We start from the raw sequence: 72,089 nt of genomic DNA, 5'->3' as shown, positions 1-72,089 counted from the left end.
GGACTTTTATAACTCAAATCAGCATACAGACTGTTCCCTTTCCCTCCTGTTTCGTGATCTAGTTAAGCTTTGCCTTTTAGTACTGCCACAGTGAACTCAGCTCCTAAGGACAAACTTTGGAGGCACACAGGAAAGATGCTTCAGGACTCTTTACGGGCTGGACCTATGCTTTCTGCATGGGAAGGGTTATGCTTGTCTTGCTAAGTCTGGGAAGCCTTACCAGCCCTGCACCTGCATCTCAGAGACATTTTTCCTCCTGTAAGGTAGGGAGGGAAAAGATGATGGAGAGCTCACCAGGTAAAAGCAGCTAGCATCCACACCTGGAAGGCAATCCAGGCTTTGTACTGAGAAAATAGTTCCTTTCCCACAGCACTCCGGGCTGCCATTGTCCTCCTCCTCATTTTTGGCTTGCCTGGTGCCAGTCCAGCCTCCAGGCTGACAAAACCCATTCTGTGCTGTCCCCTAAGTCCCTCAGAGGAAAAGAGCATCATCATCTTCTTGAAACAGTGTCCACCTTTCTCCCAGACCTGATCAGCTCCAGGAATGGAGTTTTGAGGCTGCGTTCCCACTTGGACTTTCTCCAGGGAGACCACTAGTCCAGGCAGTGACTCTTGTCATGAGCAGGGTGTTTCTACTGGGAGTGCTGACAGCCTGTTTTCATCAGCTTTGAATGGAAAAATTGTTTGGAAAAAGGCCTGAAATGTTTATCAAAGAACCATGGCATTTAGCGTAAATGATGTAATGACAGCAAATTAATCTAAGACCCACCATTGCCACTAGCGGGAATCACGGTCTAATACCTGTGATATGGTAAGTGGGAGTTTCACCCCACTGTAGTGATTTCACCCCACTGTAGTGATTTCACCCCACTGTAGTGGTTTTATAGGCAATTTTGGTCTTCCAGCTGAAGAGCAAATGCTTCTGTGCTGGATCACAGGCTGTGCAGTGCACCAGCTCCACTATGGAGCAGGGAGTTCAAAGGTGACCATTGCACTGCGTTTGCTATGGCTACTTCATGCTGCCGCATCTGCCCAGGGCCTTCAAAAGCCTTTTGACTTACACTGTTAAGTTTCCCGTGACAGAGACCAGCCTGTTATTTTGTATTGTGATGAGGATTAATAATCCCCACCATGGCTGATAATGCAAACATGAGACTGGGTTATAAGGATTAAAGACTGCAAGGAGAATGCCTGTTTGAATGTCTTGTGGTAACCCCAGGGAAATCTTTCATTTCCTTTCCTTCAGCAATGAGGAGTTCAGGCTCTTCAGGCTGTTCCTCTAACAAATAATACCCCTCAGGCCTTTCTGATTCATTTGCAGGGCAATAATTAGGATTAGAAGAGTTTCCTCCACTTAATCAGCATCACCATCACTTGTGATGCCCTTCTGGTAATGTGTAACTTCTATGGTTAGAATAGAGGTTTTAATCATACATGGGCTACATCAATCTTAAAAAAAGTGCTTGATTTTTTTAAAGAAATGTTTCTAGCTCTCATGAGTCTAGGCCTAACTTCTAAACTGGGAACCAAGTGTAATGTTGTGGTAGGGTAATTTACTTCAGTTTGCACACAGAGAGCAGCTATCAGTCACAAGGCTACCCTTTCCACTTACTTTTGGATGTCGTCATCTACACAGCCCAGAAACATCACTGACCATTTTCAAGGGCAGAGTGGATGGAGATGAAAAATCATGCAGTGAAGAAAGGAAGAAGAAAGGCAGATTCACTGAGTCTTTTTTGTACCTGTGAGTAGCGGAAGTCTACAGATGCCTAGGAGGAATGTGAGATCCAAATCCATGGGCTGGGGCTTAGCAGAGAATATAGTATTTAGAGTTATTTTCTGGATGAGAAGAAGACTCATGGTTGAGGCAGAGAGAGCTCAGAATTTTGATTGGAGATTTCCCCAGTGCCTGGATTTTACCAGCGCTGTCTTAACATGCCTAGAGAGGAGCCATGTGCAAGCAGAGCACCAATGGCACGGAGGCATTTCTTGCCTCCTCTTCTCAGCCTGTTGCCCTCCACCAGTCCCTCTGGATCCATCCACCCCAGAGTTCACTAGGCTTCACCTTTGCTTTGCTCTTGCTGCAAAGCACTTGCCCAGAGAGAAAGATCCTGTGAGGTGCTGGGTCTGAGGTAGGGACAGAGGGAAAGCTATTGTTGCTCTTATCACTCTGTGAGATTTGTTGCATTCCAAGGAAATCATCTGGTACTTGCCTTTCCCCACTGCCCTGGCCACCATGAGGTTTTAGGACAATCCCTAATCTGTTCCCCTGTGAACACTGAGGGCCTTTCTTGTGGGAAACAAGTTTGCAAATTCAGTTGTTTCTATCAAAGATGAGAGAACATCCAAGCAGCGCCAGACAGTACAAGCTTCCCCCACAGGCATTCTGACACTGGCATCCCACAAGGATCTATCACCACCAAGACCCACAGCACAAGCCAGCATCCCTGTCCGAAGCAGTCACCTCCTCCGCCTCCCCCTCTGCTCATAGCCTGCGTTCCTGGCTGCCTACCTCTCCTCCTCCCTGGCAGAGCTGCCAGCAAAGAGAGGCACAGTGCAAAGCCTGGGAAAATCTGGCACTGACTTTCCTCTCCCCTCGCTGCTGCCTGTGCACAAAAAAGCACATGCAGGCGCACAAACCCATGGGCTTGAACCTGTGACTGGGACCTTTGTCCCAACCAGCACGGCTGCCCCAAGCTCTGTGTGCCTCTAGGCAGTGATGGGAGCTGAACAGGAAGGTGTCTTGGTGGGGATGAGGAAGGAACTGGCACTTGGGGAGCAGCAGCACAATGCTGAGGTGGCAGCAGAGATAGGGAGCCCAATTTCCTCCAGTCCTTGCCCTCTCCTCCTGCCCCACACCTAACCCTGCCCTTCCCTTCCTATAACACAGTGCTTTGCACTCCCTTTCTGCCCCAGGGAAGTGGCCACCCAAGAAGCGAGGCAGTGGGGAAACAGGAGGAACGTCTCACTCTCTCTTGGTGCTGCCAAAATAGTTACCCACATTGCTTCTGAAGCCTTGGCTTTACGTGTCAGAGAGTGCTGCTCACCAGCCCTGCCTCCTCAGGGACCTCTTCTGCTGCCAGGCAGGCCCTCGTCTCTTCTTGCAAGGGCTGATGATGACAAAACCCGAGAACAAAGACTTGGGGCACTTCCTGTGCCCTCCCTACTTTTCCCCTCACACCTTGGTCATGGCATTTCATCTCAGCCCCCTGCCAGAGGGCAAGGGGTAAGTTTGCTCCCACCAGCATTCCGGATATGCTTTGCCCTTTCCTCCTCCCACCTCCCGCTTGCTGAACAAACCTGCCCCCCTCACTCCATCTGCCTCAGAGAAGAGCGTCAAAAGGTCCCCATTAGTTGTCTCCTCTGCAGCACTGCAAGCACATCTGGTTGTGGTTTCCCTTGGGAAGGCTCCAGATAATTGCTGCATTATCATCCCACCTTTCTCAGCCCAGCTCCCCCTCTGCCTTTTCCTGCTCCCCTCCTCCCTGCCCACCCCTGGCCAGTAACACCCTGGTTACTGATGCTCCTCTCCTCTGCCACCTGCATGCACGATGGTGTTGTCTCCTGCTCAGGAAGGGGGCAGAGGAGGTGCTGTGACTGCATGCAGGGGAGGGCTGAAATGTCATGGGGTCAGGAGGTAAGAACAGCTTGGGTTTCCCCCTTACCTCCCACCTGATTCTCTTATTGGAGGGGCTGAGATCATGAGGCACAGCTCCAAACTGAATCAGTCCTTGAAGATTCCCACCATACAAAAGGATAGAGGGGTCTGGCCAGAGGGGCTTGCTCCTTTCTGCATCCCATGCTTCTCTTCAGTCTGGATCTGAGCATGATTCACCACACGAACACCAGCAAGATTTCATGAAGTTGTACAGGAGAGAGAAACGCATGCAGAGTCCCTAACTCTGTGGAAGTTAGCAGTGCTGTAAACAGGAAGGAAAGCAAACCATCCAGGAGTGTTTGTGAGAAGCACAAGGCTCAGGAGAATGGGTATGAGTTGATGTTTGCTGGTAAATTACACTGGGTTTCATGCGGATGCACCTAGGGCAGCCTTAAAACCCACCCATTAGTTCAGCGGGATTTAATGTCTTCCAGTGTGTAAATACCACCTCATTTCGTTAGCACAAAGTGGTCCTCATCAAAGTATTGGCACGATTACAACGTTTTTTTCATAAATCCAGCAAATTGCAGTCTGCCTACAGCGATCCACTGGAGTCTTCCTTGTCTCACTTTAATTGAACTTCGTTGTGGGGGAGGGAAAGAGGATTACATTTTTATTGCTGGGTGTGTTTTATGGGAGATCTGTCAGCTGGAAATGACAGTGCCAGTTAAGGTTGCGTGTTTTCATGTGAGTTGCAGAGTCTTAGAAAGCGCAAGAAAGAAGGGAGGGGGAAGAAGCAAGCCAAGATGTTTATGGTTTCAGATTTGGGGAAGAGAAAGGCGGGAAGTATTTTGGTTGCTACCTGCAGCTGTGAGACTTGCTCTCCATCCTTCTTCCCCTCTGCCAAAACACACACACATGTGCATTCCCCGATATGTGCTTGGAGAAGATCGGAGGTTTGTTTACTATTGCCCTAATTGCACCTTTCCCCAGCCACCCATGCAAGGTCCATGACTCCACACAAGCTATTCTGTGGTCTTCTGCTTTTTGTTTCCATAGGTGTGAAGCAAATACCTCCTGAAGGGAGCTCGATAGGGCTGGTCTCCCTTGGGTCATTCTCTGTGATGGAAGTAGTTTGAAAAGACACTGTTCTGGGAGGAAAAGCCTGAAGCAGTCCAGGCTCCCTGGTAGTACAGAATCTCATAATAAAGTGACTCTAATTCACCCAACAAGGGAAAAAAAGCATGACGAGAGCTTATCTTGAGGGCATCTTCATTTTATTGGAGAAGGAACACGGGAAAGAGGAGAGGGAAAAGATACTGTATTCCCAGGAAACTTTACTCCCTGGTATTTACTCTCCTGAGCCAGATGACTGATGGCAAAAGCAGCAGCAACCTCCTACAATTCAGAGGTAAAGCTTTACTTTGTGACCTGTGAACATCCTGGGTGCTCCCTGAGACTGATGTCAAACTCTCCCTCCTTCCCTGTTGTGCCTTCACAGTCAGCACCTCTGCCTCTCTCCAGACCCCTCATGAGTGCTATCAGCCAGCTTCATGGGCTCGATGCCAAATCCAGCCGGCTCCTCTCAGGGGGAGGTGGGATGGAGGGTGGTGGTGTGCGTTGAGAGCCAGGCTGCTCCCCTTTGCGGGAGGGATGGGTGCTTGGGATTTATGCTGCTATACACAGAAAATAAACACTTGGTCTCCACGTGCTTTGCTGCTCAGCGTGTGCTACCCTGCTGTTTCAAACATCCATCCATCAACCCTCTCTTGACTCATCACCCCAACAGTGAAGTGCACGGGGGAGTGAGCACTCCCACATGGGGATGAGAGAAGGTCCTGTTTGCCATGACATGTCAAAATACCTCTCTGAGCCAGCTGCTCATACAGGCAATTGGGTACAGCATTGCCTTGCTGCTGTGAACCATCACTTCCAGCTCTGACTTAAATGTCCTTTTTTTTATGTCTTTCCCTGTGACAGAGCCTATGTTCTTTGGCAGGCTGAGCTTGCTACGGGCCTGTACAGGGGTTTGCCCTAACCAGGCAGATGGGATGTTCTGCTTGGCAGGTCTTCACAGTTGCTGGCCATCTTGAGTGGTGGAGAAAGAGTCCCTGTTGGAAAAGTGGGGGTGATGCCAGCTCAACCATCACCCCTCGCTTGGCTGATTCTCTGCAATTCCATTGGAGCACTCTATTAATAGCCATGTTTTCAAACAACATTGGCACTAATAATGATTTACTGGGACTTAAATGACACATTTGACAATGACACTGCTGCTGGTGTTTGACCACCAGGCACGAATTTTCATGAGGAAAGGAGTAAAATGAATAACGTGTTGAAAGGGAGATGGACTTTACCAGGGTTGTGTTTAAACACGATGATGAAAAGTCTGATGAAAGCTTATCTGGATAGTAAGATAGATGAATTAGCTGATTCCTTTGAAGGCCAGGTGGCCCAAAGTATTCACTCTTGCTTCCTAGGACTCAACAGCTCTGACTCTGTGCCTTAGTGAAACATGAAACATGGACAGTGGGATTGAGTGCACCTTCAGCAAGTCTGCAGATGACACCAAGCTGTGTGGTACTGTCAGGTACTGTGTGGTACATGCTGGATGGAAGGGATGCTTGACAGGCTGGAGAGGTGGGTCCATGTAAACGTCATGAAGATCAGCAAGGCTAAGTGCAAGATCCTGCACATGGTTTGGGGCAATCCCTAGCACAGCTAAAGGCTGGGCACAGGATGGATTTACAGCAGCCCTGAGGAGAAGGACTTGGGGCTGGTGGTTGACAAGAAGCTCAACATGAGCTGGTAGTGTGTGTTTGCAGCCCAGAAAGCCAACCGTGTCCTGGGATGCATCAAAGAAAAAAACATGACCAGCAGGTCGAGGGTCTTGTGAGACCCCACCTGGAGTATTACATTCACTTGTGGGTCCTCAGCATAAGAAGGATGTGGACCTATTGAAGCACATCCAGAGGAGATCCACAAAGATGATCAGGGGGCTAGAGCACCTCTCCTATGAAGACAGGCTGAGAGAGTTGGGCTTGTTCAGCCTGGAGAAGAGAAGGCTTCAGGGAGACCTTAGAGCAGCTCCTAGTGCCCAAAGAGGTCCTACAAGAAATCTGAAGAGGGACTTTTTGCAAGGGCATGTAGTGATAGGACAAGGGGGAATAGCTTTAAACTGAAAGAGAAGAGATTTACATTAGATATGAGAAAGAAATTCTCCTTTATGACAGTGGTGAGGCACTGGAACAGATTTCCCAGAGAAACTGTGACTGCCCCATCCCTGGAAGTTCAAGGCCGGGCTGAATGGGGCTTTAAGCAACCTCATCTAGTAGAAGGTGTCCCTACCAGTGGCAGGGGGTTTGGAACTAGATATCCCTGTCTGGCAGGCTCATTAAAATGCTGAGGATACCATAAAGGGTCTTAAATGGCTTAAGCAATTGGCTCCTGCCTATGTTTCAAGTCAGTGCTTACTCCTTGCTTATTATCTTGTTTCAGCTTCTGCTGGATACCAGAGAGCGGGTAAAAGCTCGGGAAGATATCATTGTCCAGAAAGGTAAAATATTCTTGTGACAGGGGTATTAAAGAGGTCAGATAAGAACATGCCAAGGTTCATCTCAATCAGTATCTTGTCGCTGATGATAACAGATAATTCAGGAAAAGTGTGACCCTTCCTTTGCCCCTAATCTTCTGTTGGGACTATTTCCAACCCTTTTTTCATCCCACAAAGGCTGTTCTGTGTAAATACATTGAAGCAGATTCCGCAGAAATAGGGCTTAGTATTTCTCCACCCTTTACATCTATTCCCATCCATATAAACATACTCTTAAAAATATATATGGTTACCAGATTTAGAAAATAAATCAATCTGTGCAAATGACTCCAGAGATGATCTTACACCAACTTCTTTGCGTTTCGTGATGCAGCTTCACAGATGCATTTCTCTTCCTCTCAGAATAGCGGCATGTGCACACAGATCCCCAAGCAATCATGGAAAGTCTCCTTCAAAACTGCCTCTGGTAAAATTTTGCTGGAAGCATTCCAGGGGAAAGTGCTTGCTGTGTGTTTCATGTCCCATGCAGCGTGCGAGTTGGAGTTATTTGTTTGTTGCTGCTTTGCCTTTGTTTGTACAAACTGATGCCGCAGGGATGTCTTTTGAGGGCATTTTTCAGCCAAGAAGATTATCACGTATAAATACAGTGAAATAAATAGATTTATCACTAGAGTGACTTCAGGCTGTTCTATCTATCTATCTGTTCATCTATCTATCTAATATCTGTCTGCCTTTGTAGATAACACAATAACAGAATTAAGCTCCTATCACTGACTAAAGCAGACACATTGGATTTATCTTATTTTGGGTCTACACTGAAACTGTGAGCAAGAGCTGAGCTAATTAAATCAGGCAGATTTTTTTTGCCTCATGTACATGTTGGAGTTACTGCCCACAGCTGATCATCCTGCTCCTTTGCCAAAGGGCATTGCTGCTCTAGCTGAGGGACAGAAAGACAGCTGGGTCCATAAGCCTTCCAATAACTAGCCTCGGTCTGAATAACTAACCTCAGTCTAAAGAGGAACGTGATTCAGAGCCATGAGCTCCTGGCACAAAGGGGACTCCTCCATCAGCTCTGAGGAAATGTGGCTTTTTGTCACTTTTCCAAAGTATTTGCTACAGTGAAGAGGATTCTTTTTATTTGTCTGTTTTTACCTGTTACAAAAAAATATTGCTTAAGTGCTGAAAACCTAGTTTTTTTGAGCTGTTTGGAATAGCCGGTATGCAGGTCATCAGAGCAATGAAAGGAAAGATGATGTTAGTACAGCCTCTATCAGAAACAGATGTAGGTATAGGTGCTGATAGTATGTGTGACCATGGGTAAGTCACTTAAAAGAATGTTTGGAAACTGATCCATCAGAAGGTGGCTTTTAAATGACTGAGAATTAAAACTAAAATTAATACTCTGCTCCCAAACCAACCTGTGCAGTCACATACATGCAAGTGAAAAAGCACAATGGGAGAAAATAAAGGTAGTAGCTGAACATAAAGTTCTGCTTGGTCTCTAATGGACTGTGATGAAAACCAAAATAGAAGAACTACACAAACAGGCCTATGGATTAGTTTTTTCCTCAGAGTGATTACATGTCCCTCCGTTAAAAATGTTGTTCAATTTTGATATGATAGTGCAGCTACATCTGCTAAGGGAATGGAGTCATTGTACACCAGTTGATACACCCGAAAATGTTTGACCTCATCCTAACCATAAGGTGAAAGGGGGTACCTTAAACCTCAGAGGAAGAAGTGGTAATTTTCTAAGCCGCCATAATTGTGTGCCCATATTTGTGGGCCCCAGTGTACTTAACAGCTTTGCTTTCATGGAAATCAGTGGGATTTGAATAGATGTCAGGTACCTAATAAGGATCTTGGGGAGAGCCTTAATCTGTCTCATTTCTAGCTAAAAAGAGTTCTCCCAGAGATACTAGGAAAATAAATACAGTGAGGACTGTGAGACACTCAGACAATTTGGCAATAAGTCTATATGAATGTCTCAGACAAAAGACAGTCCTTAGTTCTGTCTGGAAACAGGGACTATAAGATGTTTCATGAGCATTTTGGGATCAATTAAGGTTAAGGCTGCAGTCTCCTAGCTTGAGAGAGCTAGGAAATAAAAGACAATCCATATCTCTGGCTCCTAAACAATAAAATCATTTTCATGCCTCTTTCTTTGCTACAGCAACTGCAAGTGTAGAAAGAAGTTAATCAGGGACTTACAATGAGCAAACTGGGTTCCAGTTTGTAAGAGGTGAAAGATGCAAGGGAAAGAAAGGGTGACAGTTGGTGAAGGTCTCCTGGCTTTTCTCTACTACATGATGCAGGCACACAAACACGTATCTTAAGTCAGCTCAATCACTGAAATTTAGAAAGTCTCATTTTTTTGTTTGTACAAGTGCATGAATAAAATTACAGAATAGGTTATTACAGACATCAGTCATGCTTTAAAAAATGGCTAAAAATGAGACAGAGACAAAATTCATAGCGTAGAAGACACAGTGTTACTATAGTCTATTTTTCCATCACTGTCATTGGACTTATCAGATAGAGTCAAAACTGTTCATTTGCTCTTGTTAGACAAATGCATGTCTATGAAAAAAAGCTCTTTTCTTAAGGACTTTTTTTTTTAAATTTCTGAACTTGTTTTTCATATTCCTGTCTTGAACTGGCAAAATGATGTGAAATGAACAATTCATTTGGATTAGTGAACCAAAAAATGACACAATAAATCAGTTTTTTTAAATGCTTTGTTTAGATTTTGATCTTTAAATAAAATTGTTCCACAGTGTATAGTTTAAAATAAAAAATGAAAAGAAAAAAGCCTAGAACATTTGGCAATCATGACTTTCAATGCAAAAATTAAGTAGTTTTAATTCTTTCTTTTTGAACAGTCTAAGCTAGAGATAAATTGGCATTTTCTATTTAAAAAAAAAAATCCAACCTGCTTTGCTATATTTTTCTTATACCTAAATTTTCAGTGATCTGTACCCCAAACCCTACGAAAATTATGATGTAAAGGGAAAGGAGAACCAGAAAGTCTTTAATTTCTTGATCTGACTAACAGGTGGGTTGTCTAGGCCATCCCTACAGAGGTCACCTTAATCCTGTTTCTCTTAGACAAGACTGTGCCCTTCCCCCTCCCATGGGTTTCAAGGGAAAGTATCTGGACATGAATAAATGATAGCTCTTGTTATAATAACCACCCTCATGGATCCCCTGCAGGTAGAGTGTGGTTGGTGATCCCAGAGGAGATTAGCTGTTGCTGATGATGCTGAAGTACAGGAGATGCACATGGCTTATCTCGGTCATTCAGTTTGTGTCTAAGATGAGGCACCAGATAAGGATGCAGAATTTGTGCAGACAGAGCTGAGAAACTGCATCATTAATAACCAGAGAGGAGGAGCTGACATTTATTTGCTCAAATATCCATAAACAAAGACTCTCAGAAAATGGTTGTTTTCAAATGAGTCACTGAGCGGGCATGGCGGCTGGGTCTGTAGCAAATCCTCTGTGAGACACCCGGATCCTCAGTTCAGAACCTCTTTTTCTAGGAGGAAAGAAAAGTCCCAGATTCAACACAGTACTCCCCCATGTTGGCAGGGATTTTATTTCTCCCTGCCATGACCAGTGACGCACTAAGGGTAGGAGCTAGAACTGTCTCTCTGCTGCTTAGATTCATGGTCTCTATAATAATTTTCAAATCTAAAATGGAAATGTTTAAAAATGGAAATGGGCAGTATTATCTCCTGACACATTTCCTGTGTTGTTTACATAGCTGCATCAGTAGACATTTATAATTTAGAATACCCCAGGATTCCACATAGGCTTTGTCATCCCACTGGCAATATGGACCCAATCTGCTTTTTAAACCAATCCTCCTGTATTCATTCTTGATACAATTTCTTTCCAGTTTAGCAGCAGTCACCAGGGAAGAACAGCAGGTAGCTATGTTAGGATGAACACTTTCTTGCTTTTCGCATGGTCCTTCCTTGTACTGCCATTGCATTTGAAGCCCAACCATCAGAATCAACTGAAGTACCATGAATTGCACACACGTAACTCTATGGCTTTGCATAGCTGTCCAGAGAGCACAGAAACTCAAGAGCCTGGACCAGACCCAAGGGAGATGGCAACAAGGAAAAAAAAAAAAAAAAAGAAGAAATGCTTTGATTTACTCCTGCTCTTTAAGTTTCAAGTTTCCCTCTGAAAACAAAGAGAGGTATATATGGGCTCTTGGCTTTGTGCAAGATATAAAAGAATTTTCATTTCTGCAAAGCATCTGAGTAAAGTTAAAGAAAGGATGCTTTGTGAGCAACTGGTTGGTGAATGTTCTTAAAAACAAAACCTCAGAGAAAACTTGGCTTCTGTGAAATATAGGTAGGACCAACAGATACCAGTATGTCCAGCACAGGTGAAGGGAGGTGATCCGATCAGGAAGGCATTTTTATTCCTTTTGAGACACCAGTTTGGTTCTTAAATGTCCCTCTGGCTGGCAAGCTTCAGCAGGGTACAAACTGTCTTTTTGAGAAGAGCCTTCAAGGACCACCTCTGATGCCTCAAGGACTGGTACTGGAAACTCCCATGAAGACAATCTATACTGTCTGTGGAACCACCATCAAAATGCATGGTCCCATGGGGTTTGCTGGCTGGTAGAGGAAATACCACAGCAGTGTTTGGCAGCTGGTGACTATCACACACAGTGCTGGTCACCTTGCTGGTTTAGTAGATAGATCCTACTCCATAATGTCCTTTCTCTGCTGCAGCTCCTCAGGAAGTCAGGATCAATTTAGGGGTGAAACCCTTGTGAGTTAAGTCCACTCTACAGTCAGAAGCGTGACAGCTCATGTAGGTACATCTGCCTGGGCTTGGTACAACCTTGATGAATGCTGCTAGCATTAACTGGTAGAACATAAGTTGAGGAGTGGCTGTAGAGGATTTAAAAGGATTCAGGAGGAAACCTAAGGTAGTAGAATATACGGAGTATCTTGCTTGTGTGGTTATCATCTCCACAGACCCAGGGTGGGCTGATGTGCAATTTACTGCACCTACCCAAGAAGTCCACTGTCTCTCATTTGACTGCCACATAATCCAGCATAAGATCATGTTTAAAAAATCCAGAGGGCATGAGTAATTTGAATCACAAGTATGGGTTGAGCTGGTTTTGTACACATGAAATGCACAACAGGTTCTTGTTCTGCCTTAAAAGTATGTCTGAAATGCTACAAATTAAAACAAGAGATGTAAAGAACATATTACTGTACCTAACTCTTTTTGTAAGTGGGGAAAATTTTATTCAAACATGCTGTAGTTTTGGACAAGCTTCAGTGTGATATTGCATGCAGCTACATGGTGCGTTAGTCTGGATCAGGAAATTTATGTGAGCCATTCTCTCTCACCCACTTTTCCACTGAAAATTTTGGTTTCTGTCACAGAGTGGTCTCAGATGAAGCTAAGCAGAAGTGAACCTAGTACTCTGCATCCACACTAGAACATTTCTGTCCATGGAGCCAAGCTGGAGGTAGTCAGAGGGAAAACATCAAGAATGTGTACAGTGCGGATGTTATATACTGTGGGTGTTGGCTTCTTTGCACCAGCTGTTGCATGCTCCAGATTTGCTTTTGATGTGCCTCTCCACCCAGATGTAGACACAGCCTATGCAAGCATTCTTGCTAAGAGGGTTGTCTTATTTTCTTAGAAATATGCCAATGATTCTGAGTCCACATAACAATATCTGGGAATACATCAGTCCCAATATCATGGTTCAACTCATTTCAGTGAAAGAGAAATGGGTCTGGTCACGGCTAGACCTGAGATGCTAGACATAAGTATAAACCCACCACTGACCCTGCATGGTTTCACTGCTATTTTGCATTGACCCACCATCTGTCTCAGCAGGATACAGGGTTTAAATGACTGGAGAATTCAAACCTAAACAAGTATTTACTGCTGCTGATTTTAGAGGACCAATGTTCAGATACTAGATAAACAGAAAACATATTGAATAAAAGTGGTTTGGAAATTTCCCAAGAAAACATCTTTTCTCTCATAAAATAACAATGCATGGAAAGAGAAAGACTCCAGGCACACACATGGATTTTGATGAATGTCATTTCAAGATAAGTTTTTGGTTAAACAAACATTTTCTGGTTAGAAACTAGATTTTTTGATGTCCCACTTTTGAAAAATGTAACTTAGTTTTTTATAATAGACATTACAAAAGGAATATAAAAAAATATTTTTAAAAGACCTTTTTTTTTTTTTTTTTCTCCAGAAATAGAATACTGATGCAGGGCTACAAGACTTCTTCAGAAGAAACTTCCAGATCCCACCTCTTCCTTTAAAAGCCTAGACATGGAAACTCCATTATTTAATACTCAAATATCCACTGCTCATTCTCCTCTTACAGCAGCAGAATGACATATTCGTTGGCCTAGAAGCTTATGGTTGGGTGGAACATGAACTGGTTAATGAAATATTTAACTCATATAATTTAAGAAATGCCCCAAATATAAGAAAAGGTGTTGATGATGCCAACCAAGGTTTCTATTTACAGATCAGCTGCTTGTGGTGATGCAGTGTTTCTTCAAGAAAGTAAGAAGAGAGACAAAATGGATTTCTTCTCTGTGAGAGAAGAAAGGGTTACTCAATGAAATAGAGTTGGACTGGGTCCAAGAGGATTACCAGCAACAAAAAGGGGCTCTAGTTTACTCCTGCTATCTTTGTTCCAACTTTTGCTCTGAAAACAAAAAGAGAAAACATACAGGCTCACGGCTATGTGTAATATATAAAAGCATTTTTCACATCTGCAAAGCCCTCACTGCAGAATTACATAATGAAGGCTTTGTGAGCAATCAGTTGGTACGCGTTCTTAAAAATAGCCGCATCACAGACAAATCAGCTTTTGTTCAGTAATTGGGTAGGCCACATGACCAGTCAGTCAGGAGAAGTGATGATAAAGATAGTGGCTTGTTATTGTCTTGTGAAACTTCATGCAATATTGCCATTCTCTGTTCCGGGACCTTAGCAAGTCATTAGCTAAAAAGAACCAATTTTGGTCAGGTGTGCTGGGTATTTTTAATCCCTGAACAGGAAGAGAGAGGAACGAGTCATTGCTGAATGTGGTACCCATCATTCCACAACAAGCATGCTCAAGAAGTAAAACACTCTTCACTGCTTTAAACTTCAGCATTGCACCTTCCTTCCACAGCTATGATCTATTTTAATAGGCTTATTGCCTTGTTTATAAAAGATAGCAAAATAAATCTTCCCAGGTAGTTAATATGGTAGCAATTATCTTAAGTTCTACATAACTACAGCTTAGCTCAGAGAGGAGGGATAGTGTTAACTCATGTGCATGCAAGCAGCATTTTGAGGGCTTCTCTTCCCATCTTAACACTATACAGGTGGGCTGGTGCTTTAATGAACATCTGTCTTGTGACCACATGAATCTGTTCTCCATTTGATTTTCTGATGGGTGAGGTATGTTCTGGCTCTATTCGGATAGTTACTGAGCAGAAGACATGATGCCTAGCCAAGTATCTGCTCTCCAGAAATGCCCGTGAGGGGTTGAATAAGAGTGAGCACAAGCAACAGGAGTCTCCCTTTGAGTTTCTTCTAATGAACTTGTAGCTTCTGCTCTTACATAGTTCTTGGTGTTTGAATGCAATGAAGTCCATGGCCACTAACCAGCCTGTTGCACAAACAAGGACTGATGATTTCCACTTATGTTTCTTCCTTCTTGGATGTATGATTTATTTTGAGGAACTAACGGAATCTGTGCAGTATTCCAATGTTGAGATTTTGCTTCTCAGCCAGAGACCCCTTTTCCACTGTTACACCTTTGCTCTAGGCACTAACAGTGCTAGTACTGGTAGCACAGAGGGTTTATGTGTGTTTATTACATATGTGTGTGCTAATGTTAGTGGTTGTGGATACTCTCAAGGCTGCAAGCAGAAATTTGAGAATGGATGGTGTAAGATTTTTTTGGTGTGTTTTGCTTGTTTCTGTGAGAGTGTGTCAGCAATGTTAAAACTTAATTTAGTATAATTTAATTTATTAAAATCAGGAAGTTTACCTGACAGTAGCAATACTGGTGGAATGTGACCCAAAGCCATTCCTGGATAAAGCATGAACACACAATATGTGAAACAGGGTTTCAGTGCCCGGTAACAGCTGGCTGAGGTTCCTCATTGTTTTATCTCGCGATGGGTACTGAGAGAAGGCCAGGCAGTTTCATCGGTCCTAGATCCTACTCTTGAGAAACTCCATAAGATGATGTTCCAGCTTACACCTCATTTGCTTATTAGGTGACATAGGGTGGCAGGTCAGCTTGCCTCTGGAGGCAGCTGGACCCTTGCTCTGGGTGTCCATTCAGCCTGACAGGAAGATGAATGAGAACATTTGTAAATTTTTGTCTCGTACAATGTATTCCCGGCTTCCTTCCAGCCCTGATTTTGAAACTGGCATGTGACTGGTCCAGTTGAGTCTTCCCATGTCTTTCTAACATTCCTTTTTAATTTGGGCATATTGTTCTGCTTGGCGATAGTGGCACTGATAATTGCATGAGTCAGCCATTTTGCGCAGTTTGGCAATATACTGATCTATTGTTTTTTCAGCTCCTTGGACAATGTTCCTGATTCTGTGGGCTGAAAAGCACTTCTAGGATTTTGCAGAGTCCTTCCTGCTCTGCTCTTGTCGCTACCAAACACTACAATTGCATATGGTGGACCTTATCTTAAAGAACTAAAACCATGCCTGCTTGTATTTCATTTTCTTAGGCAGTCGCTATCAGCTATTTTCAGTTCTATCTTGCAGCCAAAAGTACTGAACTACCACAGCCACTTTCACATTTATCTGTCACGACTGAGACAGTGCTGTGCCCCTGACCTTGCTCATTGTTTCATCTCCTTCTCTTTCTTTGTATGACATCATTAATTTCTTGTGCTTGTGAGCCCCTTTTCCTCACTCCACCACCCTTCATGATCCAGCACAAAAGGCGGCTACCCACAGAGAGGTAAAAGAGTTGCTCATGACTGTTTAAGTGTGTCCTTAATTACTACAGAAGTGCTCCCTTGAACTAAGTAATTTGCAGTTATTAATTCATACTATTAAGCTAGCTGTGAAGAAAGGATGACTTGCTGTTATTTTGCATTTGTTTGATTGGCACCTTATTTGAACGTAGGCTTTATCAAGTTTTATCTTGAGCTGAGTGACATAGCTAATTATACCTGTTTTCACAAGCTTCAAGATCCAGTCTGAAGGAGAGTGAGCATATAAAGCATCAGTGTCTTAGAGATAAATACTTGGTTTCACAAAATGTTTGAGCACATGGGTTTGAAATGTGACTTCTGCTAGTAAAACTCATAGGAGGATTCTGTGAGCAGTCAACAGGTTTTCTGTGCCTATTATGCTTAGTAATCCAGAGAGAAGTGAAAAGAGTAGAACCAGTGGGACATGTCCCAGCACAGAGGGAATTGCTGAGTGATCATGAGATCTTTTGCAGGAGGTGCTGTGTTCTTTCTCTTCCCTTCATGGAGCTTGGAAGACCCAGGAATCCAGGGTTATGTTGACTGTTGGAAGGGAGATCTGAGGGGTCTAGATCAAACCTCTTCACAGAAACTAAACTAATAATAGAGAAGAGCATATGTAGGAAGTTCTTCCTACACAGCCTGGTCAGGTGTAACCAGAGAATGTGAAGTAGAGAAATGCTTCTTAGAAGCTGACCCAGGCAAATGTGTCTCCTCCATTAGACCATGTGTAGAACTAAAACTATATGTAAATCTATAGAAAAAGCTTATCATAAAAGACTGCATTTTCGTATGCCTGCATGCCAGGTCATTTAGTGGTAGGTGTTAACTAGTAAGGGTAATTTTCAGTCAATGCCTGGATGACTCATCAGCACAGCAGGTCAGAGATCTGAGGGCTGTAGATTAGCTTTAAGAAGAGCTGAAATAATTTCATGACCTGTGAAAGCATTTGCCTGGCTATTCCTGTATAATCAGTAAGAGAAGGGCAATCAAAGCTTGTTCCTTGGGGCACCAGCTAATGATGCTAATTAGCACACAGCCAAGGCTTTGCTGAAAGCATTACACCAAGGCATGTGCTAATTAATTAGCTGATTGTCTGGAGGAAGGTGTTCCCCTCACCTTCTCCCTCTCCTGAAAGATTATGCAATGGGAAGGAGGGTTTTATGCTTGCTCATAAAATAGATGCCACTGTGGAATAGTCCAGCATGGTGAGTTTGTAAAAGTTCTCCAGTAATGTGTACCTGTGCTGACGTTTAAAGAGATCCCTCGAACTACTACTCCAAATTGTATTTCAGTGTACTGGGGGACAAAGGTGATGTTATTAGTCTTTTTTTTTGGTCTATCATGTCCTCTAGAAAAGGACAGGTACAAAAGCCAGCTATGTCTGGCCCTCTGTACGTACTCAAGCAAGTTGTAAGTAGCAATGACACTCAAGTGAAGTCACAGTCCTGATCTTCTGGGAAGAGAGGTTTGTGTGAAAAACAATTCCTGCTAATTTCTAAGGTGCAAGAGCATTGCTGTTCATAGCCAAAACCAGGCTGTTGGCACCACCACAGGCTCTCAGGAAACTTTGAAGATCAAAGATCACACTCTCTGATGGGCTTTGGGGCTCAGTTGTTTTCTCAAGCAGGACTTCAGATTTGATGAAAACCAGTGTCTGGACATTACAGTGACCGCTTTGGCTCCAAAGGACTCAGCTCAGACAGAGGCACTGGAGTCTGGTGACCAAGTGTTTTCTCTTGTTGGCTTTCTATTTCTAGGAGACTGTTGGATAGGATCCCAAGTGATATATCTGGCTTCTTTTCCAGGCTGGTTTGTGTGTGTGTGAATGTGACTAGGCAGAAAGTATTCCCTCCATTATTATATGGAAGAGAAGCAAAGAAAGACCAGTTTAAAAGAGCAGTGTAAGGCAGGGTATATTTTTGTTTTAACTCTGTACAAATCCCTGTCTGGCCAGACCTCCATAGTGCTCAGCATACTGCCCAAGTCACAGCCAAGTTTTGCAGCTGCATTCAGGGTTTCCCACTCCCTTTCTTCTCCCCTTCATTTGCAGAGAAAAGAGAACCTCTGTTGTGTCTGGAAGCATGAGACATACATGTTGGCTGGAACTCCAATGGGCAGAGGAAAGAAAACAAGTTGCTTCTTCTAATTTCATAGGTCATGCATAAAACCTACCATGTGGAAAGGGTTCTTGATTATCAGAATGAACTCCTGTTCAGGTCTTGCATTCATATTGGGTGATCATTCTATCTGGAAAGAGTGGATGGTAGAAAGTCCCCTCTTCTGCTTCTACAGAGGAGCATTTGTAATTTACAGCTCTGGGCCAGGCCTCAAGTGAGTGTTTTGTAAGCAGACTTGGCAGCAAGAGGGAAGTGGCCTTGTGCCATCAGTTCTTTTAAGCAGGTGATTTTCCTGACTCCTGGGATATGAATGTGCCATGAAGCAGCCTTTCCTTTCATTTGCTTTTGGCTTGTGTCTGCCCCACTTCCACTGTGGCTTGCCTTCTTTTTGGATTTGACTTGGTACCCAAACTTGCCATCCCTGCTCCTTGGAGGGCAGTTAAAACACATAGAGTTCTTAGCAGTACTGCAGTGAGTACCTATGATATCTTCCCCACTAAGACAAAGCCTAGCAGTCTCATGCCCAGTTCTTGTTCAACAAATACATGGAGTATCACCTGAGTTTGTACAATCATACCCATCACAAGCAGTTGTAAACATTGTTCACATGGGTACGTTACTCAGTGAGCGCCCACAGGGCTGGCTTTTGCAGACCTTAAATTACCACGAGAGGATAGCTGTGCTCAAGGACCAAGTTATTTGCTTAATGGGCCCTATTTTTAAGTGAAGGAGGCAGAGGTGGCAGTGTTACTAGGAAGGAAGATAACAATCCTTGCTGTGACACTAGGGATGTTAAGCAAAGTCCCTTATTTCTGGTGATACTGCTTCTTCCAGTTTGAGAACAGAGAAAATCACATATGAAGTGAAAGACTAAACAAAAAAATTGCATTTTTGGTTTTGCAGAACCTTTTAAAAAGCTGTTAATGTGTCAAAAGCCAGGAGCCCCAATCTTCTTTGATGTCTTCCCAAAGTGATGAGAAATGTATTTCAGAGTTGTGTATTAGGCAAGTTACCGTGTGTGTCAGAAATAAAGCACCTTCCCTGCTCTTATTCGTGTTGCATACAGACACAACCGTGTCATTCACATGAATCAGGCACAATTAGCCAAAAGGCTCAGATTTGCAGCGTTTCTGATAAACCAGACACCTAAGAAATTCTGTGATGGGAAAAGCCTGCTCTCTGCAAGAACACAGTGGGTAACAGTAGCCTTGTGAATGATAGCCCAAAGCCTCAGCTTTCGCCCCGGTACCTGAACATCTCACTGTCCTGAGGGAAACATCTGCGGAGCAATTATTATCTTGGAAAGAGCCATGGGAAAATAAAGCAGTCAGTAACACTTGAAAAGCATCCCAGATTCCCACTGAAAGGCTTTGTCAGAGCTGTGAACCTTCACTTTATTTAGCTGTATGCATTTTTTTTCTTTTTTTTCAAGAGTGGGTAGTAAACCAAAAAAGTATCCTGTATGTTGCTGTGGTTGGAAATCTCAGCCATGATAACATTCAGCTCAAGGTTGTTATCTAGTGGTTTGTAACCTGGGAATATAGGAATATTTCTCAATGGAAAAGCATGGCTTGTCACTTTGTGCTCTTTAGGAGCTTAACTGTTTGTGTCTCGGTAAGTCCCAGCTGGATGAGACACATAACACAGAGAAGGCCAACCACTACTTCTGTGAAGAGGTTGCCATTTTCAGAGAGCAAAATCAAAGCACAGGGCAGTGAAATAACTTAGCTAAGGTCACCCAAGAAGGCAGTGGAGGAGCTGGGAATAAAACCCAGGTTTAATGAATCACTAAACCACACTGCTTTCCCTTAGGGCTAAGGATGTATTATAATAGAGAAAGATCCAGATGTGGTTTTTAACTGCCATTCAATACTCTGTGTGATATTACTCTGCCTAAGAAAATATACAAATTTGGACTCCCTGGAGATCTGACTAGTTCAGGGGAACTTGATTAAGCCTGTTTGGCATGGCATTGTTAGGCAGAACAGCACACAACGGGATGGGGGGTGGTTCTCAAACATACTGGAAGTGCCTGTGGAGCTGCTGAGCTCTTTCTGTACCCAGAAGGATGCATAAGGGTTTGACAAACACAATGTCTGAAAACGAAGGAGGGAGCAGAGTCAGAGCAAATAAGCTGGACCACATCAGGAGGTACGAGGAAAACAGATGCTTGGCAACAAATCTGGGATCAGACATGCTGTTCCAGTGGCAGCCAATCTCCTTAGAAAGTTATTACTCTCCAGCTGTTCATCTCTCTTCCCTCCATTCTGTTTCCAACCCACCAGCTCAATTAACTGCTCCAAAAAACAACCCAGGCTGTTCTGAGGGAGCTGGGTTTGAAAGTGGCTACAGAGCTGCCTACGGCAGCCATTCAGCAGAGGTAGTAAGCAACAGTGGAGAGGAGGCAGGGCAAGCGTCCAGGGATGGCCAACCCGCCACCCAGCTTTATCACATCTCAGCAGCTCATCTAGTTGCAGTCAGAGAAAGGGGTGTTAGCTGGGTGAAAAAAGTATTGCTCTGCATGTAAAACTCTTCATGCTTTGATATTAACAGCAGGCAGTGAGCAAAACCCCATAGCCTAAAGCCATGATTTAAATTGATCCATGTTCACATTTCTACCTTCAGGTTTGGCCTGGGGGGATGGTGAGAATGGAAAAATTGCATCCTTTAATCAAATTTCTTTATTAAATTTGGCCCCCACCCTGACGAACTGCAGGTGTTTTTCCTAAAAGGCCTGTTCTTGGAGTTAGATGATTGTGTATCACCTCTGGTTTAGCTATGTAAAATTATGAGCTCCTTAGCTTTTTGGAGTTGGCCTATGCAATTAGAAAGTTATATTTAAAAGAGAGAAAAACTGGAAATCAAACACTGTCCCTTTCATACTTCTTTATGTTAAATAAACTTTTGTGATTTAAAGTTTAATTTCTGATTTCTGCAGCAAAAATCCTGCTTTTGACTGTTTGATCTTAGAAATGCAGATTTCATACTGTCTCAAATTAGAAGTAACAGTCTTCCTTTTCCTCCGGATAGGGTAATATGATGTCTCTGCATGATGTTAAAAATCCATTATCCTGTCTACATGTTAGGAGGGTAATGGAGACATCTTTGTGCCTGATGAACAGAACTGTCTTCATTGAGCCCATAGACCATGCACTAAATCTGTGTCAGAAACAAAAGTCTCATCCTGCTGTGTAGTATTTGTATTCAAGTTCTAGATGAAGTGATTCCTGTGGATACTGTGTTTTAAAAGCATTCAGTGGGCTTTGGTGATGAGAAGTGCCAGTCTAACCCACCAATGAGACCTTGAACAAGGCTCCTGGCTGCACTGAGGGTCCAAAGTGGTAGAGAGAGGCTGATTTTGGGGAGAAGCAGTGCAAATTTATGGCTTTCACTCTGCAAGGCTCCAGTCCAGCCCCTGTAAACTAAACAAGACAGCAACTGTCATGTCTGATGGCAGCTCCTAATCGTTAGATACAGATGAACAAAACAACAGTTTGATGTGAACCAAAGGTGGAAATTTGATATGGGCATTAAACCTTCCTAATGATCTAGTCACATCAACTCCTCCTTTTTAAAAATTAAAAACTTCTAAAGCTTAACGTGTGATTATGCTTATTTAAAAAGGCCATAAGAAAGCTACAGGAGAAAATTTGTCTTCCACAAAGAGAAGGCCAGAAGTCATCTCACCATATTCTGGTTACCTAAAAAGTTGGCAGCTTACAAACCAAAACTTGCTCTATAGCTGCTGGAGAGATGCAGACAACTCCAGTAAATTATTTCTGACAGTCTAACCAAGAAATCAAAATGATAAGGGAAGCTTTCTTTTCTGTAATGTCACTTTCTCCAGTAGCTGTAGGAGTTTAGGTCACCAGTTTAGCACAGATGTCTAAAACGTAGGCTCATTGAGCTGAAGCTACAACCCTATGGTCATGTCACTGAGAGGGAAACTGCCTGACAAGGACAATTAAAATAAGGTCTGAAAAAGGGAAACAGAGAGTGGTAAAAGGAGATGGTACCTACCCAGAGAAGGTAAAAAGAGATGGAAAGTTGAAGAGTTACAGACAAAAGGCAGATCTTTAAAAACAAAGCCAGTTCAGAGGCTGGAATGCAATATGTCCTTCAATATCAGGTTAGCTGTTCAGTGGCTGGCATTTTGCACCGTGTGAAAAGATCTCAGCTGAAGATCTTTGATAATCCAGCCAGCCACAGTGTACTCTGGGGCATTATTCCCATACGCCCAGAAGACAACTGCTGGGAGAGGGAGGCGCAGATTTCCCACCACTGACAGACACCCTTGCTGTCCCCTGCTCCCACCGGCAGTGAGTCACGACTCCGGAGATACTGCCCTTGGCACTGAGAAATCCACAAACCACTACAACATGATGACAGGATGGAAGTGATGTTCTTCTCCTTGAGCCTCATGGAGGAGAAGTCTGCCAGGGTAGTGCGATGAAGAGATGCTGGGAGTGTGTGATCTGGAGGGTGTCTTGAGGATGGGACACAAAAAAGGTACACTGGATATGGGTGACATAAGTGGCATGCTCCAGGAGCCAGGTCTTGACGTAGAGACTGAAGCTGGAAACTTGCTGCACCTTACTTGCCATAGCCCTCATCCATCTGATCATCTCTTTACAATTCAAATAAACTTTTATAATTTCAAATAAATAAACTTTTACAAAATAAACTTTTACAATTCAAATAAACTTTTATATGCTTGCTCCTCAGCTGCTGATAACATGGCCCTTATTGCAATATTGTAATGCCTAATGCTTCTGCCCACAGCCATGCTTGGCTGCAGTGCCCTTCAAAATCAGTCTGGGCTCAACCCGTCTGCCTGGTGGCAATTAGTCAAACTCCCTAGGAGACAGGTGAGGGCATGATGCATGAATGTATTTACAGAGGGATGGAAATATTAAACCTTCCCCCTGCTTGTGAATTAAATGCACCGCTAAAGCTCTGGTCAGATGCTCACCCAACTACCCTATCTCCTCTGATTTATCTCAGCAGCAGATGCAGGCCCACACTTCGGTCACGACCACTGCCAGTAACAAAGCAAATCTGTTACTCTTCTCTTTGACCAGGAAAATATAAACTCAAGGGTGTGGACTCCTTTGGAGAGTTAAAGGGAGCAGCATGGTTTCATGGCATGGTGGAAAGGTACTTTATCTTTGCTGAGCTCACACCTGACCTACCATCATGAGGTTAAACGGGTTGTTTGGGATGGTGGCCAGCTGGCCAGCAGCAAGCCTCAATGGAGTCCACAACCTGCTGCAGCAGGAACCCTGTGGGGCTCACAATCGGTGCCAGATTGTAGGGTGTCACGTGGCAAGACATCTGCTCCTCCAACCACCCTCTTTCCACTCCTGGCCAGCTGAATGACCGTCTGCCACCTCACTGATGGGATCTGTCCTCACTGTTCTAGCTGAGCACATGCTTGGATAGAGACTTCAGGAATGTCTGTGTCCTTTTTAAACACTGGAAATGGGACTTCTAGCTTTGTAAATGAGCTTCAACCCTGCCTGTCACTGAAGTCCTGGACATGCTTCAAGATGGTATTATATTGCCAGAGTCACTTGACTCTGTTTTTCTCTTCTGTTTTCCCTTCTTTTCTCTGCATTCCTCATTATTCCTTCTACTGCTTTTTATGTTGCAGAAATGAGTAGGGAAGCAGATTTAGATGGTGTAAGAACCATAAGAACCTTATGCTACACTAGTATTGATACCGTGTCAGGGAGAAAAGTGTATGTCTGTGTGTTTGAGACCACTTGCACGGTACGGCAACCACAGGATTGTGGGGATAAGAAAGCCTGATGTCTTGAATACCGCAGGAAAACCAGCCAGCCTTGATCCTCATTCTGGGAAACAACAGCTGCTGCCAGGATAATTTTATCCTCTTGCTTACACAAGAGAGAAGATCTATTTTACAAACATCCCGTGATCTCCTGGACCCATCTATGCAGTCATTCCAGGTCAGAGTTGCATCATTGGAGTGGCAGGTCCATATTCTGATTTACTTTTTTTATTCTCTTCCAGAATCATCCTACCTTGAATGCTTTGAGCCTAGGGACCATATTCTTACTCTCCTGATTGAGTTGGTTATCACTGCCATCCTCTTCACAGAGTCACTCTGTAACTTGCAGGACACTAGAAAAGTTTAGCTCCACCATAGTCAGTGTAGTGACCCACTTAACATAGAACAACAATCATGGAAGAAAAGAGCTGTTTTTTCTGCTTCCAAGATGCAAGGTGCTAAAGAAGGAATTCTCATGCACTTATCAATTCTTACTCTGAAGTATTTGGCTTTTCCTGGTATTATACTTCTTACTGTCTACTCAAGTGCAAAGGAAACAGAAATTAATTAAAAAAAAGAGAGATTTCCCAGCTCATTGTCTTTCCACAGGAATTAGCTGCCTGCTACACCTGTGATCTGCACAGTACCTCTGATTGGCTTCCAGAAACACTTCCCAGATGAAACAGAGAGAAATTTTTTTTTTTTTTTTTTTTTTTTTTTGCTGGAGGGGTAGGGGGTGGCAAGAGAAGAAAACCTGAAATATTTAATTCTATAATCAGGCACTTTGTTATTTTCTCATTCGTTTGTTTGTTTGAAATAACTTTCTGGCTCTACATTTTCTTTTGAAAACATTCAGAAGATAAAAAGAAATCCCTAAGCATTTCAGAGGAGCTAAAAATGAAAACTGTTGGCATTTCTGGAGAGTAAAACTGGCTTCAAAGGGGATAGAAAATGGCTTAAAGTTGAACAAAACTTTGTATTTCAAGAAACAAAATTCCCTTTAAAATGTCATTTCCTTCTGATTTGTCCACCACCAAAATGTCTTTTTTGTTTGTTTGTTTGGTTGTTTTTTTTTTTATTTAACTCCTTCCCTCAAATTTCCAATGAGTCCAATCACACATTTTGCTCTGAACTGTAATTACTACATTGGAAGTGCTGCGTAGACAGCCAAAAGCAAGAGTCCTCCTGATTGCCTCCCTGAGGCTGCTCCAGAGCACTGAGGGTGTTTGGGAGGGTGGCTTTCAAGACACGTTTTTGTCTGGCTAGCAATGGTCACTTGGCATCTGTGCGATCAAAGTATTCCCATATTTAACACTGAGCTGTGAATGCTGACAATCAGTGGGTTAATCATCATGGAAATACTGACTGATTCCTGAGTCAAATGTCAGGTGATGCCAAAAAAACGGAGCTCCAGGACAAAGGATGAAGAAATTCAGCTCTGACTAATGTTTCAGATAAAATGGCTGTTATACAAAAATGTGTCTTCCAATACAACACTTGGGTCACAGCAACATCCGAACCACAAAGTCCACTCTCCTTCCCTGTGAAAAATAGCAAATGCTGTTAGCTGTGTTCCGATTTGAGCTGAAGTCTGGGGTTCTCAAAGCCTTCAATGGGGGTAACAAACTGTCCAGGCTGCCGGCGGTTTTTTATATAGAGACTAGAGAAAAAAAAAAGGGGGGGGAATGATTCAGAAGTAGCCATGAATGAACTTAGAAACTAGAAATTACAGTAGGGCTTCTAAGCAGCAGAGGGGAGGAGGTCTGGAGCATGTCAGCCATGGGTATAGCACTGGTAAAAACTGGTGTCAGGTTTTAAGATGATCCACATCAGTCAATGAATGACACAAATGGCTGTGAAGGCAGGGGCCAGGCCTCTTGATTTAGCTCTGTCTTTCTATACTCCTGTTTATTGAGGGCTGAAGAACCCAAAATAGAGGCAATAGTCATAGCAGCCAATGCTTGTAGTCCCTCCCTGAAGTATTTAAAATAAAGACTGCCATCTTCAAAGATCACTGAGGGCTTTGAAGGTTTCCAGTTTTGTCTGCCCAATGTAATAGAGAGTAAGAAGAGTATGATTTCACACAGGATGGTCTTCTGTCAGCACCAGGAGCTGAATACACCACTGGGCCCTTTGGGAAGTCTTGGTCCACCCATCAACTAATGTTCACAGAAGTTTGCCCTTAATCAGCCCTTCCAGCCTGGCACAGGGCAGTAGAGGGTGGAACACACTCAGTAGCATCTTTTGAAGGGTTGGAAAGGCAACTTACAAGACAAAGAATTTCCAAATATTATTTTTCCAAGCTTAATGTTGGTTGCAAATATATGAATCTTAAAGGGTAGGGAGAACAATATGTGACATACAGGCGGGGGTGTATTTTCTAAGCCTGTGGGACAGTGTGCATCTATTGTTCACCCCTGCTAACAATGGGATTCACATAATCTAATTTTGACTTGGAATTAAAGTTTGGTTTTGTTTTTTGTTTTTTTTTTAATCCCTGGCTATGTCAGGAAAGAGTGGCCATTGCTTAAGGGACAATTACAAGGCACAGCTGAGATGGAGCTTGGATGTGCTACTACAGCATGTGGAAAGAGGCTGACAGCTCTGGATGGCAGTGCATCCTCTCTGTCATAGACAGTGGCCTTGGAGAGAGGCGGATCTCCTGCCCCTCAGCAAAGGGGGATCCTAAATGGCCATCTAAGTCTACATGCTAAATTTTTAAATAGAGAAAGGGCAGTGTGGAGAATCCCATCTGAATAGAATATGGTCATTAACACATCATTAAAAAAGCCTAGATTCTTACAAATGCAAACAATAAAATCCTTCTGGGAGTGTCAGTCTCCCCTTTCTCTTGAAATGTAGCTATATTTTTTTAGTAAATGGTGGCTTTTCAATACTCACCCTGTTTCTCTTTTCCTTCTCAGCTACTGCTGTTTTCCAGATGGATAGGAGCAGGGTGTTTGTTCTTTGTGCTGTATAAATAGCGACGCATCCTTACCTTGTCCTCCATAAGGTTTTACCACTTAGGAAAGCGTGCAAAGCAAATCCTTCTTCATGCTCTGACTCTTCTTTGGTGTCTCAGAGAGGTCTACAGCTTATGGCCTCACAAGGGATAATGTCATCTGATAGAAAGGTGGGTGCCTCACCAGTTTGTGCCACTAGCCAGGAGGTGCCTGAAGAGGAAGCCAGAAAACTAAGATTTAACCTCAGAATAGGTCTCTGGGGAGAATGTGGAGCCCAAGGGTAGCAGGTTCATACTGGCTGCAATGTTTGCAGGACAGCTGATCTATCTTGGTAGAGTGGGATGCTGTCACACAGTTTGAAGTTAGGGTCTAGACAAACTATAGTAGAGAAGTACCAAGCTAGAAATAAAGAAATTAATTGGTTAGTAGCCTTGACTATCTATTGAAACTATTGAATCAGAATGCAAAACAAGGACTATGACAGCAATAATATCCCTTGTATATATAGCCAGTTCTGCCACTAAAAAGTGCTGTTACAGTGGTGTTTCTCTTCCCACCAATTCCGTTTCTCTTTGCATCCAACTTCAACTGGGTATCTTTCATTTAGACAATATTTTCTGGGCAGAAAATCCTGTCAGAACTACCATCATCTCACCAATGTTAAAGAAAGAGGAGGTGCAGAGGAGGGGTCCTGTAACAGTCTAGACGAGAGCACACTTGTGTTGCAGATGAAGATTGGAAGAACTCAGCTTGTTGAGTTTAGTGAAATGAAGGCTGAAAAGGTTAGGACTGGCTGCCACAGATACATCAGGGACCTAAATAATGGGGAGGAAAGAGAGCAATTTAATTCAAGTACAATGTTGGCACAGGAACAGCTGGGTACATGCTGCCCATGAATGCATCCAGACAATGGGAATAGATGGAAAACAGCAATACAAAAGTGAAAACAAACAAACAAAAAAAAACAAACAACAAAAAACTAGTAAGTTTCAGATTATAAAGCCATAGAAATGGAACTCAGAAAGGTCTCTGGAGACCTGCTCATTTTGGGGTTTTTAACCTTTGGTAATATGACAACTGCTCCTAAAAGAGAAAAGCCAGAGACCATTTTGCCAGTGTGGCCACAATAATTTTCACTCACAGCTTACTAAAAAGAAGACTATCCCCTGCATGTTCTTCTTATTATGTTCCCCATTTGGCTGTACATTTGCATATGAGAACATGAAATATTAAAATCAATAATTTCCAGTCATTTCACAGACCTTCAACCTGAGAGTGCTTCATGCTTAACTGGGTGAGATATATTTCTCTACTGCAATCCTCTACTCTAAAGATTTATCACACACAGCTAAAGCATCCTTCATTCTTGATATACTCATGAGAGAGGTTGTGAGGATGTGGTTGCTGCTAAAAGTAGGACTCAAACTTTACAATATCTCCTAGCACCAGGCAAGGGGTGAGGCTTGAAAGAATGCGAGAACTATGAGTGGGATAGTGGCAATAACTGAAAGCTTTCAGTTAGCCTCACCACCAATCAAAAGGGACATGAGAGAAAGGACACGGAGGCCAGGGAAGTTTCCCATGAGCAGTCTCAACTGGCTGTTGGGGGCTGAATGGAAGACCCACACCAGATTCCCAGGAAGTTGGCAGCTGAACCCAAGGAGTCATCAGGCAGTGGGTAAGGCTGAAGAAATGAAGCCCTCACCTCCTTTCCCCACCAGGCAACAGAAGGAGCAGATAAGCTTGCCCCTGGCTCCCAGCCCCAACTCTGCTGCTCCCTGTCCCTATGATCCTGTGTTAGGACTGTGGCAACAACAGCCAGCTTTCACATACTGCTAGGAAGCTTTGAGCCTGTGCTGGCATGCTCTGGCTCTGTACAATCTCTGTATGATCTTCCCTGTGCCTGTTCTTCTGCCTGCTCATCTTACCTGTTTAGTGTGCATCCTCTTCCAGAGCTGGGACTGGTTTTGGCAGTGGTAAAGAGTGCCCAATAGCAACCAAGTTCTCCATCCTCTTGGAGACTAGAAGTGCTACTTTTGTACAAATAAATATCAGAAGGAGATATTTTTGGCTTCACATCTCTGCCTCTGCACAGGAACTTGTGTCACCAGTGGCTCTCCAGATTGGGGTGAGCTAACGTGTCAAGTCCTTCTATTTCAAATATTCACATATGCATTCTTTCCACAGGCTGTGAAAATATCCCTGAAAAGCTCTTATGGGGCTTAGAGCATTACTGTTCCAGTCTACACTGTCATTTAGTTCCCTGGGTAGTAGAGAAATTGGGAGTGGAGAATGCCAGATCTGGCTTTACTTTGGCCATACAAATGTATTACTGAGTAGTGAAAAGTCAGGGAAAAACATAAATCTCACTGCTGCACTCCAGTGCTCTGGGAGTTTTTCAAGTCCCTCTGGAATCCAGAGGCAGTTTTCAGTTTGGAAGTCTAAATGTACTTTACTGATGAGGCCAAATCCAGTCTTAACACAAGGCCATGGAAGTCAGGGGAGTTTCATTAGGAATTGCATCGCTGCTTTAGGGGCTATATATTAAGGGAGTTGCTGAGCCAGCCTGCCTTTATGAAATGTCAGAAGTAATAAAGAACAAGCCTTGTACCAGTGTGTTTTCACTCCTCAGCCTGAGATTATCAGATCACTGCAGAAGCCAAATCAGCCCTGCAAGACAATGGTAAAAACGTTTTGCTGTGCTCTGCTGTTTGCTGCTCCAGTGTTCTTCAAAACTCCTGCAAATCATTGCTGTAACCTTATCACTTTCAACTCCTAATGAGAGAAGTGGTATTTTCTCCATTTCACTAAACAGTACACAGAGCATAATGCAGAACTGTATGCATTCATGACAGTGCACCCCCAGAGCCTGCTCACTTCTGCACAATGAGAGGGTCTGAATACTCCACAGAATACCCCCAACAGGCAAATCAAAACTTTATGTGGAGAAAAGCACTGATGATTTATATTGCTGCACCCTGTCTGCATGTGCAGAGTGCGTGCACTTTAAAATGTATGCATACATGATTTACTCATTCAAAGTCATACTGACAGCTCTTGCGAAGCCTGAAAGGAGGACAAAAATGACCTAACACATCCTCCTCTAAGAAAGTAGAAAGCCGGACTGGGCAGCCTTTGGGATTTATGGGCATTTTCCCGCTCAGGCAGTGCTGCATTGCTGGTGGACAGGTAGCAGCTGTCTCTGCGGGGCTCTTTGTTGTGCCAGTTGTGACAAGCTCCCGGCCCTGCAGAGGTCGGGACCTGGTGAACTGCAGCAGACATTAAGTGCTATTCAAGGCTCCCGCAAAGCTGCTGCATCTCAGACATCCCAGCTATTTTAGATTTAAAACACAGCTTTGGAAGGCATGTCCCTCCTGCAACATTCTTCCCATTGCACCCATGTGCATGGGCTTGGCTTTCCAAACAGCAGCTCCACTGAGGAGCTAGCTTTGTTAATGGTAAGATGGCTGTGTTTATGTAGTTTAAGTGATGTTAAAATTGAAGTTACAATTCAGCTGACTTCAAGTTTTCTCAGCTCCCTTTCTTTGCACACGCAGTTTGCCCTGCACTTGTTTGCCTTGGCAGGGCCTGGGCTTAATAGTAACAATTTCATCTTCCATTTATAGGCATCTGCACGCCATGCTATTCTTTTAAAGCAGAACACTTCTCAGAGCTGAGCAAGCAGGACATGTAAAGCCACGCATGCAAAGGCAAAAACCTTTCCAGGATCTCAGCTTCTTTACATAAGGAATAGGTTTGTCTCTGCCCTGTAGGGAAGAGTAAGTGGAAAAGGAAAAATGTCCCATCTCTGACTTTGGATCTTGAAAAAGAAAGGAAAACACTCACAAGCCTGCAATGCTTTACATCCATTGTACACTGCCTGGCAGACTTCCAGGGCAAATGTAGCAAAACTGTAAACTTGTGGAGTTGGATATATCAGCAGAGATATTTTCTGCATGAAAATGTGCTTATATTTTCTTAGCTATGTAGACTTCAAGACACCACTGTACCAGCACCTGTCTCTTCCAAAAGACCAAGACTGTGTTCCCACTGAGACTTTCTAGCACCTGAGTGCAGTCCAGACCATGGAGGATTGCCTCCATCCTGTTAATTACTACCTAGCCATTCTTGGAGGTTTATCCTTTGAATCAGTGTTTATGCTGGAGCTTCTGGATGACTATTTTTTTAATTGATATTTAAATGAGGGTTGTAGCAAGAATTTGACATTTTGGAAACCAAGATTTTGGGGGAATCTCAGCTTTCCCTTAAAGGTCCATATAAAAAGAAAGAGACATGAAGATCCTGGCTGCAGCAAGGCCAGTGGAAACTGCAGCTACAGCCTCACCTGGTGAGTGCATCCTGACACTCATAAAATGAGATTTGTCCTCCTGAGTTCCCTCTGCTTCACCTCAGCACAAGTGGAAACCCCAAAATGATAAGCCTGGAGCTTTTCATTGAACTGATAAAATAAGGTGGATGGGCAACAATAGAGTCCTTAGTGGGAGGGTTGGGGTGGGTTGTTTTGCTTCATCTAAAACCTAATTGCTATTGCACTGCACAGTAAGCAGCCTTTCTTACCAAGCTGTCCCCTATCCACAGGGTCTCAAACACTGCCAGCTCCTTGGCTTAGTGTTGGTTGAGATGGAGCTCCTGGTTCTCCACCATGATTTCACTGAGAGGCCCTTGTCTTCAGGATCTCCTAGGCTCAGACAGCACCCCTGTTGTAGGATCTCAGCCTGCACTGGGACTATGGGCGATATTCAGCATAGCCCATCATGGGCAGTTTTCACCATGAGGGCCAACCGAAGCAGCCATCACCTGCCTGATGCTGCAGGACCTCCAACTTCTGATGTCCCTGTGGCCAATGCTGGATTCCAAACTTATCCTAATGGCACATCTGACTTGCTAAGACTCCGGAACCTTACCAAAGTGAATATGGGCTAGTTCTTTTTATTTTCACTCAAGAACGTGGGCCAGTGCTGCTCCTCTCAGCTCCTGATGTCAGTAGGAAAGCCACAATAGAAAGCTGGGAGATGATAGAGAGATGACCAGATTTTGCAGTCATAGGGAGGACAGAGAAAGTGTAATATTCTGGGTAGCAGCATGCAACTGGTTTCCATTCACATGTGCAGGCAAAGTTCATAATGTAGAGCTCCTTCCCCCCACTATTTTCTCCCAGTGATGTGTCCAGACTTAGCATGTCTTTCTTGCTAGGTGTCATTTGACTCCTGTGCCTGTATGTGTGTCTCTTGTATGACTCCACATGCACGTCATGTCTCTGTCCCAAATCTGCTTTCCATTTGCCAGGAACCAGATTCCCTACTGTTTCTTAGGGACTTTCTCTGAGCTGTTCAGCCATGACCCTAGCCTAAGGCATATGGGATGGCAGCTTGTGAACCTCACACTGCAAAGACTGACCACAAACTGAAAACCTCCCAGTGGAAGACTGCTCTTTAGGAGTGTGTAATACTCCCTCCCCAAAATTACTGGCTACTCAGTCACTTCTGCATAAACAGGAACTTTGTCTCCAGCCCCTTTCCAAGTGCTGCAAGGCCAGCTGCTGGCATGCTATCCTATCATCTTTAAAACAGAATCATGCTCCAAAACATCAAAATGCATATTGTGTCCTGGCTTTCCAGTAACCAGATTCACTTGCACTTTCACTGATGTTGCAGTCCCCAGAGTAAAGCTGCACAAAACTGGCAAGCTGGGACAGGAGCTCTCATCTGCTCACCACCAGCAGATGATCTGCCTGACTCCAACTAGAATCTCTGTGGGGCAGATGCAGTAAGAATTGTGCAGTGATGAAACCATATAGGACCTGTTTTAATCAAAGATATTGTTTTCCTTACAGAGTTTGACTCCTCCTTAGTGCTGCTTGCTGAGGAACTGGCCAGGAGACAGCCTGTGTCACTGCTTTATGGATGCTCAGCAGTAGGTGCCCAGCTGCTCCCCAGAGCTGTGATGGTGCTGCAATGGAGGGATGTCCCTAATCTGATTCCCTGGAGCTGCTGCTTTCTGTGAGTCCTGAATGCACAGTGCTCTTCTGTTTGCCTAAAAGCTGGGCCTGAAGGTTGAGGGTTGATCTCTACATCCAGTGTGGGCCCTAGGAGCTTCTTGCTATGGCCTGCCAGCAGCCCTACCTGATCCAAGCACATCTTGCCAAACATATACTGTCACCCCAAACAGCTGCCTCTTGCTTTTGCCATTAGACTTTTAGGCATCTGGGGATTTAAAAAATACCTGCTTGCAAAATTAACCAAAGTTATTTTCTGGGGGTATTTGAGTTTTTCTGAGAAACTGGCAAGTTCTGTGTGAGTGGTTAAATGAATTTTCTCTGCTGTTTCTGTGGGTCTGGAATAGGGATACACTCCGTGTCCTGTTCATTTTGTCTGAGGCAAGGGTATGGGGCAGGCAAGTAAGTGAGTTTATAATTCCTAATCTGGGTGCAGCTAGCAGGAGGATAGCCCTTTTACTTTCTCGTGGCCCTTCACCTTCTTTCCTCCTCTTCAACCAGCACTTTTCACCTCAACGTTTCCCATCATCATCTCTAACCTCATTTGCCCTCACCCTCTCCTTTGAATCTCCTGCTCCTCTCTTCTTCCACCCCCCAATGCGTTTCTGCCTTCTAGCTTTGCCTCTGGTTGCTCTCTGGGTGTGCCAAGCCACTGTCTCCTTGCTCGTCAGCAGCCTGTGCAGCTGCTATGGCTTTCTTGGCTTTCTTGACTTCCTTTTCTTTTGGCCTTCCCCTGAACGCCCAGGGGTGACAAATCTCAGAAACCCCCCAGCAGGAAGGCTTTTGACCCACTCTTCCCTCAGAGACTCCTGTTCAGGTTCTATTAGGAAGTTTAGAGATGCTCTGTCAGCAGCAGGAATTTGGAGGCCCATGGCACTACCCTGGGAAATCATTAATTACAGATCTGAACTGAGCAAGATTCTGTGAGGAAAGCATGTGGGCACAATGCTCTTTATGAAATGCCTTGCAAGGGATGACGGGAATTGCACGGGGAAGAGAAACGGACTAGAAAGGAGATACAAGCTCAGGAAGAGCTGAACATCCAGGAGAGGGATAAATAAATTCAAAGAGGGGCAGAGGCCTGATCAAACCTCTCATGGAAGATTTTTGGGGTTCAAGTAAGAAGCAAAGAGCTCTGTAGTGCTGGTTATAGTATATCTGCAGTGGGTGGTAAGGAAGAGTTTGAAAGAACAGAAGAACAGGTAAAAACAGATGACGGAACCCCTTCATTGCAAAATTATTACAGGCTGTTCTGTTTAAAAGGCATTAATAGCAAGCAAACAAAAAGGTGGGTTATGGTGCTTTTTTTGGGAGTTGGGAGGGGTGTTTTGTCAAGTTCAGCTGGGCTTGAATTACAAGCTTTAGCTCCACTGTAAGTTAGAAAAAAGGATTGCTCTTGTCCTTTGATAATAGTAACTGAGGCACCAGAGATGGGCTTGAACTGCCAGAGGCCTGACAGTGAGTCTGTGCTCAGTGAACTGAGCAACATGGAGCTCAGAAATCCTAAGTGTCACCCTCTGACCCTGGGAGAGAAGACCTCTTTCTGGCTGGTGTGTTGTGAAAAAGTGGTAAGAAGGCAGCTTGGTTTCCAGTCACTAGCAGGAAGAGAGAGAAAGTGGAGGCAGTTCAGAGGAAATATGGCCAAAATGACTAGAGGGGACTAAACTAGCTCGGTTCCTGAGCTGCAACTGAGAAAGTGAAAGCTGCCCAACTTGTCCAAATGGCAGTGAAGAACTCAGACTCACAATAAAGTTGCTTTGGCTTAATGAATAACTGTAAATCAGTTGAGACAGCCAGTGACAGAGTCTTGATGAACCTCCAGATTGCTGAAGGGCATAAATGTAAAGGCTAGAGAAGGAAATGTTTGTGGCCACGGACCAAGTCCTGGCTGAGGCTCATGGTTCTCTTTTGACTTTACCAGTGCAGATGGCCATACTGAAAATGGGTGCGCTGCACACCTGAAGCTTAGTGGGTGAAGCTTTGATGGCAGTGAGGCACTGGAACAGATTTCCCAAAGAAGCGATAAATGCTCCATCCCTGGCAGTGTTCAAGGCCAGGTTGGACAGAGCCTTGGGTAGATGGTTTAGTGTGAGGTGTCCCAGTCCATGGCTGGGGGGTTGGAACTAGATGATCTTAAGGTCCTTTCCAACCATAACTATTTTATGATTTTATGATTCTGTGATTCTATGAAGCCATACCAGAGGCTGGCCTATACTCCATCACCAATGAAGCCACAGGTAATATGATAGCTCTTGTTCAGTGTCATTTCCTCTTCTTCAGGTTCTGATCTATAATCAATATGTGCTAGCATTGCCTGTGAACCAGAAGCTTGAATGCAAATCCTTGAAGGGCACAGCAAAATGCTGGCTTTGCAAAATGATACAACAGCACTGGGTTTGAATGTTGATGAGGGAATGGATGGTGTTGGTACCCCAGACGGCAGAGGAACAGCTTTACTCATGTTAAGTAGGTTTTTCTTTCTGAGTACCCTAGTGGGTCAACTGAGGGGATAAACTAAATCTCTCTGAGTTTGAATAAAAACCTCTGGTCCTATGCAAGCTCTTCATGAGTGATGCTAGCAGAACCTCATAAGTGAGCCTTGGAGTTAACATTGTCTTGATAAACTTGGAACAGATCGCTCTGCATGAAACTTTTGTTTCCGGATGCAAGGAGGCTCAGGCAGACATTGTAGCATTTGTTATACTTAAAACACATTTTCAAGATTTTCTTCCAAACCACAAGGGCAAGAAACGTCAAAAGCAACCAAACTAAACTTCCAACATAATCACCTGACTCCAGGAGATGGGGCTCTAGATCTCAGCTGATAACAAATGAATTTGTAAATAGCAAATTTTTCTGCTCTACAGAGAATGTTTCATTCCTTCTACCTGAAATGCAACACGCCATTTTGATATGGGATTATTTAATTTTTTATTATTTTTTTTTAATGCTACCTTACAAAAAGGTGAAAATCAAAATGAAAGGAATCATTTGGGAACACAAAGACAAATCCATGCACGAATGAATTTTGTTTCCAAAAGGTAAGAGCAGAATCTTGGAGAGGGGAGGGGGATATTTTTCTTTCCCCCCTGCTTGTCAAGTTGAAGTTCACAAATTGCTTCAGTGATTCTTGCTATTGCATCTGCAGCAAATTTCTCTTTGTGGGCTCATCAGAAAGATATTCACAAAGGGAAGCCTAGATCCAGTCCCTTCTGCTGAAGGGTCCCTGAGCAGGGAAGGATTATGTATGTTATCTGCCACTACTTTCTCCCCTACTCAAAAACTTGCCTTTTCTCTTACAGGAAGATTCCTCTTTCTTCCTGGAATCTGGCACTGCTTTCTCAGCCCAGCTGCCTTCCATCAGTGCAGGAGTATGGGGCAGAACAGGCCTTGTAAACAAGGTAGTGTTGCACTGTAGAATGAGAGGGCTGACCTCAGAATTATTTGGATTTCCAGAGTGTCTGGTCTGATGAGCTGACCTAGCTGAAGCTACAGAGCAGACAGCAGTGTCAATGTATTCAGCTATTTTTCAAGCATCCTGCAGTCTGCCTTCTCAGAGAAGAGAGAAATCAGAAAACAGCCACTACCACCAAGAGAAAAAGTGTGTCCTGTCTTGCATCAGTGAAATTTACGGAAATAAACAGAATGGTGCTGCTCCACGGATGGTGGGTCAGTAAAGTGGGCCTTACCTGTCCTCAAATCCTCGATATTTTAATGTATTTCCTGATTCTGTAAATTACAGCTGCCTTGTTGCGTGTATATGCACATAGCATTTAATGATGCATAGGAGAGACAGAACAGTATTTATTCCCTCATTGCCAAGCTGTCTTTATATTCATTTTAAAGGCTTGATGCAACCCTGAGAAATCTCCTGCCTCTGATCTTCCTACAAATCAAACTAAAAGCATTCCCTGAAAGAGGAAGCCATTCATATTTATTTTAGTTAATTGCTTGTTTGCATAATTACTCATTCCTAAATCCAACTTACAATAAAATCTTCCCTCTCATCAATACTGCTATTGTTACAGCTTCCAAGCATGTCTGTCCCAACAGCTGTTTTCTGGAGCTGGGAAGGCTGCTTTGTAAAAGGTGAGCTTTACTGTCTAGCTTTGAAGGTCAGTATGTCTGACTTACAGAGACCAGGTCAGATAGTTTCCCAGCAGGTTCCAGGACCCACTTGTCTTCCACGTCCTTCACTGTAATCCACTGTAATAAGGAAAGGGGACAGGGGGTGATGAAGAGGATTTGAAGTTGGTGAGTAAAAAGCAAAGACAGTTTTTAGAGGTAAGCATCTGTTTTTTGACTTTGCCATCTCTAGCATAAATGTATGACAATGTGTGTCCCTGCGTATTAAAACCAAACCAAAGCAGAACACTGTTTGAGTATGGGAGAACAGTCAAGTCTTCTTTACCACACAGGAGAAAGTGCTCAGATGAGACTGGGAACGGGGTGGGTGACTTGTCTTTATAAACCAGAGGTTTTAAAGAAGGTAAAATAAAAGAATCCCTTGCACAACCTCCTTAAACAAGAAAGAGTTTATTTTTCCCAAGCTATTTTCCCATAATTTCTCTCTCTTTCTCTCTGGGTTTGTTTTTTTTTGTTTTTGTATTTATATATTTTTTTTTTAGATATGTGCAAACAGAAGAACATTTTAAAACCTGCTTGGACCTTTGGGGCTTTGAAAGACCATGGCAATGCTTACAGTGCATCTCAATGCTTCAACACTGAGAGATTTTTCCCTAGCTCTGAAGAAACACGAGTCTCTGTTTTGAATGTCTAGTCCAAGTCAATGATGAAACGGTGTGTCCTGTTAGGCAAAGATGACAGCAGAGGGCAGGGAATGCAGCTTATGAAGGTTAAAATGAAAGTGAACAACAGGTTTGCTTAGCTGCCTTGAACATTGTGTTGGTCTTTCATTCATTCCCAGCTACTAGGTGTGGCCCTGCCTGAACTGGTGGGGTCTGCCAAAGGACCAGGTTCTGACCATGTTTATTTTGGGTTTGGTTTGTGTAAAACCCAGGGGCAGAGCTGGAAGTCCACCCTCACCCCAAGCACCCTTTGGGATACACCCTCCCTGGTCCAAGCTGAGCCAGACTGGCAAGAGGCAGTTGACAGATACATGCATATCTGAAGATCTATCTCAGGGACACACCAAGCTCTTCTTACTTTCTAAACATCTCCTTATGGTGTCTTAGAAAGCCAGCAAAGTCCCCAGCCTTGACAAGATAAAGGTCAGTGAGCAGGACACAGTCAAGTTGCTGACCTACTGGAGCTGGCTTTCACATAAGGAGGTGAAACTTACTGAAGGGCCTGAGATTTAAAATTGGTGATACCTGTAGCTGCCCTGTTTTTGCAAATTTGGTTTTGCCCTGCTGCGCCTTTTCCTCTCAGCAATATTTTGTCCCTGGTAGCCCTGGTGGCCTCCAGCTTCCTTTCTGTCAAAGATATCTGGGAGCAAGCCTAGGTGAGATGACAAGACAGTTTGCTTTGGGATGAGTTCCAATGTATGCCTGGACTGGGAACTGGACATAGCAGTTGCATTGTCCAGACAGAAAAGGAAGGGATACTGTCTAGGGAGTTTTACAGATTAAGCCCAGATGTTGTCTCCTAACTGGCAGAAATGGCTGGTATCTTCCAGCTTCCTAGGTGGTTTCTGCCCCCATGTTTCCCAACATCTTTTCCAAACGTGTGGGTATCCCAAGGAGGAGCCAGAGCCCATGGTAGCGTGGGAGAGGGAGGAGAGAGGGAAACAAGCCTCCTGTCCTTCTAAGAGTAACAGTTTAGTCTTTGCTCTCAGGGACACAAGCTGGCAGTTGGCTTTGTAGTAACCCACATGACAGCAGGAATAACAGGCGTAATTAGACAGAATGATGGTGTAAGTTCCAATCTGTCCCCCCAAAGCACCCAGCCCCCTCAAACCATTTTGAAACAATGCACTTTTTGTAGCCTCCAAGAAGCTTTTAAAAACACAATTGATTTCTTTCTTCCCTGTCATAGAAACGAGCTTGCTGCTGGATAACGAATGTTGAAATGCCTCAGGGAGCATGGAGGATGGAGGATGGGGCAAGGAGGGGACCAGACACCTCACTCCCCCACCCCCACAGCTTCTTCTGATGTCCTCTGCCAGAACACCCCTACCTCCTATCACCTTCCAGATAATCATTGCTTCTTGTTACTACAACTTTAAATGCTCTTCCTTTCAATCCCTGCAGCCCACAGCAGTATCCTCTATTGTCCTGTTGTTGGAGGTATACATGACATAGTCACGATTCGGCCTCTTCCAAGGCCTTGTCAGGGTGTGGATGACTGGTCATGCTTCATCCGCCCGATGAAGTCCATCAAAGAATAGAACAAAATTTTCCCCTGCTGTCTCCTTTGCCTAAGTGTGACTTGGCTGAGAGGGCTACTGTGCTGGATTTGAATGGAAATTATCTAAGTGTGTGGCTACAGCTCCCCCCGCTAGCTCCCCTGTCTAAAAAAAACCAGAGACTGAAATGTAATCAGATTTACTTTAATGAGGGGGGACCAAGAAAATGCATCCCATGAAAAAGAATTTTGTGGGGAATTGAAGTCCCACACCATAAACAAAACCAAGTCACTCTATATTAGCATAGGGAAAGCTTCAACACAGCAGAAACCCTGTTTATACTGTCTCCTTATCACAGCTTTCCAGCCAGCCCACTAAACTGCTTTGTACCCACTCCTTTACCACACCCCCATGTAGATGTATGTGAATGTGACTTTACCAGGTAAGAGAGTTGGATGTGGAAAGGCAGCACCAGTTAAAAAATGAACCAGATTCTGAGTGCTAGGAATTCATTTTGAGTATGGTTTTGGGTCCTTTGCCGAAACATGAGTAATTTTAAAACTGCTAAGCTAGGAATTGTGAGGGTTTTATTGTTTTATATTGGTTTGTCTATTTGGTTTTGTGCATCTTTAAGGCATTTAGATATGAAGTGTAATGCCAACCATTGCAGTATTATTAACATTTTAAGTGCTTGAAGACTGCAAGTGACTGTGTAATGCTGAGTAATTGTTCTGGGTTCAGCAATATATGTGTGTGCATGTGTGTATTGTCGATAGGTTTGAAATGGTTTATACCTCTACCAAGCTTATTCAAACCTAGCTTCTTTTTAAGGTCCCAGTGAGATTTCCATGCAATCAAGTTTGAAGACTTGCAGTGCAGTCATTTAAATAAAACTTGAGAACAGTCTGACAAAGCAGTCTTGAGAACAATTCGTCTAGTTAATGGGCATAGGAAAATTCCTTCAGGAAATGCCCCAGTAGCTGCACATGGAAGAAAAAGAGAATAAAAAAATTATATTCTCAGCACTTTTCTTTTTTTTCAGTGCTCCTAATTTTGGGATAGCCATACATGTTCTTTCCTCCTTTTGGGAAGCAGTGTTCTTTTCCCTCCTCATGTAAGATTTGATTTTGCCACCCTAAGGTTTCTGGGAAGTTTCAGGCCAGCAAGTGTATATTCCAGAACTTGTATGGTTGTGGCAGCAGGGGATTGATCATAAACTCTTTTCCAAACATAACTACTAGGTTAACTGTTGACCGGATATTACCCAGAGAGTATATTTTATTGACTGTGAATTCATTAATAGTTAACTGGTGTGCAGACGTTGAAACAATGAGCTGATTCTTCATATTGAATCCTATCTCAGACAAATACAATAAGATGCCATGGTCTGTTGCTTTCTCAGCTCAACATTGTTTCGTGTTGATGTCAGGGGAAAGTCTTACTCAGTTAACAGCATTCTTAGAGCACTCTGTAGGACTGAAGGAGCTACAGAAAACTTGGAGTCTTCATTGAGAAACAAAAGCTAAACCTGCAAAAAGAGCAGAACACAAAAAAAAAAAAAAAAAATAAAAAAAGGAAAATTATGGAGCTCCAGAGTTAAAATATCAGTGGTGTTCCCAAGTCAGCAACATGTACCTTGAGGAATGGAGAGATGTCTTCAGACTAAGCACAAAGCAAGGGTTTCCTGCTATGAAAGGTTACCTCTTCCAGAAAGGTTCCTTGGATGCCTTTTAAATGGCTATGTTTTTATATGTTTGGTTACCTGTTTATATGACTAGTTTTTGCTCCTGCAGCCTGGACCTTTTAATTTTTCAGCTTTCTTCCCTGGAAGTGTGGAAAGTTATTTGTAAACTTTATTGCTTTTCAAGATAGAGAAAGCATGAAATCATGTGTCTGCAGAGATTTGAAAATGCCAAGTGCTGGATGTGAGTGCTGCTCATGAAAGAGTTTAGTTTCTGAATGCTATGTACCCAGAAACACATGAAAAAGTATTTATGCTAAAAAAAAATAATATAATTATCCTGTTGAATGCCAGGAGGACAAACACTCTATATCTGTTGAAGGCCAGGATCATTGCCGTAAGATTAACTAGAAAGGAAAAACATATGGCAGTCATCCAGGAAACACGGCTATCAGAAGGTAAACAGGCATAATCAACCAGGGACTCAAAAATGTTGCATTACCAACAAAACAAAAGATATGACCCTCTCTGAAATCCCTGTTTCCTAGAAGCATTTTTCTAAATAGAAAACAGATAGAAATATTCATGGCTAAGGAATAGCTTTAAGGCCACAGCTGAAGCCAAGAAATAGGGTCAGAACTGGCTGAAGATTGAGTGGTGCTACACTGAGCGTGGTGCTTTTGAAAGACCAGAAAGTGCATTTCTGATCATGCCAACTCCTAACCGGAGGAAGACTGACTCTCCCTGTCCTTTTCTGCAAGTGGTAATTGTTTTTTTCTGTCAAGGTATGTATAATACTGAAGACAGTAGGATTTTTCCACCCCTGTTTTCTGAGATTAACTTTGCTGTGTTGCTATGCCACTGGCAGCTGGACTACCTGGGCATAAATTTTATCTGAGTTTTTGACATGTTGTCCTAGTGTTCATCAAATTTCTTTATGCATGCAGGTATCTGTTAGCACCCCAATGACTATAACTAAAAATACTTGATTTTCTTGCACAGTGTATACTTACCTCCTACCCACACTGAGCCTGCTATCTGCAAACAGAGAAGAAGTATTTCCAATTTGTGGACTCCTACTGTTTCACCTCCTCACTTATGGCCAGCAAGTTGCACCTAACCATGCATATTTTTTGGGTAGCCTTGAAAATGTAACAGGAGTATGAATGTCAATGAGAAACCATCTTTTGCCTGTAAAAATTTAACCCTCTCTCCTTGTTTTAATATAGTTGCTCCTTCTATAAAGGATCAAGTGACTTTTTTTTTGTAAGAAGCCCTCCTTAACAGTAAAATCCAACATGCTAAAAAAAATAATAAATTGGTGATTCCAAAAGAATGACTCTGTGCCCAGAGCCACTCTGAAAAAATGCCTAAGGACTTGCATTGTCATTTTTCACTGAAGCGTAAAAACCTGTAGGCGTTATTAAGCTTCTCTTATGATAGCTCTTAAGACTGTAAACTGAAAAAAAATCAAACCAGAAAAACAAAAGGCAGGGTGGTAGTGAGGAATAAACTCATTCCTTGTGTCTTTCTTTGGCTTACAGGGGAAAAGGTAAAAGGAGAGTTTAGCCTGTTGGATCAATTATACAATCAAGGTAGATTAATGTCTCAAAATCACAAAGGTGAAAAAAGCCAAAGAACCCAGATACTAGAGTGCTGCATGTGATCTCATGTCCATTTTACAGCTGTGTGTACTGGGTATCTGTTGATGGTAAAGAACTGGCTCTTGATTTACAAGCACATTAGCAGAAAACTGACTTCCTGTATGTGGATAGAGACATTCAGTTTCACTACACACAATTAATAACCATGGGACACCTCAGTTTTAAGGACAAATCACTGTGAGATTTGGTGCAATGTCTGCTGTGATCATTCATATGTCCCCTTTTCACTGACAGTCTCGCAAATTTGCACTAACAAATGAAGGAAGGATTTATGAAGAAATTGCAGCTGTATAAAGCTGCTTTACTCTTCCAGACAAGTATCTCACTGGATAATTTGTGGAACAATTAAACTCTCATTCCTCTTTAATCTTTCTTCTTTCCTGGAACAGGTGATAAGTAGACTGATGTATCGGTAGACCTCCTGCAGCATATTGGGGTAGCTGTGTTGAGCTGAGGTGCTGCAGTGTAATTCTGTGAATGTTCACATGCTGTGGGACCAGCTATTAGGTTGGGCACAATGCAGTATTATACACATAATTATAAAAAATTGCACCTCATGTTGGCTGCATTATTGAAAATAATAACCTGTATCCATCAGCCCATGTGTTTGACCCATGGTTAATAAAAAGGCATATTCATTAATCCACAGTGCTTTTCTGATTTTGTGGCTATGAGAGAAAAACAAGGTCTTTATCTACAGTTGTTATGAACTCATTGTTATGGTATCCATATCCTGGTGTAGGACTTCAGGTTGTAACAAACTATCCCTGTTACATCTTTTCTTTTAAATACCAGATGCTTTTGGCTCTTTGAGAACGCTGGGCTTGTTTTTAGTACTTAGTATGGTATTTCCTGGCCAGATTGAGGCCTATGTCCAAGATAGGTAATGTTTTACTATGCCACCAAGTTTTTCAGGTGGCTCAGGCCTGGGAACAGCTCCAGCTCTAAACTGCATCCTCCTGCCTACCTAGCTCCAGAGCTGTAGTCCAGTTTCTTTTTTTTTGCAGCGGACTCTGCCCAAACATCCTTTTGGCAGTGACACATCCTGATGCTGAAAGACCTTCCCAGGGAAGTTTCAGCAGGGAGGAAATGGGAGAATATAACATCTCATAAACTCCCTATGACTCCAGAACAAGGCCCAAAGGCTATCATTACTGAGATGCTTACTACTAGCGTCATTTCCAAAAGAAGATCTCAATTTATTGTGTTGGGAGTTTCTAGGGTCAGCTCCATCCTGCTATGTGGTATAACAATGCGTCAGTTGCACAATAGGAGTAACCTCACAGTATTCATATGTCACTTCAACAAGAGAGCAGAAAAAAATACTCTTGTAGTTACAGGGTGTGTTTAGTTTTTCTGACATTTAATTTTTACATGTCAGGAATCAGTGCTTTAATGGGAGAGATTTTTGGCTTGAAAATGAAATAATTAATAGAAACCAATTATGAGTCTGTGTTTCCTATCCTTAACAAACTTCCCTGTTTCTTTCTTTTTTCCTGTTTCATTGTCATGTCATGTCAGATCTGATTATAAGAGATGGGCCTCGTAGAATATGGCATCACATGGGTAGGCTCTGGACTACTGAGCTTCAGCTACGTTCTGGAGATTACAGACCTCAGTTTCACTGTCTTTGCCCTCCCCCTAACACAGTAAAAACCCCGAAGTGGAAGCCCAGAGGTAAATTTTTTAGCCATGAGTCTAAGTTCATGGACCCCGAGATGGAAGAAAATGTGCTTCTTTCACAGCCAAAGACCAATCGCGAAGCAGTTTCTATTGTGATAGAAAACCAAACATCCAAATACAGCTATTTCCATATATGGCAAAAGGAACTCTCTTGCATCACAAATACCCCATAGTGTCTGACCTCTAAGGACAGGCCAGGTACATGTCCACTCACTGTCATAGGGAGCAAGCCCACCCATCAGAGAAACAGGCACCTCTGCTGTCCTGTCACAGAGATCTTGAAAGCAGAAATGGTGAGATACAGGCAATTTCAGAATTGCACAACAGCACAACAGGCAACACTCCCAACGGAGTCAAAGACACAGAGTCAGAGGCAGGAAGCAAGGAAAGGGACAAGGGCTAAGGAGGAAAAAAGGTGAAAGGTACTGTCTTTCAGACTAAGTCATGGAAAGGCTGTCATAGGATTGAGACTTTCTGAACAATCTTGGTGAAACTACAGTGTTGCAGGGACTGTCTTGTGACCAGACACAGAAACCTTTTTCTGACTCAAGGATTAAGCATCTTTGAGGGTTTCAGGGAAGATGGGTTTAAGATCTTGCCTATGGAGCCAAGATGAAAGTTGGAATGGACACATTGGCTACAACTATAGGGGCATTCATGCCATTTGAAATGGCTGTAGGATTGCAGGCTTAATATACAAATACTTTATGACAACTACACAGTGTGGGGCAGGGAATTTGGGGAAATAAGAAATAGTACAGTCCTGAGTCACTAGTCACCAAGTCATGGCAGGTGGTTAGCATAAAAAGTACCTCTGACTGCACAGGAGCAATCAGGAGACATTCATGTGTACTCCTGCAATTATACAGCATAACCAGTGATGAAGCAAATATTTATAGGGCTTGGTAAGTATTTGGCTGGATTTGTAGACAGGTGTTTAAGGTACACCAAGACAGATCAAATGGATCATTTTCTGAAAATACAGGTGTCTCTGTTGCTTAAAGCAGCAACCTTGATTATCATATTTAGGCAAACAGAAACCCATAGTGACACCTTCCTGCAAGTACCACTGTGTTTCTAGTTCCAGAAGTACTTGGAAGCATTCTGTAAAATGAAATGAAAACCTATGAAATAAACAGGTGCCATGAGCAGACTGGGCAATTAACTGCTGCCATTAATGCCCTTAGCAGCTCTTTGCCTAAGGAGAATTATACTCATCCTTGCTTCTCTACCTTCTTTTCGACAGGAGGCAAGAAGAATGCTTCCCAGAGGGTAGTGTTGTATTGAGATTCTAACTGCCTTGTCTGCCACATATTGCAGAGTAGAAACAAGCTTCCACAACTGCACGACAAAATACCTCTGCTTTCTGGGATGATCCTGGAATAAGTGCGTCCTGACATAACTGACTTGAAATAAACAGAACTGAATGTCTTCCGTTCTCTGGGTTTTTTTTTTTTGTTTTGTTTTTTTTGTGTTATTGCTAGAATGTGATCTCAGAGACCTTCTTGCTGGTGCACATAAAGATGTACTGGACTGTCCAGGACTGGGAGGATTTGCCAAAACAGGGGAAACAAATAGTTAAGGCTTGTCTTAGAGTAGTGGTTGGTTCAACCTTAGTCTGAGAACAAAACTGCCTCCTAAGTTGCTAGAAATGTTTAGCTGTTATCTGTTGTTCAGCTGATTATTTGCATAGTATAAATGCCTGAGACATAGTCCTGCTTTAATTGTCCTTATCCAAGAAAGGGCATCCTTTGCTACTCAGAGAACGGCTCTCAAGTTCATGCAACAACATATGACTGGAGCAGGCTTGTAATAGATTGGAGTAGACTAGATATATTGGAGCAAGGTAGTGATTTACTTCCGGGTAAATGGAAACCATGGCTGGCGGAGGCAGGATGCCAGAAGGGGGTGGTGGAACTTATCACACAAAATCAAGTCAGAATATAAATTTCTTCCTCTATTCAGGCCTTTCCCATATGGAGCAGGGGATGCCCAAGCAGACATTGTCGTCTCAGTTTCACAGGAACTTCCACTAGAAATCCTTTAGCTCTCTGAGGAATACAGTCTGGGGTCTTGTGAATTATGAGATCACTGCAGTAGGTCAAATCAGGCATTTCCAAATCCTCCTGATCACATGGAACTAACCTAATAAAACATTTGTTTAAATAACAAAGAACAGCAATGGGGTAGTCATGAGTAAATATGTTCCACACCACTTCCTGTTGTCACCTGTGATCTATCAACCTCAAGAGATTCAGTAGTTCACTCAAAATCTTCAGGAGAGCAGGGCTGTGGACCCAGATGCATGAGACAGCACACCAGCTCCGAGTCCTTTCTCTGCATCCTAGGCCAGTAAGACATATGCAGGCACAGGTCTCCAAGGAGTGGAAAGGCAAGGATGTGGCCCAAGCTAGTGAACATGCCACACCAAGCAGCATGCCTGGGCACAGATCTGCAAGCTGTTGCTCCTGGTTGCCTGTGGGGCTTCTCTAATGGTGCAGGAGGGGGATGTGCTGGGTGTGTGTGGGAAGATATTGTGCCCACACCAACTTATTCAAAGCACATTTTGCCCAGAAAGTGACACTATGGTCCATGTTCTTCCAAACAATTGCAAAAGGAAAGCCCTGCCCGTCATCTTTTACTTTATTTCCTCTTCCTTCCCTCTCCCTGGGTTGAGCATGACTGCCCCAGAGCAGGAGGGATGTGGTGGTGCAGATATCCTGTCAGGAGAGTCCATGTTACGCCCCACTGAGGTCACAGGGAGACCTCAGTCACTTCACAAAACTTTTGCACCTCTGGTGGAGCCCCTGAAGGTCAGGTAGGGTCAGAGCACAGATGGGACTCCTATCCTATTCCTGTTCAAACACCCAGTGGGTGACTTTAATAGTTTTCAGCATCAATCTTTTGGCTACTCCCTCCTTATGTTTGTATGTAGGGAGGGAGTCATAATGGTGTTTTTTTGAATTATTCAGTTTCTTGCCTTGTTTTTTTCATTTTTCATAACATTATTACTCCATTAATATTCCTGAAAGCCAAGCCAAGCCTTACTCCAACAGGCTCTCATGATTAAAGACTAAATACTGCAGAGGAGATGACAGTCCTCACATGTGCCAATGAGTCAGTGAATTCCTTTGTGAAGCCTAAGTCCAACCAGATGTCGACCTCAGCTCTGATGCTATGTTCTTTCCCTATTTTCCTCCAGTATTGCTGCGTCTACTTAAGATGGGTATGACGTGACCATCAATGAGGAAAGACAGGCTCTCTGAAAGGGTAAAATGCTTTACTTTTTTCTACAATAGGATTGTGAAGCTCTTTCCACTGCCGTAATTCTTGGCCCATTGCCTTACAAATATTATTGCTCTTTTGGTACTATTTGCATTGCACAGGCGTAAATGTCTAAAGGCAATCTAAGTATGAGACAGTCACTTCGTATGGGTCTAATTTGGATTTTCAAACTGCTGCTACAGAGAAAAAGAGCTACACGGGACTATACCAGTAGGCATGTGGAACAGAAAAGCAAGGAACTATCTGTATGTGGCTGATACAAATGTCCTGTTTGAGCAGACTAAACCTAGTATTTTCTTTAAATACAAAGGGAGGAAACAGCATTTTGCCTAGCTAGATTCTTCCAGCGCTTTTGCAATTCCTTTGCTTTTCTTCATAAGCCATTTCTTAGAAACTGGAGTCTGAATTGTGCTTTTTAACAGCCACTGGGCTAGATCTTTCCTTGCTGTGAATCAGACCAGCTCCATCATCTTCCACTGCAAGCTGCATTGCAGTAGGCCAGGAAGCGTACTGCTCCTGGAGGGCATGCATGATAGAAGACCAGAGGTAGTTATATAATCCTGCCTGCTGCACTGGTTTTAGTGAAGCTCCAACAGAGGAAATGAGGAGAGCGCCAAGTGAATCATGTTCTAGTCTCTTCCTCTGCCTTCTCCACCCCTCTGGGTGACAAAAGCCCCCTTTTCATGAAGCAGATTAGCAGCCCCAGATATTGTTCCAGGACTTCACTTTAACCAGACTCCTGGAATCTGACCTTTGGAAAAATTTGCTCTGCCCAGTCCCCTCCCACATCTGGGACATTTTTTTAAAAGTGGTCCTCTGCTTTCTTATGTTGGAATTCAGCCTGGGGATGCAGAGGCTATGACTGGGGATTCCCTCATCACAGCCTGTCCAGTTATGTCCAGAAAAATGGAGTAACTCTCTCAGGAAGTTTATTTCCAGCTGTCACAACATACCCACACCTTGCTGACCTGCCACAGTGCTCTTTCCTCGTAAGATAACAACTGGTCAGCTGATGAGGGAGGTGCTAGCAATGGGAGCAGAATGAGCAGAGCAGTGCAGTGCTACACCTTTGGCAATGTTAAATTTGAATCCCTGTATTCCTTTTGTACTGGGATTTGCCTGTTGTTAGTTAGGGCATTAGGCATGTAATTACAGATGTTTAAAACCTGGTTGCCCATGCACACATGAAGCTTAGGACTGCTGCTCTGCCAGCTGGCCTCCTGATCATTTTTCCAGGTCCTGATGGCTTTCATTCCCTGCTCCAAGCATTTGCACTTCAGTGCTTGCACCATTACATTGCCTCCCAAAGCTTCAGAAGCAGCAGCATAGCCTGTTTTGGGCATACAGCTTTCTGGTCTTGGAGGTGGCTTTGGCCCCTTCCCCAAATTGACCCAGATATAGCCTTTTAAGCAGGGGAAAGGCAGGAGAAGTGCCAAGGGCAGGAACAGCTGGAAAATCAATGGCAAGTGTGAGACAGATGCCAAACCAGGATTTAAGTCTCTAGAGTCTCTGTGCAGATGCCCTTCTACTTGCTTGCACTGAACTCATCGCAGCTGTCAACAGGCTGGAGTACCAGTGACTTGAAATCTATAATACAGGTAACATAAACCGGCATCTCTCTCTTTAGTTTCCTCTATAAAACTCTATTTCTATTTCTACTCTTCTCTCCCTCTCTCTCCTTTTCTCTTTTCTTTTTTTGTGTTTGTTTTTTTTTTTGTTTCATGATCTCTCCCAAAAATACATTGATTTTTAACAAGTCATGCCAGGATCAGAACAGCTATATCTAAATTTACAGTCAAATTTTCAAACAGAGTCACTTCCTGCTATTTTGCTTGCCTCCTAAGTCAGAACAGTGTATTTCTACATGCTGCCAGACATGGGCAATTCTTACTTAGAGATGATAATAAACCATTATAAACCAGAGCCAGTATGCATTTCAAAGGCCAAATCTTTCAATTCTAACTTGGGCTTTTAACTGTAATGAACCAGACATGCATTTTCTCATGACCTGTACATTACAGCTCTCATGATGCTCTTGACTGCATTTCAGAGATGCAAAAAGAGTGACAGAGGCTACTATGCAGTGCTTTTCAGAGGTGCTGTTGGGATGAGTTTCAATTATTCATTTATGAGCTTAGCTTTCACTGAGCTGCTCTAAGAGCTGGTAACAATTTTCATTATGTGCTAGCTAGCTGTAAAGCATCCTGCAAAGTGGATCTGCTCTGTCTCATGTCAGAAAGCAGCACAGGTATGAAAGGAACTTCAAACACTTAAAAAGAGAGCACACAAATAGACTTTGTACCTCCTTCTTAACATCCCACTGTGACAGCATTGGTTTGAGAATCAGCAGCTTCTATGCATTAAGCCAGCCCTGTCTGGCTTAGCAATTCACGGATGCAAGGCAGGAGGGAAGGTTTCTTCTTCCAGCCAACTCTCTGGCTGTTTATTTTCAGTCTCAGAGGCCCATACTGCATCTGGAGCTTGCCCAGTCCTGGGTTTTGGATTTGGATTCACAGTGTGTGAGTCTAAAGAGGGTTATTTTACCATCCCAAATTTCCAGTAGTGGACTGTGGCATTCAAAATTTAAATAAACAAACAAAGAAACAAAATTCTCATCCTTCCTGTAAAGGGTCATCTCCTCTTAGAGGTACAAGAAAAAAAAAGATACAAATCTTTAGTGTTAATATAGGAAAAAAATCCTATGGGACAGGCATTACAGCAGCCTGATGTTCTAGGTGAGTGTGAAGTAAATGCAGCCTTGCAGATACATATGGTAAGATGCTGAGTTCCTCATTCAGTAAGAGCCCTGAAATCCTCTGGAACAGTAAGCTCCAGTTTCCTCCTTGGAAGAAAATACATTAAGGGGCACTCATAATTTACAGTATTCAGTGAAAGTGCCAGATCAAACTGTGGCATCCTGTGTAATCCCTGATGAAAAACAAAGCAAAGAACTACCTGGAGGACCTCCAAGGCACTGGATAAGAGGCATCCTCTCAAACAAAGGCCTGCCAAGGTTGAGGGAAGGCCCCAAATCCATGCTAGGTGATAAGACAGTAAAGAAGATAATAGCTTTCTCTAGAGGTCCTTCTGAAGCAAGGATAAAGGGATGGGTCAGGATGAGGGAGAAACCCAGCCTGGCTCTACTCTTTCTTCAAGTAAAGGAAGAAGTGGCCTTTCCATCGTGTTTTACTTAAGCTGTTTTCTGGAGGCTTACAAGTGTTTCTGCATCTCTTTCCTTGCTGTTTCCTTTCTAGGAATGATGATCCACAGCTCTCAGGGAAGGTTTTGTACCCTTTTGGGTGTCATCAGCCCTGACAATAGGCTGGCTCTGTGCCTTTGGATTTTCTCACTGACTTAATTTTTCAAAGCTGAACCTCTGATGGTTTCAGGCCTGATCTTAAACTAACTGACTGTACCTTGCAGTGATTCATCCACAACTAAGGGTTGGGTTTCTTGGCCTATTAAGGATCAGGTTGTATTTTGGTTGCTCCTCATTAACTCAGTTTGCCCCTAGGAGGGCCTTTTGTCCATGCTCTGATCAGTTTTTTTCTATCCTAGACATATTGAAATGTCTTTTACACCCAATATCTGTCATTGTGGGGAGAGAACTGAGGATATCATGGCAGGCTTTGACTTGGAAAAGTTTAGTTGTAGGTGCTTACCTATTTTCCAAAACAGGTACCGCTCTGTGTTGCCATGGTGACAGAGCCCTTCTTAATTCTCCTCATCAGCAGAAAATAGGGAACATAGAGGCCATAGAAAGGAAGTTTGGATCCAGGAGCTCTGGAGATGGGATATCCTTCTTCATGACCTTGAGGCCCATTTGTTCAAGGAGAAAAAACATAATTAAAAAATTGCTAGTCACTGACATACAAAAGCAGAATTTACATTCACAAAAAACCCCAAAGAAATTAGTTGTAATCAGTAGAACAAACACGAATAATCCTATGTGGTTAGTTGGAGGTTTGTGTGTGTAGGTTCATTTCTCACCTATGTTCCAGTTTTTAAGCAAGAAAGAAGGACCCGCCTTTTCTTTACCAAACATATATTCAGTAATCACTGAATTTTAACCCAAAAACCCAACCAAACAAAAAAATCCACCTGGTTTGCAGGCAGCCAAGGGCCTGAGCCTATTTTAATCTTTTCCTATGCCCTGACATTGGTTGGCTTCAAACAACTTGTCCAGCGCTGCATAGTTACAGGATGTAATGTATCCTGAATTTATGTTTTGATGGGAGACAAAAGCTCTGTGTCTTTCTTTTGGGGAATTCACCAGTATTCCTGCCAGCTCATCATCCCCTTAATGTTGCCAAGTAATAAGTGATTAATTGCCATGAGGCAGACCAGCAAAAATCACAAGATTTGACAGAAAAAGAAAGAAAGATTTTGAAATGAGCCTATTCAAGATACATTTGCTTGCAGTTTGAATAATTTTTGTTCACATCATTGAGCTTTTGACAAAAATCCTGATGTCCATGTGCAAGCCAAATTTATAGAGAAAAGAAAGAAAACCAAGATTATCTAGTAACAGTGAGAAGTCAAGGAGCTGAGGTTTGAAGTAAAACACTAGCTATCACAGGAATTGAGTGGTCCTTTAACACAGAAATGCCTAAACTGTGGGCCACAGCTGGTGTCAAAGGCCACATCACCTGGTTCATGTTTTCAGCTGAGATTGAGATAAGAAGGTCTGATGGCCCATGAGAAATTTTAGGAGCTGACATTCACTAGTGGTCCCAAATCACTCGCTGATACAAGTTAGGAGCAGAATATTGGATCATTACCGTGACTTTGGTATAACCACTCTTTTCCTGCAATGACACAGCCTGAGTTCATTGTCAAAGTAAAGCAGAGAGAAGCTAGAGGGGAGATGGATGCTCAGGACAGTTTGCTTGGTCCTGTGTAAAACTATGTTAGCTCCTTTTTAAAAGTATTCCTCAGAAGATTATTTATCTGCCAAGTTTCAGCCTGGGATGTACAGCCACATAACCCACCCCCCCATACCCAAAAGTGGAGAGGTCCTAGGAAAAGGCCAGTTCAGGTTTATCTAGGTCCTGAAAATAGGCTGGTGGCTGCCTATGTTTTTTACCATAAGGTTGGAGCTGCAACTGGGGAAGGAGGCAGGTGGGAAGGTAAAAAAAAGGAAGACAGCTAAAGCAGAGGGCAAAGGGAGGGAGACAGTGGGAGAAAGAAGGCATTGGAGAAGGATGGGGAGAAGTGAAGCCTTTCAGCCCATCACCAACAGTGACACCTGCCCACTTGCTTGTTTTCTGTGGCTTGTCTTACTGCCATGGCTTTGGGAACAACAACTTGTTTACAGGAAGCAAGCTGGCTGTACTTCCCATAGCCTCCCTGGGCTGGGACAGAGGCAAAAGCTGGCTCTTTCTACTGCTGAGAAAGCCCCAGCTTGCTTGGGTGTGTGAGCACTGCAACTCACTTCTTCCCATCGCTGGCTCCTGCCCTTGGCACTGGTCCTTCCCCAGCCTGTCCCTGTGGCTACTAACCCACCTCCTGAAGCTTAAAGAGGAGCCTGTGGGCCAGCTTTTGCCCAGTCCTTGCTGCGGCTGTTGCTGGACTTGTACGCAGCAGTATGTGTTGGATGGAGCTCCTGCTCCTGATTAACAGAGGGCCAAACCGCATGAATCTGGGGTTTGGCAAAGCCCAGCTGCTTCCAGCTGAAGAGGCAGGGAACAACAGAGGCAGCAGTCCCAGCACCGTGGGTTCATCACTGGCAAGGATGAGCTGGTTGGGGAAGAAGGGAGATGTCCCAGTTACTCATCACCCACCCACTGCTAGCTGGGAGGTACTCTTGTAGGGTCTGACTCTCGGCAAGGCACAGCTGAGGTCAAGAACAGCAAGAGCTGTTCCCCAGTGACTGAAGGACCACTGCTTAAACCCAGCTACCTGTTCTCCACTACCCACAAGCCCACAGGGCTGCTGCTGAGAGTCTGTAGCCAGTAAGCTTAACATTGAAATGATGTTTATTCAGTGCATGCCTAACGCCAGTAATATGTGGACCCAGATACATTGATTCTATGTCCCTACTCATTGCAGGGGGGTTTGACTACATGACCTTTGAAGGTCCCTTCCAACCCAAACCATTCTATAAATCTATGATTCTGCAATTCTACATATAATTCTACGATTCTGTGTATGTGACTGTATGAAAGGTGTGGGACACTGACAGGAGAAAAATTCTCTTTTGGATAACCATCTATAGTTGCTTTTTTCCAAAGCTTGCTATACCTCCAGTTATTTTCAAGAGTTTCACTTTTAATAATAAGCAAAAAGCATTGAAAGAACATTGGATTTACTTAATAATACACAAAATGTTGAGTTCCCCTCTTCCCAAATGTAAAGAATGACAAACAGAGATAAAAATTTTCTCAGGTATTGCAGCAGTATATCCCACAGGCAAGAGAAGAAGTACATAAGAAGGATGCTGTTTTCCACAAGCTGTTGTCATATTCCTTACTTGTATCTCTCAAATACATTTTGGAAACATCTTTCTGAGGAAATGCAGCATGGAGAAAATTTTGAGATGAGAATTCATATATATGAAGAAAATTAATTCTGTAGGAATTTAGCTTCAGTAGGGACTGATCCAAACTGACTTAGGAAATCAGCTGCCTGCCTGGGATTTCTGGGACACTTCTGCTTCAGCTGTCTGTAGGTGAAGTCTCCAGAGCAGAGATATCTCTGTGATAACTACAACAATACTAGTAACAGCCAATAATTAGCTAGCTGGAAGTTCATGCAGCAGTCTAGAGAACTTCTCTACAAGTTTTGGTCCCCTGTCACAGGTTTACCCTTGATGGGAAAAAATGGAAAACAAAAGTCATGAGATAAAGGAGTGGAGACCACATCAGTAGAGCCAGGCACTAGCAACTTGCTTTGGGATTGCATTTGTGCATTGAACCGTACAGGTTGCAGATGCCTGCCAATGTCTGTCTCTGCTTCCCCTCCACCTCCACAAAAAGAGGTCTACAGTACCCTCTTTCTTTTTACAGCCTTTAAAAATCACTCAGAATACACCATTGCTGCAGACCTAATCCATCCTTCCCTTGGGAAAGTGCTAGATAAATTGTATGTAACCCTGGCAAGATACATTGTAGTACACTCTCCTAACTCTGACCTTTCATATATCCTTTTGTTACACTCAAGAAAAACAGACTCATAAAATTCAACTCATTAAATGCCCAAGCATTGTGAGACACTACTGCTAAGCCTCTACTGTTCAGGCTTTCAAATTTCACATGGTATTAAAAATTTTACTGGACACTTGGTCCTCTTGAAGTTTGCAAAACAACCTTTTGGGTCCCAAAGTTATAAACCATCAGTGAAAGTGAACCAAAGAAGCTCAGAATTTATTGTAATCCACGTTACTAGGAGCTGTGCTTTAACACTTCAAGACTTGGGCCAAAGGTAAGGAAGCAGTAGCTTTTACAGACTTTTTTTCCAGCTGAGAGGGAGGCTGACAAGATACAGAACTAAATAACCCAAAGAATGCCACTCCAAAATGCACTGGATCCCACGGAGAATTTGAGGCAGACTGCTTAGAAACCTCCTGTCATTGTATTTCCTTAAAGGGCAGATCAGCAAAAGTGAAGGAAAGGTCTTTCTAATTTGGTCCCAAGGATTCAACTTTGACGCAGTTTAATAATATCAAAAAAGAAAGCTTTTTCCTGTACTGTTCTAAAAGGATGGAGGCAGCCACTACAAATTCCCTTTCCACACAGCAGAATCCATGTTGGGTATCACAGGTTTCTCTACATGTCATACAATCTGTAGCTTTTCTGAAAAGTCTGTTCAAAAGCCTTATTTGTGCAAACAAGAAAATCTGATGTCATTCTCCAGCTGAGAGAGGAATTTCAGAAAAAAGATGCAATCTGGCAATGTCATCATTTGATCAAAAAACTCATGTGGTCTGTTTGTTTCCCTTCATCAGCTGGTTTCAATGCCTCCTCTACTTGATCTGTACGCACAAGAAAATGGTAAAAAATGGTTACAAGACATTTGTGAGGCACTTGGCCCATGTGAGAGTGAGACTTGAAAAATTTATTGAAAGCCATAGTTAGAAACCTTCACCTTCAGGGAAGGAGATACAACCTATCCACTAGCTCTTACATACAGAATTTTGTGATCGCAGGTTGGGTTAGTCTAGAAAGTTAACAAGAAGCATTGGCTGGACACGGGCAAAAAGAGGGTATTGAAGAGAATAATTTTATATCAGTACCAGGTGGTGAAGATCTGAAATCTATGCAAGGTGTCTGTGTGTGGACTCCTTCTTGTTAGATCATCCCCTTGAAAAGTGGGACCTTACTTGTAACTTGTTTCAAAATACCTATTGAGCAGCTCGATGCACAAAATGTCATGAGATCCTCAGAGAGTGGGTGCACAAAGACTGCTGAGAAATATGTGCCCAAGGCTTTTGAAGGTGTCACAGCTTGCCAGCTGTTAGCTCCTCTTCACAACAGAGGCTTTACAACAGAACATACACATAACATTATGGGTCCAAGATGTAGTCCTGCGTTGATTTGGGACAAGCCTGGGGTGCTAATGATGTACATCTGAGCAGGCAGAGACAGCCCCTGATGTAAATGATGATGTGCATGCCCCCAGTTGGCCAAGGCATAAGACCAGTAAGGCTATAGAGTATTATGAAGATGTTACTTATAATCTTGAGAAAATTTGTGACATGAGTCAAAAATCTGTCTGGGTGAACATACAAGCCATTTATAGTCTGTCCTGTACATACCTAATGAATCTATAACGCTGAAATAAACAAAACCTTAAATCATCATGTTTTTAAAAATATTTATTGCATCATGTTGCTGAACAAAACAAAAAGTGTAATTTTCTAGTGCCAAATGTCCAAAGTGCTTATGTCCAAAGAGTTCAGGGCTGCTTATTTAAGAAGGCTGTTGATTTTTATTAGTTGGTTGAGCATGTGTAATATGATCCAAAAGACATAATGCTTAATGCAGTCCTTGACCTCAGTTTGTAGTTCAAAAATTGGACAGCAAATGACAAAGAGCTCAGAGAAGTTCAGAAGTTAAGCCTGGTTTAAGAGTGGAAGGATTTATGCTGTAGCCTTGTATTTCACTGTCTGTGTTGGACTGGGCTGAGAGTTTGTCATTGGTTTTGCTGGTACTAGGAGGCTTGTGCCAGTGCCACAAACCCCCTAGGAAGGTACCAGAAAGATTTTGATTGATAGGGAAATGTATGGGAGCTTGCCTCTGGGACAAGGAGATTGATACTTGGCTGTAAGAGCAGAGAAGAATCAAGGAACTGTAGGGGAAAAGGAAAGTGGTAAATGGGCAACGTTTGTTTAGGATTTCAGAAATCCCAAAGCATGATAAAAATGAGGGTAGCTTCTCCCTGATTTCCACTGGTAAAGGCTCAGAAGGGTTTTGCCTTTTACGCATTAGGTGTAGGTCTCAAGCAGAGTCATTATTTCATAGCCCACTTAAGCTGCTCACTGCCGTCACAAAGCCCCAGACTGGACAAACTTTTGGGTTGTATTTTCTTCCTACAGAATCCAGCATTTTTAACATCTTCAACAGTTGGCCTAATCAAAATGTTTGGACTGCATTTAAGAAATTCTTGTGAAAGGTACTGGCCAGTGATACAAAGGAGATAGGCTTTTGATGCTCTGTCAGGGCTAAATCAATGTAGCTGTTGGTATTGCCACAAGTTACAGGTGAAGAGACAAGATAGCATAAGATTTCAAAGACTGAAAGTCAGATGTAAAGCAAAAATCATTACCTTAATATCTTTATTCCCAGTTCTGCTTTTTAAGCAGAAAAAGCAGAAACCTTTAAGCAGAGAAGGTTTTAAAGTTTTAGTTAGCCTGTTGAAGTACCTGCACCTTATCACTGTCTCTTTGTGCTTGAGATATGATGATAACCTCCATGCTCTATCACAGCCTGAGTAGTGTGTGCCATGACTCATGCCCCCAAGAGGCCATGGTTCACACTCACACATTTTGAATCTTTGCACTGTAGAATAGTAGAAAAGTGCCCTGAGCAAATACATTAAAAATCAGTCATGGTTCAGTGGAGTAATTCAGCAATAGCTCAGAAAGAAGACAATTTCAGGTGACATCCATGCAGCATGGGTTAACAAACTTGAGAGTTCAGGCTTACTTGGGACTAAACTACAAAATACCCAGAGGAATGGGGGGATCACAGCATGGACGCAGCTTTTCTGCTGGAAAGTGTGAGAACCTTTCCCTGAGGAACGCCTATCCCAGATCCACATGAGGACAAAGGAGAAAAGTCAGGCCTGGAGGTGTTGCCAAAAGGGTAACATACCTCATGTAAAGCACATTACAAAAACTAATGCTGAGCTAGCAATAACCTCTCTAGTAGCAGTGGGAACCCCCTCCTGCTTTATTTTGTAAAGTATCTTTCATATCTTCTGCCAAAGACTTTAGGCAAGGAGGCAAGTAACAATAGAGCCAAATCTTGCTTCAGAGACTGCCAATAGTCATTGTAGCCTGTAACAGTGAAAGGTCATCCACAAAGACATTATGAACACTCAATTTTTGCCCCAAATTCTGGACCAAATGTTCTAGGAAGAAGCAGACTATTGGGCTGGGTCCAAAGCATGGGGAGAACTTGTAATTAATCTTTTTGTAATTGTTTTCCCACCCTAAATCTTCTACATCTCCTGCCTCACTTAACTCTTTCCAAAGTATCCTGCAATGTCAGTTGCCAAGGCTTGATACTGGCAGGAGTCTTCTGTGTGATCCAGATGGCCTCCTGAATGCCACCCTTAAGCACCTATTATGGGTGACTGGTTTTGGTGTCACAACTGCCACTTACCAGCAGTGCTCTGGATGCTCTGTCTGAAAGAGTCATCTTACCCTTGAACTTCAATAATTACTTGGCAGTCACTTTATTCACCTTTACTGGGCAGTTGGAACACCAACCTCTTACACAGATGCACATTTTTAGAAACAGGTTCAACAAGATGGTGCAATAAAGTTCACCAGTGCACAGTCGTACACATAAACCTGCCTTCAGGGATATCTAGTGGGCATGTGAATCATAGAGTGTTTTGAATTTTAAAAAGTATAAACATATTTCCAAGTTTAAAATTTTATCACCACCTGCTTTCCTTTATAGCAATGAAATTTGAGTTTCGATTCCTTTTCTCACTTTCTTTGTGCCTCTGTTTTCCCCTCTTTATCAAGGACATGAGAAAAGAAGAAACAACACAGAATCTCCCACTCTGATCCTCTGCTATATCATGGGTGACTGCCCCTTGCTTCTCAGGTTGTGGGCTCTGTCAGTGCTTTAAAAGGATAAGAGAGACAAAAAAAAAAAAAGAAAAGCCTGTCCTGTTTTGAACTGTAACCACAACTCTGGCTCCCCCAATGCAGCAAGCCAAACAGCCCTGGCTGCATCAAGCTCATCTCTTAGTTTGTCCCTTTCTATGGTTTTGAAGCACTCTAAACTCTTCTGTTCACAAATGAAAATAGGTTACAATGCCACTGGGGGGGCTGGAAATGAGACCTTATGGTCTGTCCTGGTATATATTTATATACATATGTGTGTGTATATATATATATATATGTCTTTTATGAATGTAATGGGAGCTGTGAAACCAAAGGGACCAAAGGCTAGAAGAATGCTCTGATGAAGCCTGTAAATAAAGTTGCTGATCTTGCTTCCTCTCCTTCTTTTATCTTTCTGTTTCAGGAAACTGTTTTCAAGATTAGGGTTCTCTAGCTGCAAAAGGGCCCAGGCTGTCTAGTGGGTCTGCTGTTCTCAGTAAGCAACTGCCCAGCCTTTATCAAAACCAGATGCATTTGCAGTGCCGGGGCTAGAAAACAGAAGACACAGAGTAAGACACACCGTGATTGTGTCTACCAAGCTCATGACCAGCTGCCTGTATAGCTCAACAGAACTGAGTTCTTTCTAGGTAATTCCGAATGGAGAGAAGTGACCAGTTCTAGCTGTCCAGGAGTGACCATCACCTCTGCATGCTTCCTCACCTGATTGCAGAGAGGGGAATACACTCTTTGTTCTCTAAATACCTTCCCTTCTCCCTGTCTCACAGGTGTTTGAGAGGGAACTAGCTCTCAGCAGTCAAATTGGAGATTTTTTTTTTTTTGGTGTGTATGCGTCACTTTCTAAAGCTTCTGTCACTGCTTTAGACTAATGTCTTGACTAAAATCCTAGGTGCAAGAGGTCAGGGATTTCTTGGCCAGGTAATCCTTCCACTGTGCAAGGTGATGCTGTTTGTGAGAAGCAGGTGCTGGCTCCACTCTGAAGGAGATAAAGTGGACCTTGATGCAGTTGGATGGCTCCTGGGGTGTGCTTCAGGCTGAGATACTTTGGCAAGGGAGATGCACACTTCAAACATGCTGTGGGAAGGACTGAGGCTCCTCAGGCTACTGCAGGAGCGCATTCCACTTAAATAGAAGAGGAAGGGATAAGCAAAAGGAGTCTATGATGTTTTCCAGTTCCTGAAAAGAAGCGTTTTTTTCTAGAGTGAGAAAGAAAACAGTGAAAGGTAAAATTTTATGCTGGTAAATAAAACAGAAAAGAAGGAAACAGTGGAATGAGATCACTTAAAGGCACCTTGTAAAACTGTATGCAGTATCCAGCCTTTTCTGGTAAATTCAAAGGATTGATCTTTTCTGCTACCTGTATTACTACTTGCCAAAGCTCAGCTCATTTGCAATTTTTTTAATGTGAGAGAAGGACCTGAAGTGATGGATAATAATCCCCCCACCTCCCTCTTCACTTTCATCCAGGGAAGAGGTTGCAGGAAGAAAAGTATGGCAGTTTCTTTAAGAAGAGTCAAGAATTTTGTTGCCAAATTTCCATCCACTCCTTCTGGAAAGAAGTGCTGTGTGAAGAGATAGGCCGGGGATGCAGTGAAATTTGCAGATATGGAGGAAAATGAGTGAAACATCTATTCCTCTCAAATCATTACTGTTCATATCTGCTGTTGCTTATTTTTGTAAGATGGAATAAGCACTCCTGTTGATGGCTTTTAGGCAAACGCTATGCCTTATGGTATTTTGTTCATCTGAGAAAGATGGAGTTTTCCTTTGAGTCCAAACTCATGTGCAGCTGTTAATTTGCAGATAAATACCAAACAAGGTTCAAATCCACCTAAACTGCTCTTGATAATGCTTCTGTCACCTATGGCAATTTCTCTTCCATCATCACCACCTCTCAGATTGGCAACCACTTCTTCATCTGTTTACTGCTCTGGACTGGGCCGCTGAAATATTTGGCATATAGTCCCCTATATGATCCAGCACACAGGCAGCCAAGCTTCTCATTCTGTGAGTATTTACACCACATGTCTCTGAAATAAGGTTGGGGTTGGACTAAGACCCAAACAGGAGCCTGAGTTCTTAACCTGTTTTAGGCATGTGCAGGTCAGAAAGAGGGATGAGGACAGTGGTAGGATTAGAACATCATATGCTGGTTTTTCCTCATAACAAAAGAATAAAACCCCAAAGCCCAATGGTTGTTGAAGAAGCTCACATTCAAGTCAAGGAATGATCCAAATTCTGCAAAGAGGACCTGCCATTGCTGTGGGGGACAAACCCAGTTTTCAAAAATGCACAAGAAAGGAGCTAACTCATGTTTTGGGAAGCTAAATGTATGCTTTCTCAATGGAGTCAAGAAGTATGAGCTATATAGGTGATTTGGCCTCTGTATATTATGATGATGTTTACAAGAGCATCTAGAAGGGGAAATATTTCTTTATTATAATTCTCTTTTTTAACCCTAAGCACTATTCTTGTCCTTCCCAAGTTACTGCCCAAACCATGGAAGACATTGCCATAGAATTGTCTTCCTCGTGATTTGGCATATAGGCCTTTTACAGGACTGAACAATTAGACTAGCTTGCTGCAGAGCTCAGCAAATTCCTTTCTTGTAAGGATGGTACATTCCATAATGAATAGCTAAAATGATCTGTTCAGTGAGCCGTTTGCAAAGCGCAGGTTTCCTTTAAAGCAAAAGCTGCTGCAGGAATTGTTTCTATTATAGCTGTTCTGAGCTATAAATACACAGTAAATTATTAGTCAGGTATTTTCTACATGTTTGCACAGTATTCCTAACTTTGCGCATAGGAGTATTATTAACCCTTTCTTTTCTACTCTCTGCAATTCTTCACAAGACAAAGGGGAGGACCTACCATGCTAGTCAAACTCTTCAGGTGAAGTTAGCAATGGTGGAAGACTAAGGCATGGTTGAAGATGTGATTTGGGAAAGGTAACACTGGAAGAACCTTCCTCTATCTGTTGGTACTCATCAAGATCTATGCATGCTACATATCAACGTGATGTAGGAAGTCATGATGGTAAGTTTTAGGGACTTCTCTTAACTCTTTTGACAGCTTCATGAATAACAGCAGATCCAGGTATAATATTTGATCTAATTCTCCACTATGTCTATGAGAATTCATGGATTAGAGATCTTTGCACTAGGTCTGTCTCTGTGATGGAGCTGAACAAATACGCACCAAGAAAAGCAAAAGCATGAATTCAGAGGAAAATGACCACTGACAAGCAAAAGAAACAGAATGAAGATTTCCAGGGCTAGTATCTGGAACTCCAAAGAGAAGCAAATTTGTAATATAAAATGGTGCATGTGTTTGCAAAAAAAAAATTCTTTAATTTTAAATTTCTGATGTATTCAGACAGGAAGGAAAGAAGATTGTGCTGAAATTTTTGGAAGGTGTATTTCCAGGACAGGTCACCAAAATCCAGAATTAAACTGAAATAAAATTTGTTGACTCTTTTTAGTAATATTTATTTGAAAGGTTGTCACCTGTTACTTTCCAAGCAAATTCTGGGTCCTGTTCAAGTGTTATACCCAATATAGGATAGTGTTTCTTCTTAAAGCACTTAAAACCTAGTGCAATTGAATAGATGAAGAACGGAAGTAGACTTGAACATAGACACATGCATGCAGATGAACAGCACTATGACACTTTAAAAAGTTAAGGATATTCAGACCTGATCCTGGTACAAGTTTGACAAAAAAAAGATACTCATTGCCTTTGGATCCTAGAACTTGGAGCTCAAGCTTCTGCCTTTACCTCCAGAGAAGTATCTGTTCACATACTCTGCTCTTTACTGGCTGCTCTTTGCTACTGCAGTGGCTGATGCTCCCACATGAGTGCTGAAGGACTTGGTTGCCTTTTCCCACCTTCATAGGTGACTGCCATTGCTGATGACCAGAAGGTAGGTATCATTCTGGGAGGGGCTATACTGACCTTTTTTTTTTCCACGTTAAGAAAACACTTTTGCACAAAAAACTTCTTTCATTGCTTTGTTAAGGTGATTTGCTCTGGAGTGTTAAAAAGAAGCATTGAAAGGGGCATGAATTTCACCCAAAAAACTTACACCATAGCACAGACCTGATGGAAAGGTGCCAGAATGCAGCAAAATACACAAAAGCTGTGCAAATGTGAGCTACAAAAGGTCCAACATTTCTAAGCACCCCCAACAGGTTTTTCACTTGCAGGACTCAGTATGCCCCTCAAAGAATGACACCTAAAACCCAGTTTGACAATCAGTTTCAACTGGTTGTGGTCAGAATTGGAAATTCGAAGCCCCAGGATGTGTGCATGTGGCAAAAGACTTTCGGCCAACAAGTCTGGAAATCTGAAATTATTTATTTTTAACTACAAGTAGCCTGAGAGTTGAGATATTTAATAGCAATCAGAAGAGTCTGTGCATTTCTGGTTTGGAAAAGAACAAGAATAACTTTTCAAAACCATACTCAGAACTGAAATTAACTAGAGAGAGTGGTTGCCTCAGGTTGAGATTCCAAGTTTAGAGACAAATAATAGCCATTTTACTGTCAGGATTGTTTAAGGCAAGGAGAATACAACAACTAGGTCAGGAGGATTTTATTTCTCAACTGCAGATCAAATTAGACCTGCTCCAAAACCACACTGCTTTAGAAGTGACAAATACATTTGCTCCTACGGAAAGCCCAGTGTGAGTCTTGGCAGAGAGAGAGAGCTTTTGCTATGTCCATGAAAACATCTGCATGGGTTTCCTGGACCCTGAATGTGCTAACGATGGGGACCCAGCTGGTACTAAGGTGAGGGAATGTAAATTAACATCCTCCTGAGATGGAAGGTAAATTGGGTTGCATGGCTCACACCAGCTTTGCATTGACAAACAGCACTAGCTGGAGTCCCAGAGTCGCTAGAGAGTTTGTTTTTCACAAGGTCATGCAAGGTTCACTCACATCCTTCTGCCTGTTGGTCCTGAAACTACATGTTAACCCTGTGCTTCTGTTGCTGTGTCTGTGCACATTCTCAATTGTTTATTAAGCATCTGTCAATACTCAACTGGAATAAGTTTTGCAGCTAGACATGTATTTTCTGCTTGGGCTGTTTTCCTTTAAAAAGGTGGGTATGTCTAGTGCTGCACATGTGATTTTTCTAGATGGAAGTTATCTACAGCTTCTTCAGGCTCCACCGGAAATTTTGTCTCATGTTTCTTTACACCTGAAATAAAATTCACGCTTTGCAAATGACAGTGTGAGTTTCCAGTACACAATTACAATGGTGTGCTCTGTCTTCCTTTTAGGTTAGGAAAGGAGGTCTATTTCCTGTCACACCAACAGAGACATGGACTCTAACCATTTAGGTTCTTTTGGCTGATGGACTACAAAAAGAACTTGTCAAGTCTTTACAGAGGACAGTATTTTCTACAACCTGATTTGATGGTGCTAGAGCCAGTACACCAAATTACTGTGATCTAAAGGTGCTGATGACCATTTCACTTCTGTTTTTTCTTGGCCACTGCTGTGGGGGTTAGAAAGAACAGGGAAAATATATTGGGAAGCCAGAGAAAGCAGAAGGGATACCTTGTGGATGAGAACTAGACACATTCTGGATGAAGTGTTGTTTGACATCCCTTTGGAGCCAAGAAATAATGACTTGAACAATGCAGAATAGACATTTTGAGACTGTATAAAACCTCTCACTCACTGAATCCCAAGTAACTACAGCACAGTTTTATCTTCAGTGTTACTTGGAATTGTGTCAGGAGGCTTTTTTTCTTTTTTTGTTCTCCTTTTTTTTTTGAGTGCAAGGTCAAACAAAACATTTAAAAATAAAGCTTTATCAAGAGAGATGGAGGACTAAAGGGTTTCCTATTTTTAGTAAGGGCAATCTAATCTAAGCAGAAGTTGTTCTGGGCTCCTCTCTGTTTTCCATGAAAGGTAGGTGCTCCCAGGACAATTCCCAGGGCTTTTTGTGGCTTCTGTTTTCAGATGCAACTCAAGCCACTGAGTTTATTAAGCACGTATCCTGGAAAGTCCTGAGCAAAATGAGAGACACCTGATAGTCCTAGAATACCAGCATTTTCAGTAAGGTCCTGCAGCTGTATCTCCTGATTGTGAATTCTCATAGGCTTTAAGCCAAGCTCTTTTCCCCAGTCCTCCCCCAGCTACTGATATAGTCCTTGACAGGGTAAAGCATCTGTCCAAATCAAAGCACAGAAAGTGATTAAGTGCTTTCTTAATCAGGGCCTTGTAGCTCTTATATTTGACTCTTGGCTTAGTCAAATCCAGTTTTTTAAGTAAATTTGATGTGGAATTGGATAGAAATGGTAATAAGACAGAGAACTTTTCACTTCTAGGTCATCACTGGATGATTTTTCAGGAGGGAAAACCCAATAAAATTGTTGCTCGAAGGCAGTCAAGAGTGTATTTGGAACACTGAAGCACAAATATCTTGGCTGGCCTGACTGCTTTGTATCACCAGTGTTATGGGAATTAGCTTGTGAGTTTACTGTGCTGAGACAAGACAATTACTTTTTAAACACCCAACAGACAGCTGTTATAAAGCCCAAAGATGGAGAAAAATAAAGCACAGTTCCGCTTTTCAAATCAAGAGAAAAAAAAATTCCTTTCCCATTAGTCTGAGCCTTTAACCTGTATCTTTTATCTGATGAAAAATAGCAGAAGTTGTCACTAAGAAATCTAACTGGTCAGTTTTTACCTGCGGTGCCCAGACCTGTGGGTTCTATGCAATAATTCTTGTAGGAGGCTATTAAACAAAAAGAAGACAAATCATCAGATTGCCAGGAGGATTAAAAGTACTGCCCAGGAAAAAGAAAAAATACAGTTTGAAAACAGTTATAAACCTCTGCATTAGTGAGTAACAAAATTATCACCAGAATGCTCAAACTTGTAATGAAAAGAAAAAAGTAAAGCCAGATTTCTGGATGACCCAATGGCTTTATGCTTTGGGAAAAAAATACATCATTGAGCACAATGAGATGTCAGGGAGTGGGGATGTAACACAGATCCAGGGTTGCAAACTGTATTTTTTTTGCATGCTAATACAAAGGTAATCTCATCTCACATTGCAGGAAACTTTGGCATGAGTGGGTCATGTAGAAATCTGAATAAGGCCCTCGTTTCTGCCTCTTCAATTCTAAGCAATGATCTGCATCCCTTGAAGTTTGGAGAGGAAATGTATATAAAGCCTGTAAGTATTTACGAGAGCTATAAAAAAAGCTTTGCGGTAGTTGACATGGGAAGTGATTAAGGTACCTTATAAGCAAAGACTGAAGAAAAGAGGGAGAGAAGTGATGCCAGAAGGGAATCTGGCAACAATCCCGAGGTAATGATAAGTGACTTCCAGAAGGAGGAGTTGTGGGAGGAAAAGTAAGAATTTAAATTGAGGCAGACTGCAAGACTTTTGGCCTTGGGGACTAAACCATGGATACTGTTCATTGCTGGACCCACAGACACAAGAAGAAGATGATGTCTCACCCTGCTCCTGACTCAGAGTTTACTGGTCAAATCCTGCAAAACAGGAGTTCATCAAGATTTGCTTGAATTTGAAAAGGATCCATTTCCCAGGCATCTCAGCTTTCTCCATCTGTGTTTACACAAATGGGTCTTAGGTCTCTCCAGGGCTTAGGAAAAAGCTGCTCTGAATAAAAACACACACACAGGCCATGTTGCCAGTGAGGACCTCTCTGAGTGACTGTTTTTTGTTTTCCTGTTTAACAGGTGGAGCATGTGTCCAGACCTGTCCCTAGACAGCAACTTGCGACATGAGCATTCACAGATGAAATGACAGCTGAAAGCACTCAGTTATCATGATCAATCATGAGTATAAAAGTCTAGCTTGTGAAGCCTCAATCTGAGAGTCCTGAAAAAATGTTTTGGGGAACTACTTCTCATGCCCCAGTGGGACAGAAAATGTTTTTAACCAGATGCCCTGTAAATTTTGCCATCTACAGGAAAGTAGAATGATGTACAGAAATGGAGTGCAATAGGCAAATTTCAAACCTATTCATGAAATATTTATGAGTAAAGGGTACATTTGCTGAAATTGGACGAACTACAGGAGAAGGAAGCAACAGCTGTACTCATCAGGACATATTGAACGAATGTTTTAGACACTAAGAGTTGGTTTATATCCTTCCCATAGGTTAATGATCTGCTAAGTTGCTTTCATCGGGGTTTACTTACAGCATTTTAGTTTATGTGTAACACCTGCATCAGTGTGCTGTCTGTCTTCTGTTGTGTTACCGTGTTACAAAGATGAAGTACACTGACACAGAATAAACTCATTAACCTACAAATACAGAGCATACAAATACATATGTCCTGATAGGCAGTGATATCGATGGCTTAATCTCTGGCAGTTTTGAGTTTCCTTCAGCTTATATCAATGTCAGGAAGAGCTAGTGTGTAGCTGTAGGTTCATGTACTATACAAATATCAACAGGCTGGGTTTAGGTTATCATCATATTTCAGGAACACAGTGGGTAAGATTCTGCAGTGATATTCTCTGAACCTGCTACTATTCATGATTTTTGTTAATCATCTAAATGGAAAAAGTGGAGAGCATTAGCAGATGACAAAAATTTGAAGAGAGCTGTAAACACAAATAGGACAGTCTGGAACTTCAGAATTATCAAATATAAGTGTAAGAAAATCCAGATATTTGGAAAGGGCAAGGATGAAATTCAGTAAAGACAAATTAAAGTTACTTAGGCAAAGACAGATATACAAATATAGGCTGTGAAATAACCAGCAGAGAAGGATATTGGGTAATTGTGAATCACAAACTGAAGAGAAATCAGAAGAGTTAAGACTGCCATGAGAAAAGTAAACACCATACTAGCATATCTAAACTGGAGTACCATCTGCATGACATGGGATATGATTTTTCTGCTGTACTCTCTTCTCTCCAATTTTGGGCACCGTGGTTCAAGAAGGATGGGACTGGTTGGACAATGTCCAGAAGAGACCAGCAAGGATGATCAGAAGTCCAGAGAACATGACTAATGAGGAGAGATTGAAATAGGGGCGTTGTTTAGTCTGGTGAAGATCAGACTGAGAAGTGATATGATAACAGTCTTTAAATACATAAAAGATGAAGAGAACAATTTGTTCTTTTTGTCAAGGGTGCAGAGGAGAAGGCTTAAAGAATAGCAAGGGACATGTAGGTTAGATATCATGAAAAAAAGTCTTCATAATAAGAAAGATAATGAAGCCCTGGAGTAGCCTAAGATTTGGATTTCAGTGAAGACTTTTAAGAGCAGGTTGGACACAGCATGCCTCAGGAATTACAGGGGGAGGACAGGTTTTGTCTGTGAGCAGGCAGAGTTGATGGCACTGAAGAAAGTCACTTTCAGCTCTACTTTGTATAATGTCTAGAATCAACTACAACAGGTTCTTGTTAAGGTATGAAAATCAGTGTGCTATGTCATTTCAGAGGACTAATGGGCGATTCAGGCTGCTGTGGAACAAAGCCCTCCTGTACAATCAAATGTCATAGTCACAACACCAAACACAGAGACCTCCTCAGGTCTTCAAACTCCACAAAAAAGTAAAGTCGCATACAAGCAAACAAAGAAATCCCTTCTATGCTTGGATAAATGAGACATTCAGAAAAACAAAAGCTTTATCTGGACCTTAATCCAAAACTTTGCTTCAACAGAACCTGAATATTTTTTGGTATATGAAAAAAAAATACTGCATTTTCATGATACTAAGCACTAGAAGGAATAAGAGGACAGAAGCAATTAGTAAAATAAAAAATAAAAAAAAAAATCTGTTTCTTTGTGGATAGAAAACTGTATTTCCAGAATCTTGGGAGAGACCCTCTTTGTAGGTTCCTACCTTATAATTTTTAACACTGGAAGAGTCAGCAGGCTATGGACACAAGATCCTGGAAAATTGCACAGGTTTTCAGCATTGACCACAGTCATGGTAGACTGCATTCACCTCTGGGCTCAAAAACCCCCTGCAGTGAGTTGAAGAGCTACTACTAAAATCTGTTTATTTACTCTGTGAAAATAACCTTTGTTGCTATATTGCATATAATTACATACGCTATATAAGAAACATTCAAATGCATGCTGACGACTTTTCAGGACTCCTGTGACTTGGAGACAGGTTCTTACTGACAGGTGCTGGTTTACTTAATGTTTTTTGAGTTGTGGGAAGCTTTAGGTCTCCATGAAGGTTTTTCCTGCCTCCTTTGAGTGTGGTGCTTGCTCCCATCAATACCAGAAATCTCTGGAGAGGCCCAGCTTACCCCTGTGATTTATGAAGGCTTTTTGTTCCCCCAGCAGCCACTGAAGGACATAGCTATGTCTCATCTCTGCCCAAAGGAGCATTCCCCCATGCATAGACTGTCTACCACAGGCTGCAGTGACCAGCTGCTCCCCAACCTCTGCCATAGGTAGTGAAGAAGGTCAGACCTCCCACCACCCTAACATGACTCAGGGAATAGAAATCTCTCCCTGCCACCACAAATAGAAATAAGCTAAATTATGCTTCAGGTGAAGAGAGGAAGGAGGATGCTTTGAGGCCTCTGCAGGTAAGCATAAGTGAGATAACCCACAGGATAAGTTCAGTTTTAATTTGCCTCTACTCTGTGGGTAGGGATCAGCTATGATACCATTTTATCTAATGAGCCCACGAAGACGGTTTTGTTGGTATCAGTGATGAATATCAGCTCTAATAGCCCCAGAAGGAGAAATTACAAACTTGCTGTGCAGAGGGCCAAAAATTTCCATAATCTTTCCTTCTCCCCTCTTCTGTGCACCATCCTCCAACCTGCTGCCAAAGAAAAGAGCCCCTCAGAGGTTACCCTCTGCCTCTTGAACTTGCATGACTTTGTCTCTTTGGATCCTTCACCCCCTGTGTTTAACCGAGGTTATGAAAACCAAGCTGCTTGCTCTCTGTTTATTTTCAGTGAACTTCTCTGTGTGCTGCCAGCAGCCAGAGCCATGGCCTTTCCCAATACAGGGCATCGCAGTGAGCTCGGAGTGCACCAGGGGTTGAGGAGAGAGGTGCACGAGTCAGCAGCCAAGCTGGGCTTATGTAAAGAACTTAAGGTTGAGGCCTTGCCAAAATTTATGGTGATTGTGTTCAAGTTACCGGTGATTGAGCTAAAGACATGTTTTCCTTGCTGCTATGAGGCAGAAACTAGCTGCAGGATACAATACAGTTCAGGACATAGGGGATTTCAAAGAGCATGACCAGAGAGCTCTGCAGCGGTACCAGTCTGAACCCTGTTCACAAAGACCAGGAGCATCTGGGCTTTGCACTGGAACAATTTACATAAACCTGGGGGTTGATGCAGAAGTTATAAAATTGGTTATTGAAAAAACCCAGTGGGCCAGCTCCTGGAAACTGGATTAGGCAGCTGTGTACAATTGTGGCAAACCCTTAGTGTACTGGAAAATAGCATTTTCAAAGTGTGCTTAGGTGACTTGGAAACCTAAGTCCCATCTTCAGGCATGATGGGATCATATCAGCAAAGTTTTTCTGTTGAGAAACAGGGTCCTAAAGCTTTTGACACTCAGTACTAAGTTAACTTAAATCCCACTGAGTTTAGCATTAATGAAACATACTTCCTTCTACAGCAGGTTTAAAAGGAGTCCAAATAAGGAACAGTGGGTGAAAAGTCAGAACAAAAACTGGAAGGGGGGCTGTTTATAGATGCATTTCAGGGTGAGATCAGAAATGTATCCATCTCTGCTATTTCACTGGCTTCTCTTTCTGTTTTGCCTTTCATGGAATATATTTGATCACTTTTGAATGTCAGAGCATGAATGAGAGTGATGCTATCCCAGATGGCTAGCACAGAGCATGGGCTTCTCATACAAAGCAAGGGGGACATGTGTGAACACCAGGAGAAGGTTATTCCAGTTCCAGGAGAGCTTTCTGCACTGATCCTATTTTGTGACTTCCTTTGAGTCCTCCTTTGTATTTTCCTGTTCATCTGTGTCTTGAAAGTTAGCTAGCCCTCTTCCTATGGAAGATTTCCTAGATTGCCTCTGTGTTGTAAGATACTTGTCTTTCTGGCATGCTGGGCATCTCTGTCAGGGAATCTCTGGGCCAGAGATGAACAAGGCCATGAAGAGGAATTCACAATAGATAGTCCTGAGTTGCAGCAGCTGCTCAGTTTTCCATGCAGAAGCACTGCACAAGAGATCAGGTTGTGCCTTGTATCTTGACATGCAGTTCAGTAAGAGGGAGTTTGTTTTTCCAGAGCTAGTTATCCAGCAGTGATTGTTCCTTTTTTTTTAACACAGCTTTTCCTACAGAGTTTTTAGTTTCTCTGTTCCTTGTTGGGCCATAAACCCAGTAGAAATTAGAAGTCTTTGCAAAAAAGGATTGAAAATGGCCAGTGCAGGAAGACAAACAGACTGAATACATGCACAAACCAAGGTGGCATGCTTCTCCTTGTTTACCTAGGAAAGGAAGGTAAAACCAGACCTCAGGCTAAGTTTTGAAATACAATGTTCTATGCAAATGAGCCACCCTACGATTGAAGCACTGTTTTATTTTTGTTTTCTTGACAATTATTTGTTGAAGACATGGGAGTTGCCCTGGGCAACACTAGGGTAATGCTGTCTGTGACACATCCTGTGTCACTGTAAGATTCTTGCCCTTCTTCTTTGGGGGAGGTTGGTCATACCAAGCAGATCTCACTTGACTGAAAATATTATTAATTCCTTTTTTCCTCTCTTTCTTTTTTTTCCTTTTTCCTTTTTCTTCTGCTGTTTCCATCTTACCTAACTCAGAGGAAAACTCCAGACAGATTAAATATCTGTGGCTCATCCTTTTTTTCTTTTCATCTTTTTTTCTTTCCTTTTGACAAAACTCCCTAGTACTAATGCCCCAACTCCCCAGCTGAGCATGACAGTGGCACAAAAGCTCCAGAGTTAAGTGATTGTTGTGTGACCACATCTGTGAGCCAATGCTCCACAGCAGTGTTGTACCCTGAGTCTTTTCTTGCTTGATCTTTTAAACCACAGAATTGGTTTTGCTGAATAACAAATGCAACGCCATCTGATAAGGTCGTTTGTATATGTCAGGTTATCCACCTGCTTTGATTATTCTTACAGCACTTGAAGGGTTAAGAGGCT

The 72,089-nt window shown here is 42.7% G+C and overlaps 2 long non-coding RNA genes across 2 annotated transcripts; both read left to right on the top strand.

The window, feature by feature from the left end:
* Positions 1-45,409: 45,409 nt before the first annotated feature.
* LOC134158123 (uncharacterized) lies at positions 45,410-45,824 on the top strand. The gene is made up of 2 exons (XR_009962601.1): positions 45,410-45,501; positions 45,535-45,824. It is a non-coding gene; the product is annotated as an uncharacterized LOC134158123 (long non-coding RNA).
* A 16,017-nt stretch (positions 45,825-61,841) lies between these two features.
* Positions 61,842-67,195, top strand: LOC134158109 (uncharacterized). Its single transcript, XR_009962592.1, has 3 exons — positions 61,842-62,014; positions 66,054-66,172; positions 66,703-67,195. It is a non-coding gene; the product is annotated as an uncharacterized LOC134158109 (long non-coding RNA).
* Positions 67,196-72,089: the final 4,894 nt, after the last annotated feature.

Source organism: Pezoporus occidentalis, unplaced genomic scaffold, assembly GCF_034315485.1.
Source record: "Pezoporus occidentalis ecotype Australia unplaced genomic scaffold, CSIRO_AGI_Poc_V1 ctg126, whole genome shotgun sequence".
Taxonomy (NCBI): domain Eukaryota; kingdom Metazoa; phylum Chordata; class Aves; order Psittaciformes; family Psittacidae; genus Pezoporus; species Pezoporus occidentalis.
The sequence above is the reverse complement of the archived record's forward strand: the minus strand, read 5'-3'. Positions and strand labels throughout refer to the sequence as shown.